Source organism: Marmota flaviventris, chromosome 9 (genome assembly GCF_047511675.1).
Source record: "Marmota flaviventris isolate mMarFla1 chromosome 9, mMarFla1.hap1, whole genome shotgun sequence".
Taxonomy (NCBI): Eukaryota; Metazoa; Chordata; class Mammalia; order Rodentia; family Sciuridae; genus Marmota; species Marmota flaviventris.
The window spans coordinates 88,881,154-88,942,101 of NC_092506.1; the positions used below are offsets into that span (position 1 = coordinate 88,881,154).

General features: G+C 36.5%; 1 protein-coding gene and 1 pseudogene across 1 annotated transcript in view; both read right to left on the bottom strand.

Annotated features, from left to right (window-relative positions):
* Mmp13 (matrix metallopeptidase 13) overlaps positions 1–8,255 on the bottom strand; it is a 10,271-nt gene extending 2,016 nt beyond the window's left edge. The window contains exons 1-8 of the mRNA XM_027930628.2: positions 8,136–8,255; positions 7,806–8,047; positions 7,042–7,190; positions 6,738–6,863; positions 4,594–4,755; positions 3,152–3,269; positions 2,032–2,165; positions 856–1,015 (exon numbers count right to left, since the gene is read on the bottom strand). Of these exons, the coding sequence (XP_027786429.2) occupies positions 856–1,015; positions 2,032–2,165; positions 3,152–3,269; positions 4,594–4,755; positions 6,738–6,863; positions 7,042–7,190; positions 7,806–8,047; positions 8,136–8,255 (1,211 nt within the window). The remainder of the gene's footprint in view (positions 1–855; positions 1,016–2,031; positions 2,166–3,151; positions 3,270–4,593; positions 4,756–6,737; positions 6,864–7,041; positions 7,191–7,805; positions 8,048–8,135) is intronic.
* A 4,262-nt stretch (positions 8,256–12,517) lies between these two features.
* Positions 12,518–43,437, bottom strand: LOC114089017 (S-phase kinase-associated protein 1 pseudogene; annotated as a pseudogene).
* Positions 43,438–60,948: the final 17,511 nt, after the last annotated feature.

The following is a 60,948-nucleotide window of genomic DNA, read 5'->3' on the forward strand; positions in this document are numbered from 1 at the left end:
TGATAAGCAATTCGTCCTGACTGAACCATAGAGTTTTCCAGAGTGTAGGAAATGGAAAGTTGTGCCAGATAGAAGCTGTCAGTAATTTTTAGAGAGGTACAAATTTAATTATCAGAAAAAAATAATTCAAAAGACAAAGATGATACACACAGGAAGATGTATATAGCGTATAGTTGTGCATGTGTGTGTGCCTGTGTGTATGTAGAAATAGAATAAAGCATCCATTCTAAATATTTCGAGTGTGGAGTTCCTTGATATATTGTCATTCCCCATTGTAGAAATGGATCTGGGCTCCTAAATGTTTCTCAGTGCTGCCTGAACCTTTAAATATGTTGTAAATATTCCAGTTCCATTTTCTCTTCAGAAATTTGACTTTACAAACTATGGGCCCATCAGCTTACTGATCACCCTCTCTAGTGGATCAGCTGATTCTACAAACATGGAGCCTTTTCTCAATTAATCATTACCTGTACCCATTCTGGAGTCCTCTCTAACCCCGGAAAATAGAACCACTTATAAATTAGGAGGTGGTGACAAGAAAGAGAGTCCAGGTAAAAGATTAAAAAGAATAAAGATACCAAAGTAAAAGTAGCAGTTTGCCATGGTTTAGGCATAATAAATGGCTAAGAAAGAAAAGAGCGGTTGAGAAGAGGTGGGTAGAGTGTGTGTATTTAAGAGAAATTCAGATTTTAAACATGTCTGGAGCCCGTGCAGGAGCTTACATGGAACAGAAATGAGTGACTGGTATGAAATTTAAAATAATATGGTGAGATAATAACTTAGAGTAGTGGCAGATGTTTGAGGCTTGCTTTGTCCCCATTACACAAGATGGGACAGTGCATATTGTTGTCTTACCTCCAGACCTGGTTTCCCGAGAAGAAGAGGGTCTTGCCCGTGTCCTCAAAATGAACAGCAGCACTTATCTTCTTAACCTCTTTTGGAAAACCTAGTTCAGATATTTTTTGGGGATAACCTTCCAGAATGTCATAACCATTAAGAGCCCAAAATTTTCTACCTAGAAGAAGTGAAAAAAAACAGTTTTAGTGTAAAGAAAATCTATTAGGACTCACACGTGTGGACATTTACTTAAAAAAATACTATATTTCAGAAATAAAATATTCAGTGTTCATGGTCACAGTGTTAATGAAACATAGAGATATAAGCATTATTCCAATAAAAATTAGTGTTTAAGACCCTAACTTCCTAGTTCTGAATATAGCCAACCAGATATCAAAATTAATTTGGCAATTTATTACCTCTGAATATTGTTTAGAGTTGGGTAAAAAATTCTTGTTTGACTATACAGCCCAATAGTAAATTGAAAATACATATTTTATACCAGTTAGAAAGTTATTTCTTTCTCTAAAAAGTAACTTCATTATTACATTAGTTATAGTAGTCAAATAATAAAAATAATGCGAGTAGAATGTTAGATAAACATAGCATTAAATTGTGGTCATGAAGACAGAATAGCAATTTGGAAATTTTTCATGATTTTATATCAACAGAATAAGTAGAATTTAAACCTGTATCTATGCTTTGAAACCAAATATGTAAACAATATGTATTAAATATGGTGAAGGACTAGAAAAGAAAGTGAGAACATAATAAAATGAACTTGTTTACAGAAAGGGGAATTATAATTAACATTTTTTCACTTTTTCAAAATGTACAATGTTATGGTTTCTCAGTAAGCAATATATAGAGATTTTTTTTTTCAGTGCTAATGATGGAAGCCTCAGCAAGAGATCTACCACTGAGCCACCTCTCCAGCCCCCAGTAAGCAACTTTTAAGAGAAACCAAGAGAAAAAAAATTGAAATTATGGATATGATGCAAATAGATACGATAGCTAATAAGATAGAACTCTTGCATATCAAATTTAGGGATATTTGGTAGAATGGTCAGGTGGTTTTTGGTTTTCATCTGATCCTTAATTTAGGTGTATTTCTGGTAGTGATCATTTTAGTAAGTCTCAGGTCTATCACTGTCTCCCCTGGTCATGTGGAAGGCCTCACCTTGGATGGCTTACCTCGGAAGATGAATATAAGGTCGTGAGAAGGATGTTCATATGCAGCATCAACACGATTGGGAAGTTCTGGCCAAAATGATTTTGTCAAAAACAGCTCTGCATCAACCTGCTGAGGGTGCAGGCGCCAAAAGAATCTAGCACAAGAATAGAAAGACATAATTTTCTATCATATTTTAAGTGCAATATTTCTATCCTGCAAGCCACCTCTCTCCACATCAACACAATTAACACAACTGTCCCCTAGCACCTGTGAAGGGGAAAAAGTTCCATATTCCTTTAAGGGTAGTTTTAAGTTTTGGTTATCCTAATGCTAACCTAAGGTATTCAAGTTTAAAATGTCACAGAACTTTAGTGAAAGCTCTGAGTCTTTTGTGGGTTGACATGGTGCTTTTTTCTTGTTTTGTAAATCTTGCAAGTGGCAAGCAATATGCCAGGCACTGTGTTGGGCTTTAGAAAAAAAAAAAAACATGAATACACAAGCTATGTCTTCCATGTAGTTCCATGTAGTTTTCACATTATCTCACTGATAATGTGAGAAAGCACCAGAGCACAATGTAATTAGAGTTGTATGAAAGGTGGTGGGAATGCTGTAGGATCAAAATGAGGGGGCAGCTAACAGATTAGTGAACAGATAAACAAATGAGCATCATACAACAATTTAGAAATTGAAAATTAATATTTCAATGTTCATATCTATAAGTTTAGGTTGCAAAGCATCCCCCCTCTCAAATTCCAACCTAGGTATCTGAAATCAAAGTCTTTCCATACCAAAAGGAATTCTTATGAACATTAATGAGTAACATTTTACTAATTCAGTAATTACTCTCAGTATCTGTCTGTTTTTCAAATAAATTGGATTACTTACTTTACTTTGTTGTCTTTATAAGAAAGATAACCAAAGATGTAAAAGAAGCTGCTCAATGTTAGGATTATCCATTGGAAAGGAAAGTGTCTATTCATCAGTCATTTATTGGATCTGCAACATGTAAATAAACTGCCCAAAAGTCTATTCTTTTCCCTGTTAGACTCTAGATGTTTGACTGGATGTTTTGGCAGTTTGCAAACATGACCATGCAAATGTTTATCACATACAGATTTGATGAAAGACTCTCAAGAGTACCTGTCTTTAAAGATCATTGTTTCTCCTCGGAGACTGGTAATGGCATCAAGGGATAAGGAGGGGTCACATTTGTCTGGTGTTTTGGGATGTTTAGGGTTGGGATCTTCATCTCCTGGACCTGCAGTTGTGAAATAAATGGGAGAAGCTGCTGAGTATGACCCCTCCTGGTGACCTGAGTCACAGCACAACAGTCTGATCCTGCTTATGGAGAACAAGAATGGATTCCCTCCAAGGAGGGCAGTAAGTCCTAAAGCTCCTACATAATGGTAATCCTACCTCCTTTCTCCAGGGTTACCAAGGTCTTGCAGGGGGACTACCTCTCTGCTTTCATCCTTCAACAAACCTTCAAACTCAGCTGAACTACAAATTAAATTTTTTATCTGATAGATATGAGAAAAAAGCAAAAGACTGAGAAAACTTCCTCCATAGTTTGTATCACCAATTGACAAACTGTTCTTGAGAAACATATTTCTCTTAAAGCCATTTCTGATGGCATGCTATGCCTGTAATAGCTCTCAAAGCGGCTCCTTCTCCTGACTATTTTATCAACTGTCAATATCAGCTTATGTTGGGTCACCAGTTTGCCACAGTGCATTGCATCTCAGTGACAAGCCAGCCTGCAGCAAGTCTGATGTGATTTGCACATGGTTATAACTCTTCCACCAGCTCACACAGCAGTGCACAGCAGTAACCCTACAGTGTTTTATCTAATTTTATTACCAGTCCCTTATTCACAATATAGTAAAAATAAAAATTGCAAAATAAAATGGAAAATTCCATTGGCCACCTTCAAGTTCTTGCCTTCGCTTACACTAGCTATAATAGTAAATTTAAATCTGGGGTGGGGAGGAATTATGGATTGAGGAGACGTGAGCAAGTTTTCTGAGCTCTTTGCTCCAGATATGTTTACACTAATGACTGCATGGTGGCTTTCATTCTATTTATGGCAGGTAATCTATAAATAAATGTTTTGGTTAAGATTTAAATGTTTTGTAAATATTATGGAAAAATTAGGAGAATAAAAGGTGGAATTTCTTCATTGTCATTGAAATTATTGGTTAAAAACTACTGAAGTTCACAAGAGTTATTTCTACTATGGCAATTAGACTAGTTGAAAAAATATCAAGAATTTATAACTGCTTTCACCATCAACTGTGTTACTATAGGTATACTAAACTCTAACAGGCTTAGTTGCTTTATTGGTTAAATGGGAAATAAAATATTTTCATTTTTCATGGTAGAGGTATTTTGAGGGTATCTAATGTACCTGACAATGTATAAAATACAAATACAGAAATTATATTATGCAAAAAAGCATAGAGAATGGAATATTTTCTCCTTGGACAATTTAGAAAGAAAAAAAATGCATGCATCTATTCTACTTATGTAACTAATTTTATAACTAATCCTATTCTGTTTTTATAGCTGATAAATTAAGTCACCATAGAGAGACTGGATTCCTTGTACATCATCATCAGGAAGCATGAAATGGCTTTTTCCAGTGTAGGTGTAGATGGGAAACATGAGGGCTCCTGGGTCCTTGGAGTGGTCAAGACCTAAGGAGTGACCAAACTCATGGGCAGCTACAAGAAACAAGTTGTACCCTGTAAGAAAACAAAGAAACAGTGAGAAAAAAAGGAATTTCAGTCAATGAAAGAAATATTTTTTCCATCTTACTTTTCTCTTTCTTCATTATCTTGTTCACTTTTAAAAATTAATATTCAGTGGCTTGAAGAAAAATTCAAAGTATTGATATAATCTTTATTAATAATTTATGGTTCTCTTTGATTATAGTTGCCTACATAATTAATCAGTTACCTACAGCAATATCAACAGATTGCTCTCATATACTTATTAGTCCATAAGGATTTACTGTGAATACAATAGGAATCCTGATATGCTATTTTTATTCTTAGGCCAGGGGAGGAAAGTGGACAGAAATTACCTTAAATTAGAAGTAGGGAAATCACATAGAGCCTTGCCTAGCTAATATGCAGTCTAGAACAGCATCCAAACAGGAGTCAGCATCCAAGAGATAATGACCAAGTATAGAGAACACATCAACTAGGGTCTCTGGGTATACACTTGGGAACAAATTCCAACCAAATGATCCTTTCCAGAATTTATCCAGACCATAGAGTTTATAATACCAGAAACTATGTATGATTGAGCATTTCCCCTGTACTCTAGAATATGAGTATGTCACTGTTGTCATGGTTTCCTCTAGACATTCTTTTTATCAATTTTTAGCTTCCTAATATTGATACTTTAGATAGGGGAGAAAAAGGACAATAAAACATTAAAAGAAAAATAAGATGTGTAAGGCAATAGGGATATTTACTTCTGCTTAGAATACATGAAAGCTGGAGCCAGTAATTTCAGTTCTACCTTAAATACCCTGTTATCATAGCCTGTACATGAAGAGACTGAACTAAGTTAGTAAATTCTGCACATACACATACAGAGGTCACATGATCTAAATAAGTAGTTCTTTACTAAAGTGACCAGTAATGCATACCTTTCTTGGTCTTCAACTGAAAACTTATTCCAGATTTATTTGTGGAAGTTTTCATTTATTTCAGTTATATATGTTTCAAATGCAGAACTTATATAGGAATCTAAATCTGAGTCTTACTGTAACTCTGTCTTAACACTAGTTAGTGTTGTTCTTTCTTCCTAAGGTCATTCTCACCTATGAAATACTCAAATATGTGAATATGTGAATTTTCACTCTTTCCTTTAGAGGCACTGGTGTTGAGACACTGATCATTTAAGGCCCAGTTTTACTTGGGAAAAATAATCCTTTATATTTCAATGAAAAATAAAAATCAGCTGTCTATAAAGACTGCCTCTAGTTGCCCTAAATTAGAATCTCTCTAGTTCCAAAATTAAACTCTCTTTGAAAAATTCTGTGATTTTTCTTCCTAAATTTGCATTGTAATTAATTTGAGCTTTGAAGATTCAATGACTAAATAAATGCATTCCACAATCCGTTTCATTTTCCTCTTGTAAATACATCCTTCATCTTATCTGTCTCAGTGCATTTAAAGATATTATCTTGATTTCTCAAAGCAGTGTTTATAAAATGAGTGCTGTAGGCAAATATGAAGCAAGTAACTCATGCAATAAGGAATAGAAAGTTGTCTGAATTCATGTCATTAATATTTCTACAAGGGAAAAATCTATTTCAATTCCCATGCAATTCAGTTATGACCCATAGATGGAGTCCTAATGACTTTTAGATATAAATTTATGTAAACTATACTTCTTCAGCATGCAAAAAAGGGAACCCACAATAAAATTTCCTTTGCTGACAGAGAAGACATTTTAGTCAGACTTCTAAGTTAGCATCCCTCAAATCAGGATGATAAAGTAATACATTTTATCCATTTTTTCACATTCACAATTTATTTGTAGAAATGTCTCTTGTAGAGATACTAACAAGAATAAGATTGTTTTTATTTATTTATTTTAGAAAATATAATCAAATGCTAAATACAATTTATTTTATGCTTCTTCACTTTGTAGGAATATGTTCAGTGTGTAATCTAATAATACATTAATTCATCTGTATAAAAAACATTACCTTTAGAACTACTGGTCCAGTCTTCATCATCATCAAAATGGGCATCTCCTCCATAGTTTGGTCCAGGAGGAAAAGCATGAGCCAGCAGACCAGAGGGTCCATCAAATGGGTAGAAGTCTCCATGCTCTACAAACAAAAGGGAGAGTCAGAATCTGAGCATGCCCAGTAGAACCTGGCACAGGTGCGCTTGCTCAACTTTTGTTAAATGCTATAAACTTAATGAATGACTAGAAGAAGGAATAAAAATAGAACCGATTAAGGATTAGAATATAAAAACATTTCAGAAATGATTCTGCCTCATTACCTTTAGTTCCAAAAGAGATCATGATGTCTGCTGTGCCATCATGGAGTCTGGTAAAATTCAAAGGTGTCACATCGGACCATACTTTGAAGGCTTTTTTAAATGCCTTCTCCACTTCAGAATGAGTCATATCAGGGGTATAATTCACAATTCTATTCAACAGAGAAAGTTTCAATTAAATTTTGGAAAGTTAGAGCTATTTTACAATACACTTTCTTGGAACATTGCTTTTCAACTAAAATGCAATGTCTTTTTTAAAAGTTCTACTATAGGTAGAATTTATTAGTTATGGTGATATCCAAGGATAAAAAGTTAAGAATTCAATTAGATATCTGAGCATCTCCATATGTTTGACCATGTGGCTTCTTAAAGTATTCAGACATATAATAGAACTTATTTTGCATGCTAAAAGTTTGGAATTATATCAATATAGCCAAATTAAATAAAATACCTCTGTAAAACTTCTAACAAGAGTGGAACCTTTTATCTTTAGCTCTATGATAATAAATGCAACTGATGTCCTATTTTTGCAAGTTTTATTGAATTTATTTTTACTTTTATTTTGGTTTTGAGATGTTCCCTGAAAAGTAATGTTGGATTATAACATTACAATTATTGATGTTATAAGACATTCCCAGCAACAGTCTTAAAGCCATTTCTACACCTACTTAACTTCCAATTAAATATTTAAGGTCTACTTAATATTAGACATTTACTACCAGAAGAAAAAACTAGCAAATATCAAGGAAATGTAGTCTGTCATTTACCTGTAGGTTAAATTCGTTTGGGACCATTTGAGAGTCCGAGGGAAAACATTGTATTCGCCCACATCAGGGACCCCGCATCTTGGTTTTTTCATGATATCTAAGGTGCTATCGTCCAGTTTGCCCGTCACCTCTAAGCCGAAGAAAGACTGCATTTCTCGGAGCCTGTCGACCATGGAGCTTGCTGCATTCTTCTTCAGGATTCCCGCAAGATTTGAAGGATGGTAATAAGATTTCAAGTAGTGCTGAAAAAGAGACCCAAATGAGCTGGTTTTAAAAGGAGAAGGAATTTAAGAGCTGGGCTACATCCTCAGGATGGGTAAGTTACTCTACCTCTGCAAACTGGAGGTCTTCCTCAGACAAGTCTTCATCATCATCACCACTGGGGAGGGGCAGGGCCCGACAGTGAGTCCAGCTCAAGAGGAGGAAGGCAGCCAGGACACCTGGGTGCATCTTGAATGGCTGTGCCTGGAGTCTGCTGTCTTTCCACTGGCAAATACCTTTACTTTTATAGGCCTGCGATGTTGAGTCATCATTTATGGGTGTCTCAACTTCCTCAGCAGTCAAAGGTAAGCATGCTTACATGGCGACTTTTTTTTTTTCTTCCTCCCGAGTGTGGTTTGTGGCAGAATTTGAGGGAAATATAAAATGAAGGCATCTCTTGTTTCAGCAGAGTCACAAAACCATCTGGCAAAATAAACTCCCTCAGCATATTTATGGATACTGTGGGAAGAAGCAGAGAGTAGTACATTTTTTCACTTCACTCTGCAAAAATGTTTTCTTCTTTCTGTAGGAAAGCAGCTGCTTTGACTTTTTCAGATAAGAATATCAAGGTGATATGTTTAGTCCCATAAAGAAAAACCTAGACCTGCACCAAGAATGCTTACAGCCTTGTGAGTTCTAAACTACATTCTCTTTTAAGAGCAACTGTAGGGAGAAATACTGTTTACCTGAGGGCTGTGGAATTGCACAAGAACCAAGCTTCAATCCTCAGATGTAGTAAGGGATTGAATCCCAAGGTCAGATTTACACACACTGGCATGCCCTTTCAGTGAATATGGAGTCCTGCACAAATTTCCTACAAGTCCAGGCAGAAGTAGAATAATTATAATAGCATACAACAACTCTGATGATTAGGAATATATATTGAGAGATTGCTGCATACTACATTTAAAAGCCATTATCTCATTTAATCCTTACTACTGTACCTAGGCAGGTACTATGAGAAGGCTTATTTTCCATCTTACATGTGAAAACTGTAAGACAAAGAGAAGGCAAATGTCATACAGTTAATAAATGGTACTACCAGAATTTAAACCCAGGACAGTCAACTCAACACTCCATGTTCATAAGCACCATCCAATATCGCTTCTACCCTGTTGCTTCTCAGACATTTTCTTAAAAACCAAGGTGCTTGGTTCTCACACCTCTGGAAGTACCCAGGAAAACAAAAGCTGTAAGTAAGCATATGATCAATTTAAACTTTGTCAAATTTCATTTTTACATTTGAACAATAAAAGTATCATTGGTCCAACAACTCAGAAAAACAGTTTTAGAGTCCTCTTTTATAAAACTGTTCTTCTTTTCAAAGCTTTACACATTCAGTACCATGAAATCAAAATGCCATAATTGGTCCCCTGTAGATGTAAATAGGTAGTCCTCTGTAGATGTACACAGAATATGTATTGTCTGTGCAGAAAATATGCTATTACATATTGTGTAATATTCTATAATATTTTTGCATATTCTATAATATTTTTGTAGAGATAAAATAAATGATTTAACATGCAAGTTAATTTAGTGATCAAGCATCAAAAAGAAAAAGAATCTCAAAGACATATTAAGACAAAGAAAAGAAGCATGAATAGAGATTTAGAGCATGTAGGAAAGGGTTAAAATGTGGATAAAATGCTATAATCTAGAGTAGTCAGTACCTTAGAGAAAACCAATGAAGTCTATGAAATAAGAGCAATCAGTTGAAATAACTCTATTATGCTTTTATCCAAAACACAGCCAAATACACCTAAGAATAGACTGTTTCCAATGAGTTCAAGATTAAATTTGGGCTCAATCAGAAAAAAAAGAAAAAGAAAAAAAAGCCTGTCCACCATGGAGCTTACTGCATTCTTCTTCAGAAGAATTTTTTCTTTCGAACATTTTTTCAGTGTTTAAAATCGGGGGGAAAAGAACAAAACAGGCTACTCATTCTCATATCTTTGGGGGTATTTGTAGATATATAACCATTCTAAAAGAAAAGAAATCTTTTGAGTTATCAAATCAATGAATATCATTTGAGCATCAACTGCGAAGGATATTATTGAAGTCACTATGACAATGGAATGAAGGGTAAGATGAGAATTTTTTTTTGAGAGAGAGAGCGAGAGGGAGAGAGAGAGGATTTTTTAATATTTATTTTTTAGGTTTCTTTCAGCAGACACAACATCTTTGTTTGTATGTGGTGCTGAGGGTCGAACCCAGCGCCGCACGCAAGCCAGGCGAGCGCGCTACTGCTTGAGCCACATCCCCAGCCCATGAAAAATTTTTTTAACAGGATTATTACAATATTACCTCCTTCAAAACAACCTTCTAAAGGACAAATGCCACTGTTTCTCAACTTTAAAAGTAATTATGAAAAAATAATTATGAAACAGCTTTAGTGTTTTATTAGTTACAGAAAAGAGAAATCAGAGGTTACTAAAGATATGCTATTACATATTCCATAATATTTTTAGTAGCGATAAGGAAAAATTCCCTGGAATATTGAAATAAATGTTGATTCCTTAAGAGAACCAAACACTTTGTCTATAGGGAATTGTTCACAGAGGAGTGGTGTCAGACTGCTGATAGGATGTGTCACCACTTTGCAATGTGTTGGCAGCCTGCTTGTCAACACAAGTGCTTATCACAGGTGGTTAATTGTAAAAATGAAAGCCAGGGCTTCTGGTTATCACCGGTGAAATGGCTGTGGTTTTGAATGTCACCTTTAACTTATTGGGGCTGAGTTGGTATTTAAAAAAGGTTCTAACCCACCCACTGAATCACTGGGAAATTTAAAAACCTGTAAAATGAGCAAACAAAATTGGACAAGATTAGAGTAAGTATCTACCACTGATTCAGACATAAGCAATATGGGACTTTTTAAAACACAGATCATCACCAGTTTCTAAATTGAGAGTATCACCAAAGAGAGAAACAAAAGTGCCCATGAGCAACTGTTTTGTAAACAGGGTGCACTCAGATTAGATATTACCAAATTGGTCACTTGAGATGGTCTAAAATATAAAAATTCTGTAAATCGAAGAATCCTGAAGTTCAAGAGCATGTTTTGATTAGAGTATGTATTGTCTGTGTTGACAATGTCAGTAGTATCTTTATTTGTAAATGATAAGTGATTTGCCTCTGCAACTGCATGAGTTTTTGTGAACACTCTGAAGGTTGCTGTATTCTAGTTTCTGATTTCCTTTTTGTCTATAATCCCATGGAATGGGTTTACATGCTCTTAAAAGAGAAAACTAAATTTGAATTGGCACTTAGTCATATTTATACCCTAGAACATAAGGTGTTAGAGTATCCTGCCTAACTTGCTTATGCATAGCCAATTGTGGCATAATCCATAGGTTCTGCAACAGAATCCAGAGGGACTCATTTTAGAGGCTCCAGCTGCAACCCAGGTCAGCAATTTAGGAGGTCATTTCCTTTTAACAATTTAATCACATGCTTTTTAGAGATGCTATCTTTGTACTGGGCTGATCCACAAAAGAAATTAATAGAATCTGTAAGAAATAAAGGAAATTATTTTTTTAGATTCTGCCAGAATATAACAGTTGAAAGGAAAGACTTAATTTTCTGGGCTTACCACCTAATGAATTCTAATTTTCATTGTGCCTCATTAAAAAGAATATTTACTACATGGCTGCTTCTGCCAGATTTAGCCGAACACTCTAAGAGAAAACAACTAGGAATAGAAAACACATTCTGGCCCTCCCCTCCCCAAATTTCTTTGAAAAGGTTAAAATGAAGATGGTTTGGCACTGAATAATAGATATGAAAACAAGTTGTAAAAATAGAGAAATGCCTCAGTGGCTTTAACAAAAAGCAACTTCAGTGTATTTGAAGCTTCCTAATATTTAAACAACAAAGCAAAAGTTCAACTTTTATTAAAATAGACTGTATTATGTTATATGTATGACAAATATATTACAATTAATCTCCTATTATATAATTTTAATGCACTAATTTTAAAAAGTCTAGTCTTACCTTATTACCTTAATTCACTAAAGTAGAACATAAGTTATGTTTTTGTTTTTGTTTTTTTTCCCTATTTCAGAAAATGTTTGCAAGTTGTTTTATTTACAATGTCAACTTTTAAAAGCTCACCAAAGTAAACTGGACAATAAACTTGGCAAAAATCGCCTTACAAAAGCAGGGAAAGCCCAAAATGACACTTTCTACAGAGAACCCACAGTTCGATTTTATTCAGAGTAAAGAAAACATAAACTTTTTCTCATACTAGAAGAAATTCAGCCATAGGTTTGGAGTCTGTACTCAAACTACACAGGCAATAAGCACAATATTATGCTAATAGATTGATTTGCTGCTGCATTTGTCTACTGTTTGTCTAACATTAACAATTATAAACAGAGTAGTGCAACTAGTATTTGGAACAATCCTTATAGTGTTATAGTGTCAGGTACAACATTCCACTTCCTTTCACATCACCCGTTCTCTTTGCATACCTGGGCTTCCTCCTCTTCAGTGAAGTCATGTTTGATATTGAAGGTTTTGCAAATCTCCTCAGGAGTTTTTCCCTTGATCATATTGGCAACAGTCTTGCCCGTAACATCAAGCAAACTTTGATGTCTAAGTAGTTCGCAGCCAGAATAAGTTCACAAAAGTGATCCTTGGTCAACTTTCAGGAATTCTTGGTCCCAAATGGGGATATCTTCTGTTCACTTTTCTTTGTTCTCATCATCCTCAAGAGGAGGAGGGTCATCCTTCTGGTGTGTGCACTACTGAATGACCTTTTTTTAATATTGCTGCATTAACATTTGGTAGAACAACTGGGTCATCATCTTCTTCACCATCCATTCCCAGATCTTCCAACATGGTCTTGATTGTCACAGATTGTTTGGCAATTTCTACATCAACTTCAAATATCTCCCCATTAGAACTTTGTAACTTAATTGATGGCCAATTGTGGCATGATCCACAGGTCTGCAACAGAATATATAGGGATTCATTTTAGATTCTACAGCTGCACAGCAGGTCAGTAATTTAGTACTTCTAACAATTCAACCATGGTGTTGGTCTCAAGAAGATGGCGGACCAGAGCATGAAGGGAGCCTGGCAGCATCCACACAAGGAAAGAAAAAGGCACAGGACAAGGCAACTCCAAACCTAAGAATTTTTAAAGAACAAAATTTCATATTTAAAAGTTAATGTACACAAATGTAATGTTATTATATAATGTTTGGAAAACAGAGTCTTGTAAGAAAACAAATTACTATAACATCTCAAAATTTTTTGAGACAATCCCCCCAAACTACACCATATATCCTTAAAAGTTAACCTTAAAGTTTTCCTTTTTTTTCTTTTATATTTTATTTCTTTATTTGTTGTTTTTAGATATACATGACAGTAGGGTGTATTTTGACATTTTATACATACATGGGGTACAATCCATTACAATTTTGATCCACTCTTGTGGTTGAACACGATGTGGAGTTACAATAGTCATGTATTCATATATGAGCATAGGAAAGTTATGTCTGATTCATTCTACTGTCTTTCCTGTTTCCATCCACCCTTTCTTCCCTTCATTTCGTTTGTCTAATCCAATGAACTTCTATACTTCCAGTCCCTACCCTCCCTTGTTGTGGGTTATCATCCACATATCAGAACATTTGACCTTTGGTTTTGGGGGGACTGGCTTATTTCACTTAGCATGATATTCTCTAGTTCCATTCATTTTTTAGAAAATGCCATAACTTCATTCTTCTTTATTGCTGAGTAATATTCCATTGTGTAGATATACCACATTTTCTTTATCAAATGTGAATGAGCTTTATCTGAGTGTGAATTGAGCTGCTATAAACATTGATGTGGCTGTGTCAGTGTAGTATGCTGATTTCAGGTCTTTCAGTTAAAAACCAAGGAGTGGGATAACTGGGTCAAATGGTGGTTCCATTCCAAGTTTGCTGAGGAATCTCCATACTGCTTTCTAGAGTGGTTGTACCAATTTGCAGTCTCACCAGCAATATATAAGTGTACCTTTTCCCCCACATCCTCGCCAACATTTATTGTTACTTGTATTCTTGATAATTGCCATTTTGACTAAAGCTTTCTTAAACAGCACTTTCTAGGACAGAAACACTCATTGTGTCATTGGTATGTTGCATCCACTTTATCAGTTCCAGACAAACAATCTTTAATGAATTTGGAGTGGTCATTTTTCATAGTTTTGTTTTCATCATCAAGTGTATCACAAATTTGGGAATGAGCTCAAACTAAATCTTAACAATGCTATGCATTTAGGCCAGGCATTGTAGTGTCTGCCTGTGATCCCAGCAACTTGGGAGGCTAAGGCAAGAGAATCAAAAGTTTGAGGTTAGCCTCAGCAATTTAGTGAGGCTCTGTCTCAAAATAAAAAAATAGAAGAACTTGGGTTGTAATTCAGTGGCACAGTATCCCTGAGTTCAATCTTAAATATCACCCCCCAAAAGATGTTAACATTCAATTCTTTTCTAGAAATATGCTCTACATAGTTAATTTCAGAAATTTATATTTCAGAAAAATGAGGAATTTGCTGTAACTATGAACTGCCAACAAAATCTTCTACCTCGACTGGCTAGTAGTACTTGTTCACTATGAAGAAAAGTGGTGGTCCCAGCAGTAGGATCATGGACAGCAGCATCTATCCTTTGGGTATCTCCTGGGAATTCAAGGTCACAAACTTCCTTGGGATATTTATCTAGCACTGTGGGGTCTTGTAGGGCTCCAAACTTTTTTCGTGTCAAAAGCAATAAATCAGGCCCAGCATGGTGGCACACACCTGTAATCCCAGTGGCTCAGGAGGCTGAGGCAGGAGGACCACCAGTTCAAATTCAGCCTCAGCAAAAGCAAGGCGCTAAGCAATTCAGTGAGACCCTGACTCTAAATAAAATACAAAATAGAGCTGGGGATGTGGCTCAGTGATCAAGTGCCCTGGAGTTCAATCCCCAGTACCCTCAAACAAACAAACAGACAAAACAACCAATGAGTCAAAATAGAGCCTTATTCTTGGCCAAAAAAAAAAAAAAAAAGAAAGAAAGAAAACTATGATCAAACAACTAAGACCTGTCAAAGGCAAGGTACATTATAAACCAATACCTGAATTACAAAAAAAAAAAAAAAAGAAGAAGAAGAAGAAAAGAAAAGAAAGAAAGAATCATTTAAGCTACAGACTCTAGGATGGATGTTTGGGCTTGTTTGTTTGTTTGTTTGTTTTACTTCTCCAGTGATCCAGCCTTAAGCAGTAGAGCCACAGAGGGATTAAGAGCACAGGACTTGGACTTAGAGACATCAGTCCCAATTCTGTCCTTTATTATTAGTTCCCAGATTTTGGATAATTTGTTTAATGTCTCCAAATCTTTCTTTTCCTCTGTGTTAAACAGAGCACTAAGGAGGCTCTTATGAGATGATATTGGTAAAGTGCTAAACTCAATGTATGGCTCCCTGCATTATTACTAATTATAACAACATTCATTAAGTTACATTAAATGCTCTGAAAAAGTTTATTATTCATGATCAATCATTCACTTTCTGTTCTTGGTTCTGGAGATTTAAAAAAAAAATGTCTACAATCAAAACTCACAAAATTTCTGCTCTGCCATTCAAATGCAAGGGTAAGGTATTCTTCTCTGCATTGGCCTTCATTTTTGTTTCCCATATATTGGTAATCCATCTCTGCATAATCATTATCACCCATTCTTCCTCCCTCAAAACCTTAGCCTTAGTTGTCTGAACTGCCCTAGAATGCCAATCAGTCTTGGAAACCTCAAGTGGTCTTTGTTCTTCTTGAAAATGTTTGTAATTTTAAAAGTATAACAAGCCTTCAATGTCCAAAGAATTGAAAGCTGAATGATGGAATTCCAAATATGACTAGAGGCACCTTCGCTATGAGGGAGAGCAGAGTTTGGACTGAAGCCCTTCCAGACAGACACAAACTGAGACTAGAGATATATTGTTATATTGTGTGCATGTACAAATATGTAACAACACATCCTATCATTATGTACAACTATAGGGCACCAATAAAAATGTGGAAGAAAGTTTTAAAAATAAGTAACTATGCACAGGGGAAAGACCTGCATACATTCTATCAGAGGAGCCCTTCTTTCTGACAGAAGTAAAAGAAAGGATTCACCTCTAAACAGTATTAATATAAGGTCTTCATAAACTGCATCAAGCCCTTTCAGAAGATCAGGCCAAAATGAATGGGAAAGCAATGTTTAAAATGCAAGATAAAGTAATTAAATCATATCAATTAGAGACGAGAGATGATCTCAAGACACAATTGAAGTCCGTAGCACAATTTTAAAAAATTCCATTGTATATTGAATTTGGCACCAGGAAAGCCAAAAGATAGGAATGCTAATATCATTAGTTGGAAGAAGCCCACTGGGGCTTAAGGGTCCAACAGCACCAAGTCTGACTAAGCACCCCTGGGGCAGAGTTTAACACAAGAATGAAGGCACAGGCCTTGAATCAGACAGACCTGATTTAGTTTCAGATGCCATCCCTTAACCGGCCAATCGACTTTTCATTCTTCTTTCGTCTAATGAGGTATTTATCAAGACCCAATAGTTTTAAAGAAAATTTCATACATACACATAATGGAATTTTATTCAGTCATAAAGAAAAATGAAATGATGTCATTTGCACAAAATGAATAAAATTTGAGACCATTGTGTTAAACAAAACGTGACAAATTCAGAAGGTCAAGGTCATATGTTTTCTCTCATATGTGGAAGCTAGAGAGAAAAAAGGAAAAGTGGGGTAGGGGGTGGATCTCATGAAACTCAAAGGGAGATCAGTGGAATAAAGGGAAGGGACCAGGGGAAGGAAGGAGAGGAAGGAAATTGGAAGTACTGGGGCATGATATTGGCCAAATTATATTGTTATGTTATGTACATGTATGAATATGTAACAACAAATCTCATTATGTACAACGATAATGAACCAACAAAAAAATATGGGGAAAGAAAGAGTTGATCATTTGCCTCTAACTGTTCTAGGCACAGGGGATACACAATAGCAATCAAACACATCAAAATCCTGGACCTCATGGTGCTAACACTCTAGTAGGAAGATAGAGGGAATGATAAGAAAATACTACATAAAAATAGAGCAGGAAAGAGGGATAGGGAATAGAAGGGTCAGATGAGGAATATTCCACTTTACATATGGTGGCCGAGATACTATTATTTTGGCACTATGAAAACAATTGTTGGGCCTCAAGCAATAATAAATGAGGGAAATTCAAATCTGGGCTTTAGGTTGTTTCAAAGCATTTAGCAGCTTTTCATAAGAATGATAAGCATGCCTGTATGACTGCACATATCGTGCGATGCTACATGGTGTATAATCAGAGAAATGAAAAGTTGTGCTGCAATTGTGTACAATGGATCAAAATGCATTCTGCTATCATATACACCTAATTAAAATAAATAAATTCTAAAAAAGAAAAAGAATGATAAGCATGTCAATTATCATAATTCTTATTAATTCATCAGTCTTTCAAAGGAGTATTTGGCAAACATTAGTATGTAGTTGATACATACACACACACCCTTCTAATTCTACATCACATCAAGTTAGGGGAATTTTTATGGTGCTGCAGCCCGGCAGGCTGGGCAAAATAGCCGGGGGGGGGGGGGGGGGGGGGGGGGGGGACACGGACGAGCAACTTGTGTAGATTGATACAGCAGGAGTGGAAGCCGTTTATTGTAGGACAGGAGGGGTATATATACATTCCACACAGCTTATCTTAATTAACATAAACTAGATACAGCAGTCAACCAATAAGGAATCTCCACACTTAATGACTCGCTGGCGTTACTTCACAAACCGCTCCCTCTGGCAAAATGCCAGGCGCCATCTTGACTTATTTACAGACCCTAACATTATGGCAAGCTTTTTTAATGGTCATTAGTTTACTATGAGAAATATATTTTCTCTGCCAACTCCAGGTTGGAATGGCACATTTTTTTCTTTTTCTTTTTTTAATATATCTTTTAGTTGTCAATGGACCTTTATTTTATTTATTTGTGTTTGGTACTGAGAATCAAACCCAATGCCTCACACATGCTAGGCAAGTGCTCTTCCACTGAACTACAACCCCAGCCTGGCACATTCTTTTTATAATAGAAAAGTAAAGAGATTGTAGATAATATTTAATGCCTATGTTGCCTACCTCTTAATATAATAATTGTCAAAAATGTCTGAAAAGACTGGGATCTAAAATAAAGCAGCAAAACATGAAATAAAGCATCATTTTATACCTGAATATATGACTATGTTTTGTTTGTGAATCACTGTAAATATGTTTACGACACTGTGGTTTAAATGATTGATTGGTAAACTGTCACACTTTCTGCCACCACAGGAGGGAAAAACTGGGTCAGGTCAAACCTTATTTATAGTGAGTGACACCACACAATCCGTGTGGTGTTATCTTAACCCTCCAAGACCTCAAAACCCATTTTGGTTCATTCTGTTTCATTGCTCTAATTGCTGTTTGGGGATATGGAATAGCCCAATGTTTTGACCACTTATGTACATAAAATGGACAAAGCAATTTTTTCCCAAATGGGAAATTTCTGTAACTTTGACCACTCTTCAAGTTGAATGATTACATCAATCCTCACTGAAGCATATTTACCTTTACCTTGGTAATAATTTGTCTAGACTTCATCAAACATTGAAGTGAGCTTCGCCTCCCAAATCCTTACTAGGAGTAAAGGCATGAGGCAGCTGTCTGTGGGGCCCATCAAAGGGAGGTAGATTACCATGTTCTAAATAGAAACAACTCAGAAAAGAACTATGGTAAAAATTGTTAAGATTATAGGAAAGCTTATCACTTCAGGTAGAGGGTATTCAAAAATGAGAAGTCTGTAGTAAAGTCAATTTTATCTTCATTGTTATGGTTGCTTTCAAAGAAAATCATGATGTAAGCAGTGTTCCAGAAAACTCTAGGGAAATTGAGTCTCCCAGCTCCAACCTTGACTGCTAATTGCTAATGAGCCCACAGCATTGAGATTTGCTGTTTGGTTCCCTGTTTTGACCAACACACATACATACAACAGGTATTTCAATAGGTCCCCACATGTGACATTTAAAATGTTATTATACTTTTAAAAAAGATATCCTTTTGATTATTATTTTCATTTCCATAGAGAATCAGAAATCTGAGTTACACCATGGTATATTAAAGTTTCTCTGGAGGCCGGCTTTGTTTTTATATACTCACAAGTGCTCTTGGTTTAAAAATCTAAACTGCATATTATCATCCAAGATTGAAAACTACCATAAGGCACTAATAATTTTAAATAAGGGTATAAAATTCCATCTTATATAAAATATTTGAATGTCATTTTAATTACATTGAAGAGGAGGGGAAGTGATAATTAATAAATTAATAAACTAATAAATTACACTCAGCCTATGCTACATTCCAAGTAGTAATATGCTAAGAGATTGAAGTGGTGGTACAGAGTTCTGAAGCATAATATTAAGGAAATATTATAAAATAAGGTAAAGGAATCATTAGCTTGTAAATTATTGGGAAGAATTAGTTATTACTCTCTTTAATTTGCCTTTCAAGAAAAACCAAAAATAACCCAAAATATATTAAAGTGTTTCCTTTCTTCAACACTTGAAAGTGTGTTTCATGTTCAGTATTTAAAATATTTAATTATATCAATAGCCTAGAAATCAATGAGGTTTCACTTTAAAAGAAGTTCACTAACAAAGAAGTTAGTACTTCTTTCTCTGTTAGTACTTCTTTCTCTGATGTACTTCAGGTTGAGCAAAGAAATACTTTCTGTTTATTTTTATGTTCCTAAAGATTAAACACACATTCGTCTCATATTAGGCACTATATTCAAGTGGCTAAATGGATGTATAAATGAATGAATAGAAATTAAGAGCAGGCTCAACCTGCTAGATTATCTAGACTTCCAATGAAAACAAGACTCAACTTCATCCAATGATGTGTTTTTTATTTCTTATTTTTGAACTCTCCAAATTTGCAGGAAAATGATATGTAGTAATAAGTTACTGGGATTAAGAGACAACTGATTTTACCTTTTTTTAAAATACTTTATTTATTCAATTGTTTTTTATTTTTATGTGGTGCTGAGGATTGAACCCTGTGCCTCTCATGTGCCAGGCAAGTGCTTTACCACTGAGCCACAACTCCAGATCCTGATTTTAACTTTTGTAAAAAAAAAAAAAAAAAATTATCACTGAAAAAAGGAAACCATTAGTTGTTTATCATATATTTACAAAATTATTTTTCCTATATGTTAAGCTACCTAGAAAAGATGTACTAACTAAAGATTCCAGTAACAGAGAAAAAGCCTGGTTTGGAATACAAAAGAATGTGATTTGGGGAAAACCGATTTATATAGCCCAAAACTGGGCCTCCAGAAATCATCTAGACTAATCCCTTCATGTTACATTGGAAAATAGGCCCAAAGACATTGAAAAACTTCCTCACAACTAAGGAGATAAAATTGGCACTAGGATTAGCATCTCAGACCCCTGACTAGGATAACCCAGGATACTGCGCATTAACCCAAACTGCTTCTGAACACATAAGTACATGACTTGCATAAACTGATCCTGCAAGCTGGAGCAACATTATACACTGTACATGGGAGAAATATGAGCCAAAGTTTTACTTGGAGGTCAAGTTACCAGTTAGCCATTTCATTTTCAGAATCTAGTTGGCAATGTGCTTCTAGACCAAAACAAGCCTGCATATGTTGGAGTCTATGTCCCAAGAGCTTGGAGTTTCTCTTCTGTCTCTGTAGTTTTTTCAAGGGAAGTTGGTTGATAACATCCTTTGAAATAGTGCTAGAAAGAAAGCACATAATCATGTCCATTAAATAGTAAAAACTGCAGGCAAAATGAGGAATACAGCAAGAAAGGGGGCCTGTTACCGCTGTAAGAAACAACACTGCCTTGATGCTGTAAAAGTACATGAGAGGACTGATAGCAGCTAGCAGATAATAAGATTCTAGAACAGAAAGGTCATCAGCACAACCATGGTGTCTCCACTGCTGGGGTGGGTATGGGGGTCTACAGAGACCTTCATGTGGGGTGGGTTTTGGAAGGACATAATAGATCTTCTGCTTTGCTAAGCTTTTATGGAGTCAAAGTACTGATATATGATATATATTTTAATCCCTACTGCAATTACATTTCTATTTGTTCAAGGATGAGCAAGTATAGCATATTCTTTTATCCAAAACAACAGTTTATGAGTGAAAACAAAGGCTTCATTCCTTGTTGAATGAATTTAAAGATAGAATGTAAATTTTACTTTTTTTGAGGACTTTTATTTAATAGCAAAAAAGCTTATAATTTGTGTTCTGATGGAAGGAAAGAAGGAAGGGAGGAAGAAGGAAGGAGGGAGAGAGGAAGGAATCAAGTGAATGCAAAAGAAAGGAGAGCATTAGAAAAGGAAGGGAAATGGAAGGGAGGTCAATCAGAAGGGAAGTAGCTTAGTGTCCCATGGATGTGCATGTTGGTGAGATTCACTGTAGCATATTCATATGTCTACATAGGAAAGTTAGATAGATTCATTCCACTCTTTCCCTATCCCAACCCTCCTCCCAACAGGGGGAAGGAACAGAGGAGGGGAAGGGGAAGTACTGGGAAGTGAATTAGAATGAATTATATTCCATGTTTTTATAATTAGGTCCAAAATACATCCTATTGTCTTGTATAACTAAAAAGAACCAATAAAAAAATGAAGGGAAGTGGCATTTATTCTGAAATCAACAAAGTCCTTGTGCTTTCTCTTTTATTTATTAGAGAGTGGCCAACAACCTGAGTGAGTTCATCCCAGACACCTAGATGGAGATATGTACAGACACAGCTGTAGAACTAGGAAGAATTTTCCCAACAAATCATGAACCAAGGACCCTGGTTATGAGTTTGCATCAATGTGGATCCACTCATCTTGCTGCCTAAAAAGGATAATATAATCCACATGTAGGAAATTATCCATTTGCCTGGTAAAGCACCATTAAGAATGTGTTAATTTTTTCCAAAGCCAAAATTCTTTCCCAACTTTCCAAATATTGGCAAACATAATGATTAGGCAAATTTGACTTCTTGTACACATATGTAAATTGATCAAGCAAGGGGTTGAATTTGATCCATTCTTGCTCAAATGGTAAATACTTTACACATTTTGGAAAGTCCAACACCTGCCAGTTTCTGGCTGATTTCAGACTGTTTTCAGTACATTGCATAACTAGTAAAAATTAAGACATTTATCCTAATGTTTCACTTGCCCCAGGGTATTTTGCCTTATCCAAATTAAACTAATGACTTTGAATCAATTTGCTACACCATTACTCATTTTCTTATTATAGAATCTAGTCAGTTGATGGTGATTGGGCCAAATCACAATGCCAAAAACTAGAATGAAGTTCCTCAAAACTTAGGCATTACATAAAGAAATGGTTTCCAGAAACAATGGTGGCCAAGATAGTTTTCTGATGAAATCTAGGTAAATTCATCTATTCTCAGCCTATCTTTTTCCCTCCCAAATGATTGATAACATTCATAGCAATGTCCTTGATCTGCTAGAGCATCCTACCACTCTCCAATTCAAGAAACTGGACTAGAAAGCAGTGAGAGTAATATTATCCTAATAGAGCGCCCAATTTCTGAAATAACAACTTTTAAAATGTACATCAGTTTAAAAATTCAGCACTTTATTATTATTCTTTATGATTAATTTCATACAATCAATGGAGATAAATTTTTGAATGGTGACACCAAAGTGGAGAATTTCTCCAAAAATGTAACTATGAACATGACAATGAAAATAAAACTGGAATTATGTACAGGAAATATTCATCTATCCATGAACTTATGATTATAAAGATAAACACAGAATACTCTTTTTGAAATACAAACTACAATGAAAAGATTGCAGCCCTGGTTGGGGTAGGTAAATTTAAAAGATATTCTTAAAGTTGTGAAATAAATGATGGGATTATTTTAAGATGAAAGAATCAGAGGAAAGTATTTGGAGTTGGCTTGTAGCTAACTCCTCAACCATTCTCAGAACTGCCCCAGATGTCTGACAGTTTGTGAGGGGTTCCGTGAGGGAGAAAAGAATAACCAGGCTGAGAAAATCCTACTTCAAATTCATGCAGGGCCTTCTGTTCTGTCTCCAGATAAACTAAGAAAACTTCTGCTCTTGATTATATTTCTCATATATGTGTCTCTCAATAGACAAGAATGTACAGATTACTGGGTTGATTCTCTAATAAACAAATTTTGGCCTAGCAGTGTATTTCTCTATTCAAATTAACTTTAGTGCACCAATTTGTTAGTTGCTTATGAATAGCTCTGGTCTACGTTAAACTGTTGTGAATTAAAGGTGATTTTTAAGGTGAAGGATGTTATACCACCAGAGATATAAAAAGACAAATGATGGTAGCCTTTCCCATTCCAGATCAGACTTACCAGATTATCTGTTATAAAGTATAATTACCTGGTCTTTGATCTATGATATAAATGAAATTGGCTTTTTGGTATACACACATTTGAGTCTAAGGAAAACAAACATAATAAAATATGACACAAGTAATTCCTAGATCAAGATATAGTTAATTAAAAGAGGGATTTAGAGATTTCTTTTTAGTTGTCTGAAGAGAGTTTTCTATGAACCTAACATCCTTGGAATTCATAATTGTTTTTCTGTGAGCTACATACTAATTGCAATAATACTGTTGAATTTATGAAGTTAATGCTCAAAAATTACCTGGTTGAGGCCAGGCGCAGTGGTGCACACCTGTAATTCCCGAAGCTCAGGAGGCTGAGGCAGGAGGATTGAGAGTTCAAAGCCAGTCTCAGCAAAAGCAAGGCACTAAGCAACTCAGTGAGACCCTTTCTCTAAATAAAATATGAAATAGGGCTGGGGATGTGGCTCAGTGTTCCAGCGCCCCTGAGTTCAATCCCCAGTAACGCCCCCTCCCCAAAAATTACCTGGTTAATGGATAGATTAAATGGAAAAGTTACCTATATCAAAATGCAGTTAAAATTGTAAGAAGCTTTATTCAATAAATGTGTTAGTGATGTAAATATTGCTATTGTACTATTAATATTAATAAATATCACTTTAATACACTGATTACAATCTTTCTAAAATTATAAGGCTTTAAGATCTTTGTACTCACTAACGTGAGTCATATTCTCTGGCTTCAACTCTAGACAGTATTTGTGGCTTAAACTGAATAAAAATATAAATGGTATAGAGTCAATGAGCCATGCCCTTGAGACATGACGAGGGTGCCGCATACCTTTAGGAGAAGCTTTGAAATTTTCTATGTATGAATCACCACTGGGTTTTCCACAGTCACACACACAACAGAAAAAAAAAAGCTATAGATAACAAAAAAACAAAACAAAACAAAAAATGACTTCTTATTTCCCTAAAAACCATTTAAACAAGAAAAATCTTCAGACATGCAAAATATTATCAAAATAGACAATTGTAAAAGCACCAAATTCACTCTTGATGGTGTTACTTAAAAGCTGTGTGACTTGATTATTTAACCTTTCTGACTGTATTTTGCTCATCTGTAAATTATGGATGAAAATATTGGCTGCACATATCAATATGAGGAATAGAGATTATAAAAGTAAAGTAGGAACACCTTACCTGATAAAACAGCAGATTCTCAATAATCATTATCAGCCTCAGTTTTTACCGTTACTGAAGATCAGTTAAGATTTACTGAACATCAGTTATTCATGAAGCAGAGTACTTAAAATTTTAGAAGACATTCAAGATATAGCCAATTTAATCTTTTAGACAAAAGAAAAAAGTAAAAAACAAGGGAAAACAAGTTGCCAAAAACCTTTTTACAAAATACTAATTCTTCTACCGCATTCTAAAACAGGGCAACAGGAGCTAAAAGCAGATCAGGTAAAAGTGTAGGAAGCACTTCTAGGAGGCAGTGAATTTTAAAGAGGTTCTGCAGATACATGGTGAGGGATATGGACTGGCAGAGAAGAGGATAAAAAGAATTTGGGTAGAAAAGCGGCATGTGTGGCTGATGTAGAGAAAAGCAGATGACTTTTTCAATTAATATGTCACGTTCTTTCTGTTTTGAGACATTCACAGGGCTCTTTGACCTTGTCCACACTGGTCTTTAACTTTGCATACATCCTGGATTGGGGTTTTACAATAAAGTTTAACCTGAAATGGGGTTGGAGACCTGAAATATGTGGTTAGCTACAGGTTCTCCTGGGATGCTTGGATACAGAGACCTACACGTGTTGGCAGGTTATTTGCTAATGAAAGACAAAGGAAGAAAAAGGAGAAAAAGAAATCAGGATTTAGAGTGTGGTGTAGTACCACATGTAAAGGCTAGCTTACCCAGAGATTGATCAACTGGATACTATCCAGGAACACTTGAGGGGGTTTACAGAGGCCATGTTATCTTTAAAATGGTACAGTAACCTAGGCAGCACTCCTAGAGCACTAAAACTTCCTTTCAAATTCGATGACATTTCTAGGTGGCCAACAGCAACTCTGGTGAAATTCTACCAAAGCCAGAGACTAGCTTAGAGTCACTGCCAGATGCCTGCATCTTTTCTCCTCTGTTTCTTTTTTCCTGTGTAACTCTCAACTATCTATACTAACTCCTGACCCTCCAGTTTCTTCTTTCATGATTTCTGTTTCTATAGGCTTCTACTGCTTCAGTGTCTGCTTATTGTCTTCTTAATTGTAATTTTTTTTCTCTCTCCCCCTCTCTTTTCCTGTCTATTCTCATAGGGTGGGGGGGAGGCAGGGTGGGTAAGTGGAGGGGGTGTATTTTGAGATGATATGCTTAACTCATCTAGATACTCTCCAATATAGAATTGCTTCTGCATAGTTTCTGGCAAGCTTATAGATGACTATATTTTGTTCAATGGTTTGAATTAAATTAGGTGGCCAGAATGATGTTATAGTAGCCAATATAAAGTATGGTAACCAGTGTGTGAAAGGGGGCTGTGGGCATGGTATGCAATGAATCAGCCATCACATCTCCTAAAATACTACAGCTGCTTCACAATCCTTGCTACTATTGGTTGATTTCCTATTAAAAGATAAAATGTAATGCAGGATGGTAAGAGGAGCACCAGTAGTCAAAGTTAACAACTTCCAGAAAATATTCCTTAAATCAATCACTTTTATACTAAGAAAATTTCCTGTTGTCTTCATACAATTGTGCTGCATTATACATACTAATACAGAGTTAGATAAGACGAATGATAATAACAACAGCTGCTTCTTATTTGGTAACTTGGTTAAATAATGTCATTTAATTACACTTAACCAGGTTTTATTATTATCATTTCCTTCTCACAGATAAAGAAACATACACAGTCAATAAATAGTAGATGCAAGACTTAAATCTCTTTGGGGCACCAAAGCCCACAGGCTTACCACTGCCTTATAGTGTTTCTAGATTAAAATAACACATATTCTGGGGACTCTGAACCCAGTGGTATATACCTGTAATCCCAGAGACTTAGGCTGAGGCAGGAAGATCACAAGATCAAAGCCAGTCTTAGCAACTTAGCAAGGTCTTAAGCAACTTAGTGAAACCCTGTCTCAAAATTTAAAAGAATAAAACTAAAAGAGTTTTGGATGTGGTTCAGTGGTTAAGCACCCCTGGGTTTAATCCCTGGTACAAAAAAAAAAAAAAAAGAATTTGTAGATTAGAGAGGCATATCCCACAGAAAGAACCTGAGACTGGAAGTCAAAGGAGAAAGAGCATCAACAGGTAAACACTAAAACAAAAAGATCCAAAAGACCCTCATTAACATCTGGTCAGCTCCATCCATCCAGCTTGGACAAAAATCAGCCAAATCACTTTCTGTGAGGTGTTAATGTATACAGGTAACTCAAGAACAAGTTTTCTTTGAGTTGGAGAGTCCCAGGCTAGTGTAGGGGAAGAGCAGAGCTTCCCCCCAACCCTCCTAGATTTTTGAGAGGATCCCAGTAAACTTAAACTGACACAAGACAGTTTAACAACAGAAAACGACAGAGAAGTTTATTAATGGGCATTCTGTATACATAAAAACACTGAGTGATGAGTAACTTAAAGTGGTGGTTAGAATTTGGGGTTGGTAGCATCTTAATAAAAGAGCAATTGTTGTAGGGACAGAGGAGGCAAGGCACTGAAGATAGCAGGAAATAGTTTTATTTGGCTGCAGCCAGGTTCAGAGGATACAGATTTTGCTGTAATCAATTAATCCCCTGAACCCCAAATACAGATAGTTTCAGAACTTTATACCCAGCATGTAAGGACATGTAAGGGGAGGGTCTCAGAAGTTCACAGTCTGCAGAAATCCACATAAAAGCACTTTTTCTTTCACTGTTTTGGGCAAGTTAACCCTTCAAGGACAACACCTGAGAAGGGGAGAGTGTGTTCTCCCCTTTCTTTCCTCCCCCTGCCAGCTGTTACCATGGAGCCCAATTGATAACTTCTCTTATCTTAGATATGTAGACATCTCTGTGAAGCTCCAGCTCAAGGCCAGAGGCCTTGTTAAAGGATCTGTCTTTTTTTTTTTTTAATCACATTTTGCATTTGCAAACACACTTCTACAAACTACTATACTGGATGAATGTTTGTGGAAAAATAGTAAGGGGGCATCCAGCACCTGGAGTGCCGATTTCTTCCAGGCCAGTGGCCAAGTAAAATAGAGCAACAGGAAAATAGGAAGTTTACCTAAACTGAACTCTTTTGTAGAGAATCTTTTGCTGATAGTCCTAAAATCAATTATGATGAAGATTTCTGGAGAAGCTTAGTTAAGATTTTCTGGGAGATGGGGCGCCACTACACAATAAATTTGTAGAAACTGATGTGATTCTGCAATCTGTATATGGGGTAAAAATGGGAGTTCATAACCCACTTGAATCAAAGTGTGAAATATGATATATCAAGAACTATGTAATGTTTTGAACAACCAACAATAAAAAATTTAAAAAAAAATTGTAGAGAACAGACAAGAGAAAGAAAAAGCATAAGTGTTATTATACAGGTCACTCTGGTGCATTCTCTGGTCTGATAAAAGCCTAGAGCTGTCTCCAGTGATTAGAGAGGGGAGAGAGGGACACCTTGACAAATCTATGCCCTGCCTTTAGGCAAATGAGAGGAGGGCAATTCTCAATTGTCACTGGTTCAAAGTAGTCTTTATGCCAAAGTGGCCTACTTGGAGGAGTGCAGATATTGTCTTATAGAATGACCAGATTTGTCCAGATCCAAATTAATATCCCAAAGTGAATACTGATTTGTCTTTGACATGTGTTATTTCCACATAGTATTCCTCATCTGATTTTGGTAAACCTGTCCTAATTGCTGGGGTAGAATTCTTCAAATCTCAAGCAGAAAAAAAATTCCAAGTGAAAATAAAGAGAGCTTATAAACTACACCCCTTTCACCATGAGATAGCCAACAGTAAGCCAACTAACAGAAAACAAAAGATTTTAAAACAAGCAAAAATAAATAAAGGTTCATCATAAAGATCCCATTACAAGATCTAGAATCTCAGTATTGAGTCAAACATTTCACTGTTTCTGTTTTGAAGAAATTGTATTACATTGGGGAAACAGTTTAAAATAATATTTTCCTTTAGGTTCCTGGAAGCCACAGAGGTTCTACCAACTGAAATTGGCACCGCTGTGCTGTGGGATGAAATGTCCTCCACTTATGGCTTTTCCCCTTTTACATCTACCACAGCATATAATTTACCATGCAGACGTTGAGCAATGCATTGGGTCTATATTTGTTTGGTAGGAAAGATATGGAATTTCTGTAATTGTTAAATTGCTGAAGAATTTCCCTGAACTCAAATCCAGAAGAAACTATGTGCTTAATGGAAATAGCTCTATAAGCTACATTAAACCTCTTCTCCCTATGTTCATCCCCCATCCCAGCACTGAGAATCTACATTTATTTTTTACTTTTTCTTTTTTTTAAATTCAGATGGTCAGAATCCAATACATCCACTAAACTGATCTGACCTCATTCTAGTCCTGCTTTTCTGCCATAAATAAGCCATTCCTGACCTGAGTCTTCACCATTTGACCCAGTTCCTATTAGTGGTCAACCTGTTTTCACTGGACAAAGCCACAGGCATCCAGCCAGCCACCAGGTAGGAAAGTCACCTAGTTGAAAAGTCAAGCTCTCAACCATTAATCAGGAGACAAACCTGGGGGTGGCAAGTCATTTCCAGGAGACTGAATGTGGGGGTGGCAAATTGATAGAACATTGCTCATTGTAAGTCTGAAAAGCTGAAAAACAACTGCAATCTTGCCTGTCTCAGAGCTAGCCTCTCCCATTATGGTAGCTTAAAAAAAAAAAAAAGAAAGAAAGAAAGAAAGAAAAAAAAAGACTAATGAGCAAAATATTATGACTCACATCCTGGCATCCATATGCATCAACATTAAACAACACCTCAAAGTTAAAAAAAAAAATCGAGACAACATGAAGGTATATTTTTAATTTGCCTTGGAAAGTTGGGATTATTCTTTATTTCAGTTTACAAATGACTTGTGTGGAAGCATTGATGTTAGCAAAGCATAGATATGCCAAACCAGGCCTTGTGCCTTGGTCAGTTCTTTTGTTGTACCCTTTCCTAAATACATACTAGGGATGGGCACGCACACCACCCTTTCATTCTCTCTTCTCCCACTTGCACCATCTCTCTGCCTTTTGTACCTTCCATCAAGTTTTATGGCCTGTGTGCTCCATATTGTGTCACATGTGCCCTTTTCAAAGCAAAGAGGTGCTACTCCTTACATTTTTGCTACTGCCCATAATTCTTTTTTTTCCCCTATCAGAGATTGAACCCAAAGATGCTCAAGCACTGAATCACACCCCCAGCCCTTTTTAGTTTTTATTTTGAGACAAGAGTCTTACTAAGTTGCTGAAGCTGGCTTTGAACTTGTGATCCTCCTGCCTCAGCCTCCTGAGTCTCTGGGATTACAGGCATGCACCACCAACCAGGCTCCAAAATTCTTTGCATACATATTAGGTCAAACCATATGAAATTGCTGTTTTTAAATCAAACATTAGCATCTTCTCTATACTAGTACATATATTTGCATATGTGTATATGAGTAAGGACAAGTATGTCAATTATCCAGTTTATGTTGATTTGAGTTTCTGTGTGAATAAACAAAGGTAGAAGGCTAAGAGGTGAAAGAATTAGCTTTGGCTTTTTTATCTTTGTATTGTGTTGTTTTATTAGTCACAAGTAGATGCATACTAAGATTTTGAAGTGAAAAATGTCAAATAAAATATTTAAAATATTTTTTAAAATTGCTGTTTTTATATGTCAAAAATGATCAATATTGGCAATTTCAAATAGCTCAACCTAACATTTGTGTGTATGTGCATGTATTTTATATATATAGATAGATAGATATAGATAGTGTGTGTGTGTGTGTGTGTGTGTGTGTAAGAGTGTGCATGTATGTATCTATCTCAGGCAGAAGCACTTTAAATAGTTTACTTCCATTAATGTTCACAATGTCTTATAATTAGATAGATTTCTTTAAATTACGCTCATAAAAATTAGAGTAAAGAAAATATCTAGTTCAGCTTTTACAGGATTCAAATTTCTTTCCTTTCCCTGTGCCACATCCTCTCTCTAGTCTCCCCATGCTGGAGACGATTTGATTGCCTGGATCGTCTTGACTCCAGAGTTGCCTTGGGAAGAAAGCAGATAAGGGATCTCAAGCTTGCAGACATTGCTTCTGTCATCCTGTCCCAGGATGTGGCACTGAACAAAGGAACAAGTCAGCATGTGTTTTGTCTGCACATTCCACTAGCAAGCACTGGTCGAGGCAACTTAGGATGTTCTAACAACTGTGACACTTATTTCCACAGTAAACCTTGAATAAATTCTTTTTTACTATTCTGAATTATCCTCCCCTCCCCCTCTTCCTTTCCGTTTTTCCCTCCTTCCCTCCCTCCCTCCAGGTTTGGGCAAAATCTTGCATTTATTTTAGAGGAAATTTAATTTTCCCAGAAATCTGGGGCAGGGGGTTATGTGATTATTATATAGTTGAGCAAAGGTGTCCAAACACTGTGAAATCTAGTTCTCTCCTCTTCCAAATTATAGACCGTGAGAAGTGGTTTGCTGGCTTTCCGGTTCCTACTCTGGAGGTTTTGGGAAGTGAGACCACAGCAGTCTAGGTTTACATTGTTGGGATTTTTTTTTTTTTCAGTAAAGACTTATGCAAATCTTTCCTTTCCTGTCGGTCTTTGACTGGCTTGTGTTCAGCTAACATCCTTGGCTGAGCTGGAGTGATTTAAAAAAAAATTAATATGACTTTGCACTAGGTCATGAGAACTAAACTCTTTTCACAGCTAATGTTTTTAGTGCTCAGGGGTAGCAAGAAAGCTAGCTTTGGAAATGGAATCACAGCATCTTCCAGATTTTGTGAAGAGGACCAGGATTTAAAGAAGTCAATAATACAGAAAGCAAAGCAGAGGACATCTGGAAAATATCTCTGTCCCAATGATCTAATTGATTAACTAAAGAGGAAGTAATAGGGAGAGCCATTCTCTGAGGAAAACTCTCCAACTGGAAGGGTCCCAAAGGACTGCCCTTTTCCCAAACTGAGGTTTTGAAGGATTGGTAGTTTGTTCAAGTGTTCTTAGGGGGTTGCTAGATTCCTGTGAGAATTGTTTAATTTTGTTTTCATTTTAATGATCATCTACAGGCAATCAACATAAGCATATCCTGAATTATTTAGATGACCATCTCGATGCTAGGAACTATGGCATAATTTCAGGGTCCATTTTTCAGCTGTGTTTAAAGCTTACTGAGAATTACTAAAACAAGAACAGGAGAACTGAATATACTGATTAAAAACTAAGTAATATCACAAGCATTGTATGAAGGAAAGTTCTGTGGAAGAGAAATGGGAGGATTACACTACACCCACACATTAATGATAGATAGGAACTTATTCATGCTGTAAGCCATGATCTACTTGTAGCAAAATTGCACTGCTTGTTATATTAACTTAATGTCATTCATTTTCAAAGTTGCGTTTAGAATTTTGAAGATATGTACCTTGTAAGTGTGTTTCCTTGATACTATAAAAGAACTGTAGGATTATGGGATATATAATGAATAGTAATTTGTACATGTGTAAGTAAAGGTATTTGTTTTCGAGGGCAGGCATCAAGAGCAAAGTGCCATAAAGTAGGTCACTTAAAGAACAGAAATTTATTATACCATAATTCCAATGACTAAGGTCCAAGATCAAGACCAAGAACCCTTGGTCTCTCTCCTAGTTTGTGGTAGTTCCCAGGTTGTGGCAACATAACCCTAATCTTCACATGACACTCTTCATGGGCTTGTGTCTGTGTCCAAATTTCCCTTTTAATAGGATATCAATCATACTGGATTAGAGACACCCACCTTCATTAGTATGAGCTCCTCTTAACTAAACTCATCTGCAACAACCATATATTAAATGAGATCATATTCTGAAGTTCTGGGGGTTAGCACTTCAGCATATGAATTTGGGGAAGACATTAATTCAATCCATAATAGGAATGTCCATAATAAGAGTAATTTGTCATCATTAAAGTCCAAGATACTCTCTTTTCCTTTAAAAGTCATATACATAGACCTCAATTTTAAGTACCTATTTTCAAAATTATATCAGTCTGCTAAGAATAAGAAATTAAAACTTCTCATTCTCCTATAAGAAAACTTGTGAAGAATTCTGATGTATCAAACCATAGAGAAACTGGGAGGAAAATGCAATTGAATATTAACCAGCCCCCTTGAAATGGATGAATCTCTCAGCCTAGAGATAGAAAAGGAAATTCAGTGGGAAAGAAAAATAGTCATGATGGTATCAAAATGTAAAAAAAAATGCAGACTTTTCTTTAAAAGCAAACAGGGGGATAATATGTACAATGAACAGGACAGAAAAGGGAATAAGGTTTATTTTATAGAGCACATACCAAACTACAACAGAAACACAAGAGCTAAAAAAATAAGTACAAAAAGAAACATTTTTTTAGATGAGGAAATGTGTCTGAGCAGGAAATAATGAAAGAATTGTTAAATGGAGTATTTTTCGCAAACATAATGCTGTTGGTATATAGTAAAACTAGGACACACGTGTTTTGCTGCCACCAGGGTAAATTGCTAATTCCCTCCTGAAAGCACTATTGAAAAAGTGCAAATATGGTTTCTCAAAGTTAAGAAATATATAGACCATTTTAAAACAGTTTTTTTTTTATTGAGGTGAAGTTCACATAAAATGAAATTAACAATTTTTAGAGTATACAATTCTGTGGTATTTAGTGCATTCACAAAGTTGTGTAACCACCACCTGAACTGAGTTCCTGAATATTTTCATCTTCCCAAAAGAAAACCCAAGACCCAGTACTTGGTTGTCTCTCACACTTCCTCTCGGCAGTGCCTGGCAGCCACACATCTGCTCCCTGTTCTGAGTAGCTCATGTGAATGAAATCATACAAGAGGTAATCTTTTGTGTCTGGCCTTTATTTTTCATTTAGCATTATGCTTTGGAGGCTCATCTCCTTGTAGCAGGTAACAGTACTTTATTCCTTGTCATGGCTGAGTAATATTTCATAGTGTATGTATCACAGTTTCTTACTCATTCATCCATTGATAGATACCTAGATTGTTTTATCTTTTAGATATTGTGAATGGTGCTGTTACAGAACACCTTTAAAGGAAAAGAATAATTTTATTTTTTAAAAAAATCTTCATTTATTTATTTAGTGGTACTGAGGATTTCACCCAGGGCCTTAAGCATATTACGCAAATGCTCTGTCACTGAGATATATCTCTACCCCTTGATTTTATCTTTTATTCAGTCATTTTAATTCAGGAATTTTCTTTGAAAGTAATAACCTAAAATCGTAAAAATTTATATCCTTATGTTTATTGCAGTATTAGTGCAGTTGGGGGGAAAACCATACAGCTGTGGCAAAACTCAAGTCTAGTATTGGCTATTCAATCTTTTGCAATAGCCTGTTAATTTATCCCTACTGACTATACTTTTTGATGTTGTTGTTGTTAAAATTTATTCTTCTAACAAAAGCCCAAACAAATGTTTTTTTTAACAGATAATCAGGTCATCTTACTCCCTACCTCAAACTCTCCAGTTATTTCCTTTCTCATTCACCATAGAACCCAATCTTCCAATCATGGCTTACAAGACCCTGCATAATTCTACCCCAGCTTCACCCCCACCCCTACTTCTCGTCCACCCTCAGGTCCACTGCCTGGGCACATTGGCTTCCCTTCTGTTTCTGATTGGGGACCTTTTCCAGTCTTCTGAAGATTCTGACACAATTCCGTCCTCGATTTCACTATCTCCATTTCCTTCTCACTCACTTACTCACTCTGACTTTTCCCCCCTCACTCTGAATTTGGCCTCTACCACTTGACCAAAACTGCAGTCTGGAAGTGACTCATGTTATTCCAACATTATTTAATGTTGGAATAAATATCCATATGCACAAACCTTTATAAAGATCTCTGATGATATCCTTAAAATCAAACTGCTGGGGGTAATGTGTAGTTTTAAACGTGTTTGAGATTCTCTGCCAAACCAGCTCTAGAAATTTTACCAGTTTGGTCTCCACTGCTGCTCATCTTTCCCTCCCTCTTCTCCTTCCTCTTCCTTTTCAGTAGGCATAATCATTTTCCAAGGTTCAGATGGTCTTCTTGTATCAGTATTCCTCTCTATACTGTTTCCCCACTGACAAAATACAGCACGAGACCGAGCGTTGCTCTGGCAACTCAAGATTAGTGACCCTGGGAACACTGGGAGCCAGCAGCCTCACACCAACGCTCATGTTTTCATATACGGCAACAGCAGCAGAGAAAGTGCTGACTGCCTCTGAGATGGCTATATTAAAAGATCACCAAGAGGACAATCCCTGAGAACATGTGACATCCAGTCACCTGTTGAATACACTGAATAACATGAGGGAGCCAGATGTTGGGTGAGAAGGTAAGGGCTAAGTGCTAGTGATATTTAAGTATTAACATTCGTGTGGTCTCTTATATTCTTACACCTTGATGAAGGCTGGGACCTTTGAGACTATTGTGAGAGCTGTAGTTCTCTGGACCAGAGAACTCCATAGTTTAACCATTGGCTTGGACATCTGGATGTCCTTGCATCACACAGACATTGCTTCCAAGTAACTCTAACTCATTAATGCTATCTGATTCTGAGAGCATATGAACAAGAATTACACAGCAGATGCTAGTACCCATTACATTCAATAGGACAACTCATCATTTCTCTGTATAATTTACAAATTTGCTTGATTCAATCCAAGAAATATGTATATACTAAATACCTTCTATATGTTAATCTGCAAGGGATATAAAATGAATATGACATAATCTCAGCCCTAAATAATTAATAAATAGAGAAGATAAGGTGAATACATCCAACACATTAGAAAACACCTTTTCCCCCACCACAGTTCTAAACAAACTGAGAAATAAAATTTAAAAAAAAAAAAAAAACAGAAACAGATCAAACTTTATTACTAACAGAGTCCAGGTTGAAGAACAAACATACACAATGCAAAAACCAAAATGGGCTTCCTATTCTCTTATCCCTGGGGATCTAGACCTTGGAAAGCCCAGCAGAGGGACATTTGAATCTTCAAAGTAGACACACAGGTAAAAGTGGAGTGGGAACCAAGAGCAAAGATCAAATGTGTGACCTCAGGACCACTAATGGGTGAATACCACCCAGTTAAGAAACATAGACTAAAAGTTGCCACTTCCATTGCTCTTAGAGAGGAAGCAGTAATGGGAAGAGCAAAAGATTAAGACAATTAAGAGAGGATCCTTCTCTGTGGAAACCAGGAATAGAAAAGAGACATTCCTTCCAAAGGGACATACATACAACTCTCTGTTCCTCAAGTCTGACTGTGATACCTGTTCTAAGAGAGGTGTTAACAATGCCCTTTGGAGATACTAAAGAGGAAGGAATTCATATAATTAGAGAGAGAGATAAAATATATGGACGATGCTTCTGTTTCTGTTGACAAGATGTGAAGGATTTGGACAGATCTAGCTGAGAATGGAGGAACGGAATGGGCACAATGCTAGGCAAAGAGAACAATATGGCTCCAGGTAGTGTGAGCATTCTTACAGGGCTCCAGGAAAGGCAGGTACCCGGTAGTATGAACAGATCATTATATTTAGCCAATTTTATTTAAAGGGTTTTGGCCTAAAAAGAAAACACCTTTCAATTTTGTAAATTATCAAGCCATGTGAAATTGTGCTTCACCACGGTCCAAGGTAGACTGAATTAGGGATGGGAGTGCCAGAAATGGGGGCACGGATATCTGCTGTCCGGATTACTTGGTGATTAAAATAACAGTGATTGAGATTCTGACATAGCTATTTTGAAAACAGATTTGCTTCGGATGGCCCTGCTTTATTCTACTAGAGAGTAAGGAGGGCATACAGTAGGAAGTGGTGATTAAAAAAAAAAAAAAGAAAGAAAGAAAAGAAAAAAAAGTTGGGTGAAATTACAGAAGATGTGGAATAACATTTAAATGAGTTTGTACTGTGTTCCATAAAAAAATGGGAAATAAGAAGAGATTTTTGAAAAGAGGTACGTGACAAGTGTCGTATTAGTCACTGGCCTAAAGTTCTACTCACTTTCCAAGAATTCGCCTTCTAGTCAAGGAGATCAATGCCTATCCAGGTAATTTCCATACAAGTAAAGGAGGGATCATGTGTCATAGTCAGAGATACCCTTATTATAAGTATGATTCAAGCAGGGTCAGAACCTGGAGCCAAGGACCCAATTAAAATGCACTTAACAACAGCACAGGCCAGGGAGCAAGAGGATCACAGAGTGGTCAGGAGGGAGTGGAAGCAGACGCACAGGTAGAAGCATCCATTTTGGGAAAAGCAGTTTCATTTCTTCTGAATTGGGCAAGACAAACAAACACAAGTAAAGATACATTACCTTTCAGATGTGCATGTTTTCAAAAATTGTTTCCACATTTTGATTCAACCATCTCTTCTCTTCCACTGGTTATGTAAAGTACAAAGACCAATTACTCAGATTCCAAATAAATGGCATACTTTTCAGTTTACTTAACACCAATAGGCCCAGCCCTAGAAAAACAAAAGTGGCCAAAAGTTGACCAGGGTGTCTGTTTGTACACTAGAAAAGTATAGGTTAAATTCCCAGAGGTTTTGATTTTGCCAGGAATCAGAACCACAGTCACTGTAAAATTGTGAAACTAAGTAGACAGGAAAGCAAGAGGAAGAGCTGTTTCTGAGAGGAAAGGAGGGGGAAGGAAGAGGCCCAGATCAGAGTAGATTAAAGGTGCCAAGCTATAGATATTTGCCAAGTAGTCCTGTCTTAGGTAACTATTCAACTTCCTCCTGAGCTCATAAAACCAACTACCTACATTGTTAATGGGGATATAGTAGAAAACATAGTAGACAAAAAGTAATAACAATAACTTATGACAAAAGAGGTTATGTTTTAGTGAGAGAGGGCAAATAACTAAAACATAGGTAACTAAAAAATAAAGGGATGGTAATAAGGTGATAAAAGTAATTGGGTAGAATCAGAATGGCAATCATCAAGAATACAGGCAACAATAAATATTGGCGAGGATGTGAGGGGAAAGGCACACTCATACATTGTTGGTTGGACTGCAAATTGGTGCAACCACCCTCGAAAGCAGTATGAAGATTAGAAAACTCGGAATGAAACCACCATTTGACCAGTGATCCCATTCCTCAGTTTATACCCAAAGGTCTCAAAATCAGCATAATACAGTGATGCAGCCATGTCAATGTTTATAGCAGCTCAATTCACAATAGCTAAACTATGGAACCAACCTAGGTGACCTTCAGTAGATGAATGGATAAAGAAAATATGGTATATATGTTCAATGGAATATTACTCAGCTTTAAAGAAGAATGAAATGATGGCATTTGTAGGTAAATGGATGAAGTTGGAGAATATCATCTAAGCGAAGTAAGCCAATCCCAAAAAACCAAAGCCAGAATGTTTTCTCTGATACGCAGATGCTAATTCACGATAAGAGCTGGGGGAAATAGGGAAGAATAGAGTTACTTTAGATTAGGTAGAGAAGAGTGAAGGGAGAGGAGGGAATATGGGGATATAAAGGATAGTAGAATGAAATAGACATTATCTCATTACATATATGACTACATGACGAATGTGATTCTACAACATGTACAATCATAAAAATGAGAAATTATATATAATGTATGATATATCAAAGTGCATAAGTGCATTTTACTGCCATGTACAACTAGTTAAAACAAAAAAAAATAATTTTAAAAATGTAATTGGGTGGTAATATAGAGAAAACCACATGCACAGGAGGCAGGGATGTCATTCCTGGGTGAGTGGTGTGCAGAGAAGGCCTTAGTGAAGTTGATATTTTAGTAAAGGGCGTAAGGAAGTGAGAGAGTGAATAATTACCATTCCTCCATTTGAGCATTCAAGGGCAACTGAGACTTAGCACATCTAAAACTATACTCATTATCTTCATCTCAGTGATGAACACCAGACAGGCCCCAGCAAACACAGGCACCTCCAGTCACCATGACCTTGTCCTTTTCAGCCCGCCCCCGCCATCCTCATATTACTTAGACCTGCCAGTAGAAATTTCCTCAACATTTCTCTGCTTCAAACCTAAGTCTGAAGCCCATCGCAATCTGCCTGACTGCATCAGTCTCCAGATCTCTCCACCAGTCTCAAATCTGTCCTTCACCTCAGAGACCCTGACTGAATGTGATCCCAATGACAAATCTGAACATACCATTGCCCTGGCTTAGAATGCTTCACTGTCTCTCCATTACCTCCAGGACACTGTCCAAGCCTCTTGACATGGCAGACAAGGGCCTCCAAGACCTGACACCTTCCAAATTCTCCACTCATGTCTTCCTGTTCTTCTAAACGGTGAATTGCTCCTTTTTTTTTAAGAGAGAAAGAGAGAATTTTAATATTTATTTTTTAGTTTTCGGCAGACACAACATCTTTGTTTGTATGCGGTGCTGAGGATCGAACCTGGGCCTCACGCATGCCAGGCGAGCGCGCTACCGCTTGAGCCACATCCCCAGCCCCGAATTGTCCTTTTTTAATGCAAATATTATTTCACTCCTCCTTGCCTTTGTACTGTTCCATCTTAGATGTACTTACTCCCCTTCTATATTTGTGTAACTTCTAGGTATCTTTCAAGCTCAACTTGAATCCCACTTTCTCCAGAAAGTCTGATCTCTCAAATTAGTTTAAGCATACCTCCTCTGTGTTTATTCCTAATGTAGAACATGCCAGCTGTAGTGTTATTTATTATCTGTGGGCATGTCTATCCCCCAGAAGACTAAGCAGTTCGAGGGCATATCCCCTAGCATATTCCCTATTGAGATTTTCAAATAAACTAATCAAAGGTCCAGCTCCCAGAATACAGGAAGTGACTGTATTTTAGACCAAAGTATGAACTTTCTTTCCACTTAAAACTCTATCTTCAAAACAAATAACCTCGGGGTTTTAGAGTGGTTTGCTCTTCCTGATGTAGAAAGAGGGAGAAAAGGCAATTTACCAACATTCCTCTTGGGGTCAAAGCGTAGGCCACTCTGTGGCCTGAGTTTGGAGAACACTGCCCTGTGAAGGATAAAGGAGAATTTTTGTTGATACTAGAATCAAGATTGGTGTAGGTAAGCACTTCAGGTTGACACATGAGACAGAGCAAAAAAAGTCATAAGTTGGCACTATTGTGAAGCTCCTGATAACTCTTCAAATCTTCCTAAGTTAAAGAAATGTCTGATTGGTCTACATATGTGTGTGTGTTTCACACATGTACATGTGGGGTATAATCTGGGAAAGGACCTGAGTTTTGTTCAGTGATGAGACTGCAGGACTCCAGATAAAAGGGGACCATAAACAAGTCACGGATTTTCAGTGTTTGGTTGATTTGAAGTAATGAAGGCAATATAGTTCCGAGCAATGCATGGATCCTTGGAGTCAGAATGTGGTAGGCTTCAATTCTGGATCCAACTTTCATCAGTTGGATAACTTTGGGATAGTTGTTTAACTACTCTCAGTCTGAACCCTTCTTATATAAGGGGGGAAAATAACACTAGCCCTGGGTGGCTGTAGAGATTAACTAGGTGTTCAAGGTGCTGCAACTGTTATTATTCTCATCAGTGCTGTGTTTTAGGAAGATGTATCTGATAATGATACTAAGAGTGGACAGAAGTCAGGAAGAATTAGAGATAAACTGACCAGAGGCTATTTGAGCATCTCTTTTAGGCAAGAAGAATTAGAATCTGAATGGAGGAAATAGTAGTGGACATAGAAGGGAGAAAAAAATGTTGAAGGGAAGGACTGAGTAGCTGATTGGATAAACATATCCAAGGGAAGGAAGAATCTGAGAAGGAGCCAAAGCTTTGCATTACAGTAAATTAAAAAGGAATGATAATACTATGCTCCTTTGTGTTCCCAGAGCATTCTACCAAGTATCCCCACACTGATATATGTACCTGTTTTAGTCGTCTTTTTCATGGCTATAACGAAAGACCTGACAATAACAATTTTAGAGGAGAAAAAGTTTACTTGAGGCTCATGGTTTCAGAGGTCTCAGTCCATAGATGGCCAACTCCATTGCTTTGGGCTTGAGGTGAGGTAGAACATCATGACAGAAGAGTGTGGTAAGGAAAGCAGGTCAGAACATGGGACAAGGAAGCAGAGAGAGAGATACAGAGAATCCCCTCACCACAGACAAAATATAGATCCTAAAAGCATGACTCTAGTGACCCACTCCTCCAGTCATACCCTACCTGCCTATGGTTATCATCCAGTTAACCCCTATCAGTGGATTAACACACTGATTATGTTAAGGCTCTCATAAGCCATTCACTTCACCTCTAAACTTTCTTGCATTGTCTCACACATCAGCTTTTGGGGAACACCTCATAGCTAAACCAAAACAGCACCCTCTATCATGTGAGACTCCAGGTCTTGACTCAAGTCCCTTGACACCAGAAATCTTCCCTGATCAATCAACTCCAGGCTTAGCTCTTTTTCCAACCAGATGCTGCACTTCAAGTCACTGAAAGTCTGGGTACATAATTATACTTTGTTCCTGGGGTTTTAGATCTGACTTTCTGACTAAATTTCTTATTCTCTGAAGGCAAGAATTAAGTTTCACTCATTTTTCTAACATCATCTCTGTCAAGTGGTCCATACCTATTCACTGCCTCTGTGGCTAATCCTAATATTCTCAGCTTCCTTTGTTCTGAACCTCATGCCATAAGCTAAAGGAAAGATGCCAATTGCCCTTTGTGAGAGCCTCAGAAGAAAGAGCAAGTTTAAGGAAGGCAGGAGAAGAACCAGTAGACCAACCAAAGGACAAACCCAGTTCAAATGTTATTTTGCGCTCACCACAATATTCATCATCATCAGTATCACCACTAATATTTATTACTACATGCCAGGTGCATAGATCATTTCAGTGAATACTCATAATGACCCCATGATGTAATTACTCTCACTATACCTGTTTCACAACTGAAGAAATTAAGACCCAAAGAGGTTAAGTGACTTCCAAATATTAACAGCTATTAAGTGATGTAATAAAGACTCTCTAATATTATCACACAGTTAATTAGACTGTGCTAATAACTAGATTAAAATAATTGTACTGGGGAAGGGAGATAACTACAAAAGAGATTATGGGGTGGTAGGAAGAACACTGAAGTAGGAGTCAAGAAACTGGACTTCTGATCCTAAGTGAGGTAAGATCTGTGGACCTCGGTCCTCTTCATCTGGAAAATAAAGAGATCACACTGAATAATCTCTAAAATGCATCCCAGCCCCAAATTCTGTGCTAGAAACATCATCTATTTCTAGTGATAAAAGACCTAATGACATCACTTTTAATAAATGCCTGCTTTCTTGGGGCTTATTGGAATTATTCAGGGCAGTCTAGACCAGGAAGGTCACATGTAGTTTTAAGGAGTATTTTGAAATAAGAAAGGAAATAGCATGAAGAAGAGACATCTGGAAAAAATTCAGGCTAGGATATGGTCAGGAGAGTGACTCAAAGGAAGGAGCAGGTGAGTCACGTGCACCCTGTAACTAGCAGATTCTCCTGGCTGCAGAGGGAAGCACCGTCACAGTAGGAAATGGACACAAGAAAGGACCAAGTTGTGGGCAATCCAAAAGTTAGTAACTGGGAAAACTAAAAAAAAATTTTTTTAGTTTTTATAGAGAGTAATGACTAGATGAACTAATTTCTAATCCACTAATTTTTTTAAAAATAAGATGAACATAACTATCTCACAGGAACTTTTGAAAAGTGTAGAACAAGCAGCTATTCTAGCATGATCTTCTAAAAACCACCTGAGCCAAATAAAATGACCTTGGGATATACAAGTTATACTCCCTCAGAGCTTGCTAATGTATGAGTAGAGGGGAAGGGAGAGGAAGGGAGAGATCTAAATGTGGTGAGTACATAAATGTAAGAGGAAATTGTTGAGGTTTGTATGTTATATGGTTAGACTTTTTTTAAGTGATTGAGTGGCATATTTTCTTGATTTTTTTCCCAGAATATAAAATGACCTAGCCTAACTTTGCAAATGTCCCACGAGTTCCTTATACTTTCTTTTACCTTTATGAAATCTTACTATGCAGGAAAAGAATCTTTATCTAAGAGGAAGATATTTAGTGAAACCCAATGACATTTTTGGAAGACAACTCCACTTCCAAGTCTCTAACACAATAAACTTATACTTTTAAGTCTCTAATACAAGAGACTTATCCATTTAAAATAATAGATAAAAATATTAGTTTCAACAATAAACTAGATAAGATAATTCATATCAGACTCGAACATTTTTCCTAAGAAAGTACTAACATTTTTCCTAGGAAAGTATTTATTTTCCATTATCCTGTTTCTGAAATGAATTTTCTATAATTATAGAAACAACAAGGGTTACATTTAAGATTTCAGTTTTCCAGTGTGTACATGGGAAGGATTCCTAGGCAGAGGTGGAGGTCTATATTGAGAGGGAAAAGGGAAGGAAGCTGACTTGAGTGTGTGCTTACTCTGTGTCAGGCACTATGCTGGCCTCTTTATGCACATTATTTTATTTTATTACCATACCTCTCCTACACATAAAAACAAAGAGTATTGGTATTGCTCACCTGAGTCACACAGGTAGTAGGTAAAAGCAGAAGGATGCACATGGGTCTACAGAACTTCAAAGCCCACATCGGCTCTATCAGCAGCAGATTAATACTGCTGACTTTCCCCATCTTGCCACTCAGGTAGAAGGAAGTGAGTTCCTACATGTTAATAAAATTCTTTGGTATTAGAACTTATTTCAAAAATAGTAATACTGTACAAGAGCTATTTTGAATCAATTCCATTGAACTTTCTAATTTGCTTATTTTCTGCCTGAGTATAGGGAATTGAGACAACTCTTTCTCTTTACAAACCCAGAATCAATCACTTCTGGTCATTTCCATTGCTATCATTCTGGTCCATGTTGCTGTTTGTCTTGCCTACGTTACTGTGATAGATTTCTAGCTGGTTTACCCACGTTAGCCCTTGTCTCCTTTTCAATATATTCACTAGTAGAGCAACCCCGAGATCCTTAAAAGTTCTTAACACAAAACTCTTCTACCCAACTCTCTAATGGCTGCCATCTCACCAGAATAAAAACCACAGTACTTGAGAAGCCAATAGGCTCTGCCTGATCCGGCCTATGTCTTTGTGTTCATTCTCATCTCCTGCAGTTTTCCCCACTAGACTCCTTCCTCTCTGTCACACAAGTCTTCAGTTCCAAGCTATTCTTTATCATTTGCATAACTATGATATGTGGTAGGATAATTTCAATTTGCCAATTCAAACTAAATATTGCATATTTATAAATCCTGTAAGAAAAATATATTGAACAAGTACCACATACAAAGAACTAGGCCTGGCCTAGTGGGGATGGATATTTTTAAAAGTAAAGAAGGCACAATGCCTGGTGTTTAAAATATTTACTTCCAAAAAGAGGGTCAATTGAGAAGTACAAGGGACTGAGAATATAAGAGTGTTTATTCAGCATGCATAAGGCCCTGGGTTCAATTTTTTAAAAAGTCAGAGAAAGACAAATAGAATGTTAAGAGAGTTCAAAAAACATTCTTTTTTTTTTTTTTGGAAAACTTGAGAAAGGCTTTATGCTTTATTCAGTTATCTGATGTAAGTCTTAAAGCGTAGTTAGGATTTTGAAGATGAGTGTGTTCTGGATGGAGTGAACAATGTAAAAGAAAAAAGAAGAAATGGGTAGCAATGAAGATGAGAATGTCTGGTTCAAAAGAGACAGAGCTAAGAGAAAAGATGGGGGAAGTCTCCCTGCATTTTAAGAAGGTGCACATGTTCTTAGAAAAGCGCATGAGAGCCAGGTATGGTGGTGAACACCTGTAATCCCAGCAGCTCGGGAGGCTGAGGAAAGCCAGCCTCAGCAAAAGTGAGATGCTAAGCAACTTAGTAAGACCCTGTCTCTAAATAAAATACAAAATAGGACTGGGGATGTGGCTCAGTGGTCTAGTGCCCCTCAGTGGTCATTCCCCAGTACACACACACCAAAGACAGTGCATGAGGCAATACAGCTGTAGTAGCTGGGAGTATTTCAATAGCAAGCATCAAAAACTGAAATCATTTTAAGAAAAAGGAGGAAGGGGAGGTAATAGCAGCAGAAGAATTCTACAAACTCACTGTCTCAAGGAGCCCAAGGTAGCCTAGGCACAATGTAAAGTCAGTTTTACACTCTGCCTGCTACAGTTCTACTTCCCCTCTTCTGACTTCTTTTTGTGAATCGGCTTATTCTTCTTTCTTATTACTCCTAGTTTATTATGGTTTTCAATCCATGTGCCAAGCTCCTGCAAAATTATTTAAGAAATAATGAAAGAGATGGCTTTCAAGCAGTCAGAAAGAAGTGTCAACTGGAGACAAAAATGGTCGCACAAAATATGCCAAATTCATTACACGTAGGTTATTTTTTTCTTTATTGACATTGAAATTGGAAGATCATAAAAATACCACAGAGCACTTAAATCTTACAGGATATGTAAATATGACATATGTAGTTTGATGTGTTAGGTTCTCTTTGTCCCCTGACCTTCCTCGACAGTCTCCCTTATTCCTGCTGTGGATACCTTACCACATTGAATGTATGTGTCTCCTCACAGACTGTTAGTCTAAGACTTAGGTGGAGAACATGTCATTTTTACCCTCATGTTGCCAGCACCTAACAAAGTCCTAGCTGATAACAGGCTTGTGTGTGAAGTGGTTTTGATAATTTCAGTATGTATTTCCTTAATGCCTAAAGAGGCAAGCATATTTCCAAGTGCTTATTGACCATCTGCAATGTTGAGTTATTTGTCTATTTATTATACGTCTATTTACTGTTGAGTTGCAATTCCTCTTTCTATATTCTGGATAGAAGTTCCTTATCAGAAATATGGTTTGCATAATTTTCCTAATTCAGTAATTTGTCTTTTCAGTTTTACTTACTTTTCTTGATTGTGAAATCAACTTGAACCTCTTAACAAAGTTGCTAACAAAAATTAACATATTATGCTGTATTTATAAAAATATAGAACCCAGACCAAAATATATCTGTTTTCTGCTCATCTGACCACTCTGGAATGGTTGAAATCAGTTCAGAACACCACAGTGCAGAAAGTTACACAAAAAAATTAGGTAAAATTTGCCAAGTTGAGCCATGGTCTGAAAACTATCCCGTATTTCATATGCGACATAAAATAGTCAGCAGAGTATATTTCACACAGAGTACGTATTCTCTGGTTGCTAAAGAATGCCCATGTGATTCTTTGGAAGAGAGAATTAAAATAAATGAATGCCAAAGGAAAAGACATGTCAGAGTCTGTATAATGAAAGAATTACAATAGTCACACAATGCCAAGAGCCTATTAGGTATTTAATAAGTATTAGTCACATTAATCAGTGAAGGAATGAACTAAATATATCCAAAAGTAGAACAAAATGTTTCCACAGGGTGTAGTTTCCCATGAATAGAAATGTTCAAGAACGAAAAAGAGTAACTGCTGCTCCCATAGTAGACAAGATTATTGCATTAATAAAAAAGACCAGACAAGCTAACCTCCAAAGTCCCCTCCAGGTCTAAGATTTTGTCATTTTCAAACTCAGATCAGGTGACTATTGATGGAGATTACAAGTTTTGAATCACTATTAATATACTCAAATGCAATATTTGAGATACAAAGGGAATATAATGAAACTTAGGTATTCCCAGTCACCTAGTGCTCCTCCTCAGATAACCCTATTCATGTTTCTTATTCAGAAATACCCTATATATAGGAAAGTATATATTATATTTTTACATAAATGGTAGCTTATTATACACAACATTTTGCATCTTTCACTTTAAAATTTATTTTACCACAGAAAGATAGATACCACATGTTCTCACTCATTTCTGGAAACTAAAAAGTTGATCTCAGAAGAATGGAGTGAAATAGTGGTCAGTAGAGACTGGGAGGAGTGAGGGGAGGGGGATAGCAACAGTCCGCAAGAAAAGTAAGGGGAAGAATTGTGCAAGGAAGTTGACCAAATTATACTATGTGCGTGTATGAATATATTACAATGAATTCCACTTTTATGTATAATTATAATGCACTAATTTTTAAAAAATACATGGATGGAAGACCAGTAGAGCAGAGGAAGGAAATCAGTGGGAGGGAGGAGGGAAAAGAAAAGGGAACTATTAGGGAATGAAATGGGGCAAATTATGTTAAGTCCACATAGGAATATGTCACAATAAGCCCACTATTATGTATAATTATACATTAATAAAAACACAATTAAAAATACTAATTATAAAAAAACAGAGGAGAAATTACTACCAATTTTCTATTGCACAGGAATATATAACTATTGGTTACAACCATCTATCATATATTTCAAAATAACTTAAAAAGAAGACCATGGAAGTTTACAACATATAGAAACCATTGACATTTGAGGAGATGAAGTGCTTATTACTCTGATTTGATCATTATATTGTATACATGTACCAAATTATCATACTGTACCCCATAAAGATGTACAAATATTATGCCTCAATAAAAATTACTTTATAGATTACAGATTATATCAGTACCTAGAGACCAATTTTGTACTTGATAAAAGCTGTACAGTATCACAAAGTATGAAACTATGATAATTTACTTAATCAGATCCCTACTGGATACTTATGATGTTTTCTATTTTTGTTATCACAAACAATGCTGCAGTAAACATACTTATGCATTTCTCATTTTGCATGTGTAAAAATAATGATCTTTAAAATAAATTACTTAATAGAATTGCTGTAATCAAAGTGTTTACATGCTTTTTTGGTGGGGGTGGAATTGGTGAATTCCTTTCCATAGGAGTCATATTAATTTATCCTTTCACCAAAATGTTTGAAAATTTCTATTTCCTCTTACCATCAACCCCTAATTCAACACAGTATTTTCATTGTTTATACTTGCCAATATTAGGGGTGAAAATGCGTTCACTGTCATTTAATTTGCATTTCTCTTATTATGAATTATGTTGATCATCTTTTCATATTAAAGAACCACTGTATGATTTTTTAAAAAATATCCTTAGCCAGTCAGGTACAGTGGTAGATGCCAGTAATATCAGCAACTTGGAAAGCTGGGGCATTTAGATCACAAGTTTGAGGCCAGCCTCAGCAACTTAGCAAGACTCTGTCTCAAAAAATAATTTTTAAAAATATCCTTAGCTAGTTTACTGGTAGGTTATTTGTCTCTTTTCCTAGTGGTTAGTTTGGGCTCTTTACATATTAAGAAAATTAGCCATTTCTCTGATATGAGTTAAAATCTTTTCCCCAGATTTTTTGTATCTTGACTTTTATCTTTTTCTCATGGAGATCTTTTTTTTTTTTTTTTAATTTTACACAATTGAGTGAAATATCAGGGTTTTCTTTTATGGTTTCTAAGATTGGTTTAAAATTAGAAATATTTTCCTTGCTGAGAAAATATTAAAAATTATCCTATGTATCTTATAATACTTCAATAATTTTATTTTTTACACTCAAATCTTTGTATATCTGGAATTTAAGTGGAGGTATAAATTCAAGTGTTATTTTCCAGATGACTAATATGTTGTACTGAATACAGATGATAGGTTAATTTCATAATCCTGAATATAAGTTATCACAGTACTTACAAGAGTAGTAAAAATATAAAGGCATAATAATAATAATAATAGCACAAATAAAAATAGTAACAAGAATGGTAGTTATACTTACTGGTGCTTAATATAGGCAGGCACAGCTTTAAACATTTCATACAAATACTATAGGAAAATTTTCTCTAATTCTAAGACTTGGCCAGCAGTACCATTCAGATTATTCCTGCATTCAAGGATGACTTGATTATAGTATGGATAAAAGCAAAGAGAACAAAATTCCTCATCTATATAGTGAATGTGGGGAATGTTCCAAGATTTTAAATGCTTTGTTTATTTGTCTACTCAATAGTACAGTTAGTATTTGTGAATACAAAGATTTGCACTAGAGAAACAGGATAGAAGCTATAGCTAATCAGGCAAGGCACCACAAATATGGTTTGCATGTGTCAGGCATCACAGATATTCAGCCACTATATACCAGAATGATCTTCTGGCTTTATTCTGATGTTCATTTATACCTTCTGATTGCTTTTTTGTTGTTGTTGTTAGTGCTGGGAAACAAACCCAGTTGCACATGCTATGCAAGTGCTGTACAGCCATATCCCCAACCCTGATAAATGTTTAAATAGAACTATAATGTCAAGTACCATAGCACTCCTTTATGTGCACTAAAAATACTCTAAAATTTTCCTATATCTTTTCTTCATAGCATTCATTACAACTTCATATTTTCATATAATTAGATTAACTTTCTGCCTCATTAAGTTCTGTGAAAGATGGAACACAGCTGTTCTGCTCAACATTGCACTCAGTATCAAGCCACATAGGTACTAAATAAATATTTGTTAGTTGAATAATCTCATAAGTAGTCCTAAAATCAAACAAACCCAATTTTTAATTCTTTCTCTGCCTGTTTTTAGCTCTGCAACTTGGGTGTGTTTTATAGCTTCTCTATACTTTAGTTTTTTCACATGCAAATGAACATAATAACAAATATTACCTAATAGAATTACCATGAGAATTAAATTAAATAATACATCATCATCATCATCTTCATCTTCCTCAAACTGAATTCTTATTTTATATCCAGGGACTCTCAGCCCTGAGAAAATCTTATGGAACATGAACTATTCACACACTCCTTCTTGCAAAACCAGTCCTGCAATTACATATTCTAATGTGCAGTCTTTTCTCTGATCTTGTGACTCAAATTCTGGCATCCAAAATCCACCACCAAGCACAAAGTTAAGGGAGTGAGAAACTAATTGTTTCTTTTACATACATTTTCTGGTTTTGCCTAAGGTGTTTCTGAGACCTTTAAAACCTTGGTGACAGACTCCACTACGTATAATATAGAGATAAGGTCATCATCAGAACACATTTCAGTTTCTTTCTGCACTGCCTCTGCATGAAACCTCTTTCCTATATCTGACAAAATCCTATTTGTTCATTCACCCAAAATCTATTTGCCACATTAGTATTCTCTATTAAGAAGTAATCTAGTAAGCAGGGATTTGATGAATAGGACATTATTCCTTTCCTTCAGGGATTTATAATCTGAGAAAGAAGACCAAAAAAATCAGTGATAATAGTATAGCTGTAATTTAAAGTTTTTCATCTGCCTTTCAAAACTCATATGAGTTACTCTCAAATTATCAGTTGGAACTATTTATCACTAAACCATTTATTCAATCTTTATCATATTTACAAAGAACTAGAGGGATGCAAGAGGGGATCTTTTAGAAGGATCAAGCCTCTTAACCTCAGATGACTTCTCCACGTAGCATCTGTGAGCATGTGCCCGGCCCAGATCTTCCTTATCAAGTCCAGCTTGTTTAATTCACCTATCCTCTGGCCATCTTCATGTAGAGTTTCAGGAAATCATTGACCTCACAAGTCCCCAGTGAAATTCCTTATCATTCTTTCTAAACATGTCCTCAACTGCACCTATCACCTGCCCAGTTACCAAGCCAGAAACCTTGAATGGGGCTTAGATTTCTCCCTCTCCTTAATTCCCCACATATAATCATTGTTAATTTTATCATCTACCTATTTCCTTACTCTGTTCTTTACTCACTCTCTGGCTACTAGTTTCTTAATTCCTTCCCTCATCAACTCTACCCAGGCAACCACAAGAGCCTCCTCCGCTGGTCTTCCTGGTTCCGGTCAACTTTTCCACTTATCTCCAGTATTCCTTGCTACTGAAGTGTTGGTTCCAGTGCAAGAATTGGCTCCACCCTCCCCCATCCCAAGCCCTTAGTGGCTCTCCAACCCCACAGGGCAAAATCAAAGAGAGCCATTGTGGTGTGCACACTCATCCTTGTGCAGCTGGTTTTTTCACCACCTCTGCTCTTGCACTCTATATGTTAGCCAAAGTTAAATGTTCAGAGTTCTATGAACACACTGTAACATTTTATCCTCCTATATCTTTGCAGATGCACCTTCTTTCTTTGTCTGGAATATTCTTTTCCTTTCTGTTCTGTCTAATGTCTAATCGTCTTCAAAGACCCTATTCAGGAGCTTCCTCCTTTGTAACATAGATCTCTGATTTACCAGAACTATAGTTGATGTCCCTCTCCTTTGTCCTACTGATGACATTTATATATGCCTCATCCTGCCCTTTCTTATTATATTGCCATTTTTTTTACTTCAGTATTTCCTTCTACATGGTGACTTGAAACTATATCTCTTACATAACTCTTAAATCCACTGAGTTCTCTCTGTATCCCTCACCACCACTCTTGACTAAGCCACCGTCAATTCTCTCAGAACTACTGCAATAGATTCCTGACTTGTTTCTTTGCTTCCACTATTGTCACCTTATAACCCAGTCTTATTTTCTACAATTGGAGTACATTTTTAAAAATGCAAACTGATCATGTCACACATATGCCCTTCACCACTTAACATTAGTTAGAGGCACCCTCATTTTCCATAGGACAAAAACCAGAATCTTAGGCATGTCCCTTGTGACCCTCAAGACCTCCCTGGTCTTGTCTTGTAAATATGATCCCTCCTTCTCCCTCTCTGTACTTGCTAAACCAACTACTAAATTCAGTTCCTGGAATTTACCATTAAACACACAGGGGATTTAGGTTTCAATGGAAGGAAGTAGAGTCAGTAAAGATATTTGATTAGGTGGATATCGTGATGCAATTATACTGGAAGGGAAAAGGAGACCAATATATTGACTAATCAGATGAGTCCTGTGTGACCAGCCAGAAAATTAGTGCAATAATCGGGGTGTGACTTATGTAATAGTAATGCACACCAAAGAGGCAGGCAGAAACATGATGTATTTCAAAGGAAAAATCTTCAGGATTGAATGGCTGGCTGATTATGAAGAATGAAGAAAAATAATTAGGCCTAGGAAAATGGCTCCCTACTGACAAGAACAATGGAAGGAGATCTTGAGGTTAAAATAATGAGTTCTGCTTTGGACTTGTTAAATCAAGCTAAGGGAGAGCTCACAGAAAGAAATGTTCTCTAAAGGCAGCTCTTTGGGGAAAACTGTAAAGAGAAGGGGTCAGAAGGGCACAGTCATGAGTCAAGAGGAATAAGAGAAGCTATGAAGGAAACAAACTATAAGAGGTTGGCAGAGTCTGGAAGAGCATTATATCTTGGAAATTGGAAGAGAGGAGATTTCAAGAAGGAGCAGGTGGTCACACAAGGTCATGGAAAACAAAGACCAAGGAAGGGCTTTTGGATTTTTTTTTAAAAAGTAATGTCATTCTTGACATTATAGAGAGTCTCTTTAGATGATAAGTAGGAGTAGAAACCAGAGAAGAGAAAACTGAGGAATAGGTTATTATTGACCTCTGGAAAAAAAAAATGGGTTTCTAATTGGCTTAATTCATAAATTTTTAAGAGGCTAAAGGTAAAGCACTATTCACTTACCAGACATCATAAAACACATCCTTATGTTTAAGAATAGGCTGGTATATTTTGTAGGCAACAACCAAAGACCACATAAAACACTTCTCTTAAAACCTCCAACATTGAGAAAGTTGTGAAAATTCCCAGTATGAAATGTTTTCAGAAGCTTTCCCCAGCTTCCATTTTTGCTTAGTCAGAAGAATATTTGCAGCCAGTTGTTTTTCTAAGTGATGTCTGAATTCTGTCATTGCAACATGCAAAAGGGCAGCTGGCTGCTTTGTTCCTGTTTATGTTTTTCTCCTAAGAACATCAGACCATCAGGCCTGAAATAGCCCAACTCTCCAGCTGTCTTCACAAGATTCTATGGCATTAGAAAACATATAAACTCTTATGCATTCATCCTAAATCTTCATATAGACTAGTCATTACTCAGAAATACCTATCTTCTAGCTTTCATCAAGGCAATGTGGAGCTGTACCCCAAAACTATTAAAAACAAATCATCTTTTCATTCACCATTTAATGGATTCTATGTGTGCCAAATACTATTATGTTTCCTGAGAAGATAAGTTCCTGGTCTCAAAGAGTTCATACTTTTTGGTGGTGAGATGTGCCCTTTTCCCTCCATGGGAAAAGGGGTAAAATCCAAGAAAAGTAGTTATGAAGATGGGCTAAGAGTGAGGGGAACCAATGGATCCCCTACACCCGAAGAGAAATATTGTAGAGCATTACTCTACCCCCAAATTACTCTGTCCTTACTATCATCAAATGGGATGTGGACCAGCCTGGAAGCCAAGGGCTCTGTAAAGACAATTCATTCACCTGCATAGAGGCATGGATTGTACTTGGCTTTTTTACTTTGGAGTGAACATCAATAATCATTTTCTCCTGCTATTAAGAAACCAAGTATGATTTGCTCTACATAAGCTAACACGAAGATTATTCAAGGGAATCAAGTGATCTAAATGTCTCTATCTAAATGAACAAATGCATTTCTGCTTTTCAGTGAAAGAATCTTGCTTGGTCTTCCAGTTGCAGTAATGACTTTGTTTTTCATACCTTCTGAGGAGAAATTTCAAACTGAAGGAATCTGCCAAACCAACAAAATGGTTGCCAGGAAATGAGTTCAAATTACTGTATGTGCATAAGTGTATATAAATATATATTTATTTATATGTATTTATTAGTATATAGAAATTTTTTTGCATGGTGCTGGGAAGCAAACCCAGGGCCTTGTGCATGCTAGGCAAGTGCTCTGCCACTGAGCTACATGCTTAGCCACTTTATGTAATATTAGGGTTAGTCATTTTGAAATGTTTGCATAGTTTTTCTTCTGACTATATCCCTTTCTTCCCAAAATATGAATTGGGTCATTCATTACTTGAATATTGATAATGACCATGATAACATCAAAAAATTTCTAGAGTTATACTTTTTGATATTTTTTAAAGGTTAAATTGTGTTCATCTGTTGTACATTTTTTATTTTTTAGTATTTTGCAACATGCTGCCTCTAAATTTCTCTTATTTTTCTGCTCTAAATAGTCAGCACTAGTCAACAGCTTTATAGTGGTCAAAGGCAGGGGAAGAAATTATGTCTCATCTCCTTAGTAGAAAAATGCTGGAAAGTTCAATGTACAGTAGCAATTCCCCTGACATGAAACATTGAGATCACCCAGGGATACCATGCCTTTACTTATATCCTATTAGCATGACTGGATCCAAACAAATTATCTCTAATTGTTCCATTTTGTAGGGGACAGACATTAGATGAGCATTATACCAGGTGTCAATGATTCAAAGGTCAATCAAGAATGTGAAATTTATAAGTATGGTGAGATTCTGAGCTTCTTGGTGTCAAGAAGTATTTTAAGTGTTCTCTAACTTGTTTCATCTGCTAAGTAACTGCAGGAAATCAGTAATTAAAAAACATTTAGAATCACAGAATTTGAAAGCTAAGGGGGAGTATATACCATCTTGTTCAACAGAAATATGTAATCCACAGTGAGGTTCACAAACTTAATTCTATTTTCCAGTTATGACAGTTTTAAAACGGGACATTAATTTTAATCACATTTCATTCAAGCCAAACTATGTGAAATATTATTATTTTAATATAATGAAAAAAATACTCAATTGTGGAATTTTATTTTCTTTTTTTGTACTGTCTTGTGTGTATTTTGCATTTAGAGCATACTCCAGTTTAGGCTAGACACATTTCAAGTGCTCAAGAGTCACCGTGTCAGCCAGCACAGATCTAGGGTCAAATCACAACACATTACAGATGAAAAGACAGAAATTCAAAGAGGTGAAGTGATCATCAATTTGATGAAGTTGTTAAACCACGATGCAAAGAAAAGACCACCGACTCCAATTTTAAATCAAATTAAAGCAAGCTTGTAATTCCGACCAACTGAGACTGTCTTTCTCGAAATCCTTGGGTTAGAGGACAGTATTCCAGCTCTCTAGGAGTGCAGTTTTATAGCACAAAGAGTTGCAAAAAGGGGATGTCTTGAGAACGTATAGATAACAGGATTTTGACAAGCACAATACAAAGGCAGGTAGTAGGTTAATGGTCTAAATGGTTCAGCACTTAGGGAGTAAATTTAGATCCCAACATCAGAATTTATGAGGCGCCATTAGGGTTTCAGAGAAGGTTGTTATCTGGTCAGGGAAAACCAGGCGTGGGTGAGTTCAAGGCATGGGCAGGCATTCCAAGCAAGTTTAAAACATCAAATGGCCAGGCCAAATTTAAATCCTAATATTTTACAGAAAACAGAGATGAATCTTTTATAACTTTTGACAAGATGGCTCCTGATCTTAAGAGGGAGTTAGGCTGGTTTATCAAACTAAAGAGAAACACTGAAGAAGGAAATATCATAGCCCAAAGTCAAAGGATTTCCCCACTGGGAAAGCTGTAGTGATTTTCCTCACGTACTAAGATCTCTTTTTCCCTTGCCTCTGGGTACCTTCACCCCAGGACCTGGGCAATAATGATGAGGTCATTGTCTTCAAGTACAGGCAAGTAGCCTATTTCCAGTGTCTGAATGTATTTGCTATGACCAACATTCAGATGAGGCAGAATCACTTTTATGATGGTTCCCCCAACCTTTCTCCAAATGTGGCTTCTTTGATATATTGATTAATAGTGTTGGAACTAAAGAGAATTTCAGAATACACTTTAAGAATTCCATCATGAGGCTTCTATTGACATATGAAGACAGATTTTCATCTATTCCTGTTCACTATCTTGCTCTTCAGCAGTCAAAATGATTTAAGTCATGTAATAAAAAAGATAATTAAAAAGATTTCCAAGGGTCAAAATGAAGGTGTGAGGTCAGTTCTTGAAAGCTAGAACTTGTTCTTCAAAGAGGATATGGGTTAGGGTTCCTGTCTAGGGCAAAAGAGACATAATAATAAAATATAAAATGACACTGTCAACAAATTTTATTTCTGTGGGCCACATGCCAGCTGATTTTAGAACAACCAGTCATTTGACAGAGAAGCAAACTGAGGTACAGAGAAGTGGTTTTCCTAGGATCACTGCAGGTCAGTGGCAGAACCAAGACCAGGACACCAAGATTTCTGGTTCAGCTTTCTTTCTGCCTGAGCAAACTTTCTTCTTCAGCTAGTAATACCACACCAGAAACAAATAAACAAAGAACTCTACCCTCCAATACTGCCAATTCTACCTCTTAAATACAATATACTTACTTCCTATTTCCATAGCCCCTCTGCTAGAGGGTCAGGGTCATTTTCAAACCTTGGAATTCATGGGCATTCTGACTTTTAGGGAGCTCATCCCACTTCTTGTGAAACACCTAAAAATGCACAAACAACCCATGAAAAGTACTTCTTTTCATGTTCAAAGGTTTTTAAAATTATTTTTGTAACTTCCTGTTGAAATCATTGGCTTAGGATAACAAGTTTTTGCTGGTTATCATTTCTCAACAATAATTTTGCTTCTGTTGCAACTCTTACAGTGAGAAAACCTATCTCATTCATTCTTTCTGAAAACAACAAAACCTTTGTCACAGTTACAATCAATAATTAAATTGACACAATTTATGTTTTGTAGTCATTTTAGTGAAGCATATCAATTTTTATTTTCCAGTTTTTCATATTTTAGAGAATTTTCTTTGAAATTCTCAAAACTCTTCTTAGGTCTTAGGAAAAAATCATAGATCTAGAGTGTTAGAGTCTGTAAACAAGTCAGGATGGCGCCTGGCATTTTGCCAGAGGGAGTGGTTTGTGAAGTAACACCAGCGAGCCATTAAGTATGGAGATTCCTTATTGGTTGACTGCTGTATCTAGCTTATGTTAATTAAGATAAGCTGTGTGGATTGTATATATATACCCCTCCTGTCCTACAATAAAGGGCTCCCACTCCTGCTGTACCAATGTACACAAGTTGTTCGTCACCCCCCAGTTATTTTGCTGCAGCTGGACTGCGGCAGAGTAGAGCCTTGTTCCCATGGTGTCAAACATTGTATGTCATCCTGTGGATCATTGCAAAGACCCTCTCCTCTACTCTGTCACAGAGGTCTTGTCCACTATTTCCCAGCCTGAAGAGTAATTTTGTCCCTCTTTTGTTTTAAACCCTTCAGTGACATACCCAACAAGTAACCTCTAAGTACCTAGCTTCTGCTATGTCTTCATTTTTACTTAAATTGTATCTAAATCTGTTAGAATGTTAGGCTTTACCTTACCTCGCTGTGTTCATATGTGCATTTCTTGCTGTTTGGATTGTACTCCCTCCTCTATTTACTGCTTCTCTTCACACCAATTTCACTTATAGAACAAGTAATTTTTCCTAATTTTAAAATTTGGATTGCTTTAGCAATCATATCTCTGTTCTGGTTCTTACTATATTATGAGACTGCTGATTTTATTTGTTGGCGCGTATAGCTTGTCTAATAATGCTACTACAGTGAAAATTATACTATATCCTTTTCGTACCTCTAGCCCCTAGCAAGAAGCTTGGCTCCTAGTAAACTCATAATAAGTTTGACTTAATGAATGTCCATAACAACAAAGCACAACTGGTTAAAAAGCCATCTGATCAGTTGTAACAACCAGCTACTATTCTGTCCAAAACAATGTTATAATTTCACTGCAGTGGAAAGAAAAATTGAACTGAAGTTAAAATCCTGGATCTAGTTTTCATTTTGCCCTTCTCTAGTCAAATAATCCTAAAACCTTACATGACATCTAAATCTTAGTTTTCTCACCATATTTTGAAATTAATATATCACCTCTGCCTATTTCACAGAGTTGCCAAGGAAATCAAATGATTCTTTGTGTGAATGCATTCTGTAAACTCTGAAGGACTTCACAAAGTTAAGTCCTATAATTATTAAATGATCATGTGATATCTCTGTTGATGATGACCTTAGGCAAGGGGCCCATTCACACCCAATTATTCAGGCCCTAAGCAACAGAGACAGATCTCCTGTATGTGAAGCTCTGAGGAACAGGGCAGAGGAAGCTCCAAAACCTTTAAAGCACATCATTCATTCCTACTGATCAAGACCTAACCATGATAGTAATACCTCAGGGGAACAAAACCTGTTTCCCTAGATGACAAATTTATAACCTAAAACAGGAGACTAAAAATTAAGTTTCCGGTGTGAAAAGAGATTCAGGCATTACTTAAGAAGAAAAAAAAAGGTACAAAAATGGTCATTGGCAGGAAGCTGAGCTAGTAGAAATAACACTACCCATCATGTGAAGAGACCTGTGTAACCTTGCATACCCACCCCTCAGGCTTCAAGATCCTCAGCTGTAACTTGGGGTTGGTTTGGGTAAGTTCCCTGTTTCCTTCTATCTTGGCAGTTCCATGATCTCAAATGACTGGGATCTGACAGTCCTGCTTAGCATTGTCTAAATGTTCCTGGGAACTAGCAGAACATGTGGTTTCATGCTCAGCTGAGAAATACAGAAATGGGTCTGTTCATTGTGGCCAGAAAAACATACTACTTCAGACACAGAAAGAGGGTAAGGAAAGCCAGAGAACTGAGTCTGAATTGCCAAACTAAAGTAATTGTTATCTTGGAGGATAGAAGCCAAGCAGTTTAAGAAAGAATTATATAATAGTTTGTCATTCTCTTAGTCTTTGGATTTTTCTCTGATGTGGTTGCTTTTCCTATACCAGCTGGAAGTTGAATGTAAGGAGTCCTTTGGGCTCTGTATAGAAATCTTCATGCAACCCTAATAAGCCATATAACCCCTGAGAACCTCACTATGTTCAATTGCAAAATTATTGAATTGAACAATGAAAAAAATGTTAATAAATTAGATGGAAAGCAGTGAACATAAATGATCATTAATAACAATGGTAAAATATACTATAGATCACATCATTAGGATGTAATTTATTCTCTCATAGAACAAATATTTACTTATTGTGTCAGACATAATTCTAAGTGCTTTGGATACAGGAAGAGAAAGAAATGAAAAGGAAGAGGTGGAAAGGAGAGAAGGAAGGAAGGAAAGAAGTGAGGGAGGGAAGGAGGGAGGGAAGGAAGGAGGGAGGGAGGGAGGGAGGGAGGGAGGGAGAAAGAAAAGAAAGACAGACCAGGAAGCTACCCTTGTTTTCTTGAAACTTAAATTTCTGTCAAATAAAAAAAATAAAACATACAGCATGTCAGATGGTGAGGAATGTTATAGAGAAAAGGGGCAGACATGGGCTTAGAGTCTCCCATGGAGGTGGAGATGGAGATAGAGGTGGAGGTGGAGGTAGAGGTGGAGGTGGAATGGAGGCTGCAAATTCCTGAAGGCAGAGAAGGAGTGGTCCAGGGCTATCAGAGAGGAATCCTCAATTAGAGAGAACAGCATGGATGCTGGGCAGACAGCAGTAGAAAATGATATCAGGGGTTTAACAGAGGACAGACTGATGTGATAGAGCTTTGTAGGACCCTGTACTCAGGTTAGATAGGACACTGGAGAATTTTAAGTAAAGGAATAACTGAAATGAGTTACCTTGCAAAAAGAATGAGTTATGGTTTCAAAAACTGAGGAGAACAAACTACAGGGAGACAAAAACTACCTCAGAGATCATTTAACAATAAAGCAAGATGATGACAATTGGACTGGAATGACTGCCGTGCAGATGGGAAGAATGGTCAGGTTCTGTGTATCTTTAAAATCCACCAATGTTTGTTAATGGATTAAATACAGAGTCAGGGAACAAGAGGAGTTGAGAATGACTTTAAGTTTCTTTGGCCTAAATAGCTGGAAGGGTGGGGCTGGTATTTACTAAAATGGGAAAGAGAGGAGGGGGAGGAGATTTAAGGAAGAAGATCAAGGCTCAACTAAGTCTGGTGTGGGAGACAATACTAACAGTGAAGTTGAAAAGTCAGTGGGAGATCCTGGAGTTTAGAAAAGAGGACATCAAGCCTGTGTGGTGGCACATGCCTGTAATCCCAGTGACTTGGTAAATTGAGGCAGGAGGATCGCAAATTCAAAGCCAGTCTCAGCCAAAGCAAGGTGCTAAGCAACTCAGTGAGACCCTGTCTCTAAATAAAATACAAAATACAGCTGGGAATGTGGCTCAATGGTTGAATGCCCTTGAGTTCAATCCCTGATTATTCCCTCCCCCCTCAAAAGAAAAAAGGACATCAGAACTGGAAATATACATTTCCAAGTTCGCAGTGTTTAGAAGCTAGAGGCCATCCTAGGGTAGGGGGAAGTTGATAGGAAGTGTTCTGAGTATTGAGAGGAAGAGCACTCAAATGTTTAGTGGTCATCTACATAAGGAGGAATCAGCAAAAGAAACTGAGAGGCAGAGATGAATAAAGTAGAAGAAAAAATTGGGAGAGAGTATTATGCTAGAAATTAATTTTTAAAGGAAAAGAAACTAGTTTACAGTGTCAAGTGTTGATAGGCCAACTAAGTTGAGGATAGAAATTTGGCAACGTGGATGCTTTTTTTTGTTGTTGTACTAAGGATTGAACCCAGGGATAATCCAGCACTGAGCTATATCCCCAGCAATTTTCTTTTTTTTTATTTTGAGACAGAGTCTCACTAAGTTGCCCAGACTTACCTCAAACTTGCAATCCTCTCACCTCAGCCTCCTGAGTTTCTGGGGTTACGGGTGTATAACGCCTCACCCATGCCAACCTGGGTGTCATTAGTAACTTAGACTACATAACTTAGAAACTTACTCAGTAAGTTACTTAGTAACTCAGAGCTATTTCAATTGTTTGATTGAAGTGGCTTTAGGAAAGAATTGGAGGAGAGGAATTAGAGGTAACTAATATAAATAACTGAAGGAAATTTTGCTATATAGTTGAGCAGAGAGCTGGGGCAGTAGCTGGAGGGTAAACTATCAAAGGGGGATTTATATTTTAAAGTGAGTGATTGTATAGCATATTTGTCTTCTGATGGGAATAATCAAGAAAATTTAGAGGAGAAAAAGGAAGGAAGGAAATTAAAGAAGATCTCAATAAATAGAAATGTATTGTATGTACAAGTGTATAAGACTTAATTTTGTAATGATATAAATTCTACACAAGGAAATATATGAATTCAGAGCAATCCCTATCAAAATTTCAACAGACTTTAAAACAAAAAAGGCAATTCTCAAATTCATATGGAATTAATTGGAACCCCACTAAGGCAAAACAATCTTGTTGTCCCAGCACCACTGGTTGAAGAGATTACTCTTTTTCCACAGAATAGATTGGGCACCCTTGTCAAAAATCAATTGAACATAGTC